Source organism: Pleurodeles waltl, chromosome 5 (genome assembly GCF_031143425.1).
Source record: "Pleurodeles waltl isolate 20211129_DDA chromosome 5, aPleWal1.hap1.20221129, whole genome shotgun sequence".
In the NCBI taxonomy this organism is placed as follows: Eukaryota; Metazoa; Chordata; class Amphibia; order Caudata; family Salamandridae; genus Pleurodeles; species Pleurodeles waltl.
Window position 1 is genome coordinate 485,585,676 of NC_090444.1, and position 72,089 is coordinate 485,657,764.

At 44.1% G+C, this 72,089-nt stretch overlaps 1 pseudogene; it reads left to right on the forward strand.

Moving 5' to 3' along the window:
• The first annotated feature begins 9,933 nt into the window (after window positions 1-9,933).
• Window positions 9,934-12,863, forward strand: LOC138295783 (cyclic AMP-dependent transcription factor ATF-1 pseudogene; annotated as a pseudogene).
• The last annotated feature ends 59,226 nt before the right edge of the window (window positions 12,864-72,089 follow it).

Here is a 72,089-nt window from a genome sequence, read left to right on the forward strand (position 1 = left end):
TGGAGGCTCATGCAGCAATGCTGGGCATTCCTGGGCATATTTTTGCTTTGACAAGGGCTCAGGCCAAAAAAACAAAAAGGACAGGGAAACTTGGATCCTGGAACAATGGACCAAGTGCTCCCAAAAGCTAGGGGTAGTAAGGGCAAATCCTTGCCCACTATCCCTGCCTCACAAGAAGATTCCCCTTTTGAGGAAGAGGAATCCTCTCCTTATGCAGAACCCACACCAATGGAGCTGGCAGCAGACACTGCTGAGCTTTTGAGTGAAGGGCGGCCTGCTAGGGAAGAGCTGAGTGTGGCACAGCAGACCTGTCCCACACTAGAGGGTTTGAGACAGCAAGCTGTCAAACAGCAGAATGGGGATGTCGGTGATAGCCATAAGGTGTATTGGGAAGACAACCTCCTGTATACTGAGTCAAGGGACCCTAAACCTGGAGCTGCCAGGAGATTGGTCATCCCTTTGCAGTACAGGGAGTTTCTTCTTAACTTGGCACATGACATTCCCTTGGCTGGGCATTTGGGCCAGAGTAAAACTTGGGACAGGCTTGTTCACCTGTTTCACTGGCCTCATATGTCAGAGGACACTAAGGAGTTTTGTCGCTCTTGTGGGACCTGCCAAGCCAGTGGCAAGACTGGGGGCACACCAAAGGCCCCCTTAATTCCACTTCCTGTGGTTGGGGTGCCCTTTGAAAGGGTAGGGGTTGACATAGCTGGCCCCCTTGACCCTCCAACAGCTTCAGGCAATAGGTTTTTCCTTGTGGTAGTGGACCATGCCAGTAGGTATCCTGAAGCAATTCCCTTAAGGACCACTACAGCTTCTGCAGTGGCAAAGGCCCTCCTGGGAATCTTTTCCAGAGTGGGCTTCCCTAAGGAAGTGGTATCAGACAGAGGTAGTATCTTTATGTCTGCATACCTCAAAGCAATGTGGAAGGAGTGTGGTGTAACATACAAGTTCACTACTCCTTATCATCCACAAACAAATGGTCTGGTTGAGAGGTTTAATAAAACTCACAAAGGTATGATAATGGGACTCCCTGAAAAACTCAGAAGGAGATGGGATGTCCTGTTACCTTGCCTCCTTTTTGCTTACAGGGAGGTACCCCAAAAAGGAGTGGGCTGTGAACTCCTCTTTGGGCACCCTGTGAGAGGTCCCCTTGCACTAATAAAGCTGGGTTGGGAACAACTTTTAAAAGCTCCTAAACAGGACATTGTGGACTATGTACTTGGCCTAAGATCAAGAATGGCTGAGTACATGAAAAAGGCCAGTAAAAAACATCAGGCCAGCCAGCAACTGCAAAAGCAATGGCATGACCAGAAGGCTGTCCTGACCCAGTACCACCCAGGACAGAAGGTGTGGGTATTGGAGCCTGTGGCCCCAAGAGCACTCCAGGACAAATGGAGTGGACTCCATCTCATTGTTGAGAAAAAGGGTGAGGTTACCTACTTTGTAGACCTGGGCACTGCCAGGAGTCCCCTTAGGGTGCTCCATGTCAACCGCCTGAAACCCTACTATGACAGGGCTGATCTTACCCTGCTCTTGGCAACTGATGAGGGACAGGAAGAAGAGAGTGACTCTCTCCCTGATCTCTTCTCCACCACTGAAGCTGACGGCTTAGTGGAGGGAGTAGTACTTGCAGATTGCCTTACTGCTGAGCAGAAAGACAACTGTGTAAATCTCTTAAGTCAGTTTTCTGAACTCTCCTCACTTATACCAGGTACCACTACTTGGTGTGAGCACACAATCAATACTGGAGACAGTTTACCTGTCAAAAGTAACATTTATAGGCAGCCTGACCATGTCAAGGACTGCATAAAACAAGAGGTACAGAAAATGTTAGACTTAGGAGTGACTGAGCCTTCAGAAAGCCCATGGGCTAGCCCAGTGGTGCTTGTCCCAAAACCTCACAGTAAGGATGGTAAAAGAGAGATGAGGTTTTGTGTTGACTACAGAGGGCTCAAACAAGTAACCAAGACAGATGCTCACCCTATACCCAGGGCAGATGAGCTGATAGATACGCTGGCTTCTGCCAAGTATCTAAGCACTTTTGATTAAACTGCAGGGTATTGGCAGAATAAATTATCAGAAGATGCTAAACCTAAAACTGCATTCTCAACCATTGGAGGGCACTATCAATTCACGGTAATGCCCTTTGGTCTGAAGAATGCACCTGGCACTTTTCAAAGGTTGGTGAACACAGTCCTCGAAGGGTTGGAAGCTTTTAGTGCAGCATATCTAGATGATATAGCTGTCTTTAACTCCACCTGGGATGATCACCTGGTCCACCTGTGGAAAGGTTTGGAGGCCCTGCAAAAGGCAGGCCTCACTATCAAGGCTTCAAAGTGCCAGACAGGGCAGGGGAAAGTGGTTTATCTGGGCCACCTTGTAGGTGGGGAACAGATTGCACCACTGCAGGGGAAGATCCAGACCATTATGGAATGGGCTCCCCCTACAACTCAAACCCAGGTGAGAGCTTTTTCAGGACTCACATGGTACTATAGTAGGTTCATTAAGAATTATGGCTCCATAGCAGCTCCTCTTAATGACCTCACTAGTAAGAAGATGCCTAAAAAGGTATTGTGGACAGCTAGCTGTCAAAAAGCTTTTGATGAGCTCAAACAGGCCACGTGCTCTGCACCTGTCCTAAAAAGCCCTTGCTACTCCAAAAAGTTCATAGTCCAGACTAATGCTTCTGAATTGGGGGTTGGGGCAGTGCTATCGCAGCTTAATACTGGGGGCCAGGATCAACCTGTTGCTTTTATCAGCAGGAGGTTGACCCCTAGAGAAAAGTGTTGGTCTGCCATAGAGAGGGAGGCCTTTGCTGTGGTCTGGGCACTGAAAAAGTTGAGACCATACCTGTTTGGTACTCACTTTATTGTTCAGACAGACCACAAACCTCTACTTTGGCAAAAACAAATAAAAGGTGAAAACCCTAAATTGTTGAGGTGGTCCATCTCCCTACAGGGAATGGATTATACAGTGGAACATAGACCTGGGAGTACCCACTCCAATGCAGATGGACTCTCCAGATATTTCCACTTAGACAATGAAGACTCATCTGGGCAAGGTTAGCCTTATTGTCCCTCGTTTGGGGAAAGGTTGTGAAGGAAAGTACCATCTTGCCTGGCATGTTACCCCCATTTTTCTTGTGTGTCAGTTTGTTTTTGCTACCCAGGATCCCAGTGCTCCTAGTTTGTGGCCTATATGTGTTCCCTGTGTGGTGCCTAACTGTATCACTGAGGCTCTTCTAACCAGAACCTCAGTGTTTATGCTCTCTATGCTTTTAAAATTGTCACTGCAGGCTAGTGACCATTTTCACCAATTCTGATTGGCACACTGGAATACCCTTATAATTCCCTAGTATATGGTACCTAGGGATTCCAGGAGATCCCTATGGGCTGCAGCATTTCTTTTGCTACCCATAGGGAGCTCAGACAATTATTGCACAGGACTGCCACTGCAGCCTGAGTGAAATAACGTCCACGTTATTACACAGCCATTTTACACTGCACTTAATTAACTTATAAGTAACCTATATGTCTAACCCTCAATTAGTGAAGGTTAGGTGCAAAGTTACTAAGTGTGAGGGCACCCTGGCACTAGCCAAGGTGCCCCCACATTGTTCAATGCAATTTCCCCGGACTTTGTGAGTGTGGGGACACCATTACACGTGTGCACTACATATAGGTTAGTACCTATATGTAGCTTCATAATGGTAACTCTGAATATGGCCATGTAACATGTCTAAGATCATGGAATTGGCCTCCCATGCCAAATTTGGCATTGGGGTGCCAATCCCATGCATCCCCAGGGCTCTAGCATGGACCCCGGGAACTGCCAACCTAGCTCTCTGCGGTTTTTCACTGCAGCTACCGCTGCTGCCAACCCTCAGACAGGTTTCTGCCCTCCTGGGGTCTGGGCAGCCCAGTCCCAGGAAGGCAGAAGAAAGGATTTCCTCTGAGAGAGGGTGTTACACCGTCTCCCTTTGGAAATAGATGTTAAGGGCCTGAGAGGAGTAGCCTCTCCTGGCCTCTGGGAAAGCTTTGAAGGGAACAGATGGTGCCCTCCTTGCATAAACCAGTCTACATCGGTTCAGGGATCCCCAGCCCCTGCTCTGGTGCAAAACTGGACAAAGGAAGGGGGAGTGACCACTCCCCTGTCCATCACCACGCCAGGGGTGGTGCCCAGAGCTCCTCCAGTGTGTCCCAGACCCCTGCCATCTTGAATGCATAGGTGTGAGGGCACAGTGGAGGCCTCTGAGTGGCCAGTGCCAGCAAGTGATGTCAGAGACCCCTCCTGATAGGTGCTTACCTTGTTAGGTGGCCAATCCTCCTCTGAGGGCTATTTAGGTCTCTCCTGTAGGTTTCTCTTCAGATAACGAATGCAAGAGCTCACCAGAGCTCCACTGCATCTCTCTCTTCAACTTCTGCCAAGGATCAACCGCTGACTGCTCCAGGACGCCTGCAAAAACCGCAACAAAGTAGCAAGACGACTACCAGCAATATTGTAGCACCTAATCCTGCCGGCTTTCTCAACTGTTTCCTGGTGGTGCATGCTCTGAGGGCTGTCTGCCTTCACCCTGCACTGGAAGCCAAGAAGAAATCTCCTGTGGGTCAACTGAATCTTCCCCCTGCTAACGCAGGCACCAAATTTCTGCATCACCGTCCTCTAGGTCCCCTCTCATCTTGACGAGCGTGGTCCCTGGAACACAGGAGCTGGATCCAAGTGACCCCGACAGTCCAGTGGTCCTTCTGTCCAAATTTGGTGAAGGTAAGTCCTTGCCTCCCCACGCCAGACGGTAATCCTGTGTACTGCGTGATCTGCAGCTGCTAGGGCTTCTGTGCACTTTTGCAAGGATTCCTTCATGCACAGCACAGGCCAGGTCCCCAGCACTCTGTCCTGCATTGTTCAACTCGCTGAGTTGCCCACCGGCTTCGTGGGACCCTCTTTTGTTGTGTTGAGACGACCGCTGTGCTCAGATTTCTTGAACACCTGTACAAGTGCTTCTGCGGGTGCTGCTTGCTTCTGTATGGGCTCTGTCTGTTGCTGAGCACCCCCTCTGTCTCCACCTCCAAGAGGCGACCTCCTGGTCCTTCCTGGGCCCAGGCAGCACCCATTATCTTCAACCACGACTCTTGCAGCTAGCAAGGCTTGTTTGCGGTCTTTCTGCGTGGAAACAACTCTGCATCCTCCAGCACGCCGTGGGACATCTTCTGACTAAAAGAGAAGTTCCTGGCACCTTCCGTTGTTGCAGAATCTTTGCCTTCTTCCACCCAGAAGCAGCCTTTTTGTACCTTCATCTGGGCTTTGGTGAGCTACTGCCCCCACTGGACACTTGCGTGACTCTTAGACTTGGTCCCCTTCCTTTGCAGGTCCTCAGGTCCAGGAATCCTTCTTCAGTGCTTCGCAGTCAGTTGTTGCCTTTGCAGAATACCCTATCTCGACTTAACTGTCTTTCTGGGGCAGTAGGGTGACTTTACTCCTACTTTTCAGGGTCTAGGGGGTGGGGTATCTTGGACACCCTTAGTGTTTTCTTACACTCCCAGCGACCCTCTACACACTACACTAGGCCTGGGGTCCATTCGTGGTTTGCATTCCACTTTTGGAGTATATAGTTTGTGTTGCCCCTAGGCCTATTGTGTCCTACTGCATCCTATTGTATTCTACAGTGTATGCACTACTTTTCTGTTTACTTACCGGATTTTGGTTTGTGTGTATATTTTGTGTATTTTACTTACCTCCTAAGGGAGTATATCATCTGTGATACTTTTGGCATATTGTCACTAAAATAAAGTACCTTTATTTTTAGTAACTCTGAGTATTGTGTTTCTTGTGATATAGTGTTATATGATATAAGTGGTATGGTAGGAGCTTTGCATGTCTCCTAGTTCAGCCTAAGCTGCTCTGCAATAGCTACCTCGATCAGCCTAAGCTGCTAGAACACTATTAATCTACTAATAAGGGATAACTGGACCTGGCACAAGGGGTAAGTACCATCAGGTACCCACTATCAGCCAGGTCAGCCTCCTACAGTACTGTGGCTGTGCGTTTTATAGTGGTGTGTGGGTGTGGTGTGTGTATGGGTGTCAGATGTGTATAGTTTGAATTGTCCAATGTGGTGTTGTTTCGTATGTGTGCTTGCATTTTGAGTGCGGCTGTATGTACCACCAATGGTTCTCCGCCACTGAATGTCTGCCTTGGTGATTCGTGGGTCATAATCTGATTGGCGTAGCTCTGTTGGCGTAATTATGTGGGTTTTGATACTGCCAGTTTATCACTGACCTTTGGTGTGGCGGAATTGTGTATGTGGCTGAATAGTGACAGATTGGTGTGCGTGTGTCATGATATGGTGAACGGATATCCGCGGTGGCGGCGGTATGTTGGCGGCAGTCAGCGTTGCGTAAGTGCGATTAACCGCCAATGTCATAATGAGGGCCACAGTGTTAGAAACCAGGTCAGTGACGTGATGAGGAAATTTGGTGTTGAAAATGCTGACTGCATCAGTGGACAAGACTGAGAGAAGTAAGGAGATAAATTCAGAGGTGTTCAAAGCAGAGAGGCTAGTACAGTTATCAATAAGAAGAGACCATTAATCATAAACTTCACATATGGACTATTTTGATTGAAAGGGATTTAAGTATTTACTGCACATTCAGCACCTCGTGGGCTGTCCTAATAGATTGGATATTGATTCTGCAATATCTGGATGAATTCAGGGGGTCTGGGCTGGGAGGGTACACCAGATGTTAAATTCAGCCAGGCAGGATTCCTTTCACACAACTGACCAAAACTGAAAGACGATCTGCCTACAGAGGCTTGTTTACCATTTCCCCTCCCTTGGTTTTGACTGGTCCACTCTCCTTTCTGCCCACCCTTGTCTTCTAGCCCCGCTCATTACTCCCCTTGCCCCTTCTTTTGTGGCTGGTTAGAATTATTGTTTTTATAAAGTGTTCGAAAATGGCCCTCTCTGAAGGGTCACACCAGACTTATTGCCTTCCTCCTCCTGTTATGCTGACCTCGTTTCTGTTGGCTTTAGGATTGTGGGTTCTTTACCACTGCAAACCAGTGCTAAGGTTCATGTGCTCTCCCCGTAAAACATGGTATCACTGGCTCATACCCAATTGGCATATTTAATTTACTTTTAAGCCCTTAGTAAAGTGCACTATATATGCCCAGGGCCTGTAAATTTAATGTTACTAGTTGGGCTGCAGCACCGACTGTGCCACCCACATAAGTATCCCCTTAACCATGTCTCAGGCCTTCCACTGCAAGGCCTGTGTATACAGTTTCACTGCCACTTAGACTTGGTATTTAAAATGACTTGTCAAGCCATAAACTCCCATTTTATTACATATAAGGCTCCCCTAAGTTAGGACCTTGGTAGGCTACAGGACATGGTGCTATGTAAGTAAAAGGCAGGACATTTACTTGTAAGTTTTACATGTCATGGTATTGATAAACTCCCAAAATCGTTTTTCAATACTGTGAAGCCTGCTCCTCTCAAAGGCCAGCATTGGAAATTCCCTTATATACCTGTAAGTGGTCATTTCTGATTTGAAAGGAGTGGCATTGTTATGTTTGGTACTTTTGGAATGGCAGTGAGAAATCCTGCTTGCTGGTGAAGTTGGATTTAACAATACTATTTTAGAAATGTCACTTTTAGACTGCTCTCTGTGCCTTAGCGCCTGTCTCCAATCCATGTCTGGTCTGTGCTAGTTGGCAGCTCCCCTTATGCATTCCGCCCAGACAGCCATAAACAGAGGACACTCAGCTGCATCTGCATTTATCTGCACACTGATGGGTCTTCCTGGGCAGGAAGCATGGGGGAGCTCTCACTTATACTTCAAAGGCTAGTGGCCTGATCTCACACAAAGGACTGATACCCTCCCCCACCTACACACACACACAGATTTCCTGGCAGACAGGACTGGGTTGAAAGGTGCACTTCAAACCCACTCTTTTAAGTTTTCCCCACTTCAAAGGCATAGTCGGGTCTGTGACCCCCTCAAATCAGACACTTCTGGACCTACAACTGGACTCTGTCAGAAGGACTGCTGTACTGTCCAAAGGACTCATTTGGACTGCTTTTCTCAAAGGACTGCTCTCCTGCTTGTTGCCCTGCTGCCTTCTGCTCCCTGACTTTGCTGGAAGAACTCCGCCTTCCCCCACAAGTGATCTCCAAGGGCTTGGACTGAGCTTGCCTCCTGTTAAGAAGTCTCAGTGCAATCAAAGACTTCACCAGAGCAAAAAACTCCACTGCATTGTAAAACTGATGCAACACCTGCAAAAGTTGACACACCGCCTGTCTTGCAGTTGAATAATTCCTGCATCGCCTACCGGACTGACGCAGCGTCTGTTTCATTCTCCCAGCACATTTTGTATTTTCCACACATTGTCCCTGGGTGTCAGAATAGCCCCACACCGGAGTAAGGAGCCAAGGCTGCACTCGGAAATCAATACATCACCTTGCTCGCGAGGAAAGAATTGACGCATCACCTGCGCTCTCCAGAAAAATTCACATATCACTTTATTTTCAAACACATCACCTCCTCTTTGGCCCTCTGCATCGCTATTTTTGACGCATCCTGGGCACTGTGTGTTAAAAAGATGCAACCACTGATACTTATGGATTTAGATCCATCCACACCTTTAAAAAGTGATACACTCACTTCGGCACATTGGATTTTTGTCGCTTTGGCCTTATTTTATTCTGATAAATATTATCTATTTTTCTAAACTGGTGTAGAGTACATTTTATGGTGTTTTCACTGTGTTACTGTATGGGTTATTACACAAAAACTTCACACATTTCCCTCTAAGTTAAGTCTGCGTGTTCTGTGCAAAGCTACAGGAGGGTGAGCACAGGATAATTTAGGCTGTATTGTGACTTACCCAGACTAGGATTGTGGTCCCTACTCGGACCGGGGCATACTTCTCCCAACTAGAAACCCAAATTCTAACATAAAACAATGATCTTAGATTCATTCAAAGTGGTTTTATGCTCTTATACAGTCACACAAAGTTTGGTGGCTGTGACCAATTCAGCTACACTCTTAGTCTGCCAACCATTGCAAATGATGCACAATTGTTCTTGCACCTTTAGGCAACAGTCCTTGAACAGAAGCAGCACCCACAGCTTCCTGGGACGGTTTTTCCAACAGACACATACTATGTATCTCTCTAACATTTTCTTCAATCTGTGTAAATATTCTGCTGTAGATATTTCTTTATTTTGTTTACAGTTCATAATTTTTGTCCAATGCTTGGTCACTGGACACATTTCTATCATGTTTGCATTTATGAATTATGATGATAATCATTACCTGTGAGTATAATGTTTTGTTATATTTGGTTGCTTAATTTGATAAAACGTGACAGACATCAAAGTATGGGTGTATGTCATCAGCCAAATAAATGTGAAAACACACCAGTTTACGACTCCATTTATTCTCAAAACACAAAATAAACATGGATAAATACCAATAAGATGGCCAACAAATACTTATGGATAAAGAAAGAAGGAAATGTTACAAAAAACGAATGCCTTAAAACCGGGAGTCCTATACACACCTCTTTTATCCGCAGCGAAATCAAAAAGGGACTACAGTGTCTACTAGCAAGGGGGTGTTACTTTTTATCAGTGGAGTTAGACAGAAACGCCATCTTGGAACGGAACATGTGTACCATCAAATGTACTGAACTGGAGCGGTGAGATAGACAGTTTGGTAGGCAATTCAATGATGGCATCATTTTGATCGTTTCCTCACTCCTCTTTTTTTGTAAAAAAGGTTTCAAAGTACATCAAAAGTATGTTTTATCATGTGTATGCTGCAAAACATTCATTAGTTTCTAGCAAACAAAACGAGGCTCGTGTCGCCACACCAGCTACAGAGCGATCAAGACTTTGTTTTTATGAGTGTCTGTAGGCTGTAGATAAGTCTGTAATGACTACATTTCAAACGGAGCAGTCTGGCGCTTCATTTATGCGTGATGACCTCATCCACAGCGTCAACGTCACGCGCAATCGAGGCCTAGGAGGACGTTTAACATTTTTCTTTGTTTGGCTGTCGCTGTTGGGGCAGCTGTCTAGATTTGTATTTCTTTTTTATTTGGTTTCGGTCCCCACCGGCTCTTGAACTGCCCGTTTTCGCCATCAAGGTGTAGTGCCCCAAACCTCTATTAACCGTTCAGAGACAGAGGAGGCCGCACCAAGGCGTCTGCTTCCACTTCCTGGTGTGCTCGAGCCCTGTCCGCTGCGGCAGTCATGGAAGATGCTTCGGACAGGGACGGCGGCTCAGAGGGAACACACTCAATCACCGTGTCGGCAGCACAGGTATCTCAACTGGCGCAGCAGATCGTGTCGCTGCGGGGTGGCGCCGGTGGGGGCCAGCAGGTGACAGTGTTGCAACTGCCCAGCGGAGAGCAAGTGCAGGTGCACGGCGTAATACAGGCCGCTGCGCCTTCTTCAGTTATCCGATCGCCAGCGCCGCCGCAGCATATCCTAAGTGCGGCACAACAGCCGCTGGAGGATCCGCCTGACGAGGAGCAGGCGGGCTCCCCTCAGCAGCGCAGCGAGGACTCTCAACAGAAAGCGGCGCGGGAGCTTCTGGCTCGGCGGCCCTCCTATCGAAAGATCCTGAAGGAGCTGTCCGGTGGCGAGCGCGGCGACGAGGAGCACCTGCAGCACTTGCAGGAGGAGCAGGAAAGCGCGGGTGCTTCCACTGCCCTTGCCGCCTCCATGGCAGCCGCCACTACTACCATATACCAGACCAGCACGGGCCAGTACTTTGCCATCGCGCCCAACGGCGCTCTACAGTTCGCTTCCCCGGCCACGGACACAGTGCAGGGCCTGCAGACCCTCAGCATGAGCGGTGGAGGGGACCTGCACCAGCACCTGGGCGGCGCCGGCACCACTATCCTGCAGTATGCGCAGACGTCAGACGGGCAACAGATCTTGGTTCCCTCCAACCAGGTGGTGGTGCAAACCCCCTCTGGGGACATGCAGACTTATCAGATTCGCACCACCACCTCCGGGGGCGGTGGCACTACCACCTCAGCGCTGCCCCAGACCGTGCTCATGAGCTCGCCGCTAGCCCTCAGTAGCGCCGCTGCTGCGAATGCCAAGACAGTGGACCCCCAGCTGAAGCGAGAGATCCGGCTGATGAAGAACATGGAGGCGGCACGCGAGTGCAGGAGAAAGAAAAAGGAGTATGTGAAGTGCCTGGAGAATCGTGTGGCAGTGTTAGAAAACCAGAATCGGACTCTAATCGAGGAGCTCAAGACACTCAAGGACCTATACTGCCACAAGTGAAGCTCCCCTAGGCCAACACCGTGTTAGTCGGACCCAGATTTTTCCACCAGACTTTGGATTCAATAGAAATGTTTAAACCTGACAAAGTGCGTGAGGTAGAGTCAACGATGAATTTATATTGTTTTCTTAACCGCAAAGAATTAAGAGTTAGCCTTTCCGATTTATTGAGGCAAATACAACAAGAAACGAGGAAACGGTGCAACCACTCCTTCCCTAGTAACGGGAAAGTGTCTGAACGGAAGTGACAGAAAGGCAGATTATGAGTAATGCTCGCTTATGACTCACGGACTCTTCGTCACTGAAGTCAAAGCCTTCGCACCGTGTGTGCAGAACGGACCCTTTAGTAAATTCAACGGTATTGACACAATATATAACAGTATACTTTGTTTTTTCATATTGCATATATGTAAATACTTCCCCTTCACCTTTATGCATTCAGCAAGAAATTGTCGGGTGTTAACGAGAAGTAAATATTATGCCCCCTTCATATTTATATCATTTGTACTTGTCAAATCCTAATTGGATATCAAAACACCCCTCTCGTAAGTTCATGGGCATCCCAGTTGATTAGGAAAGTTGTAGTAAACTGACTTGCTTTAGCAACTAGTTTGACCCAGTTGTTCACCTCTTTGAAAATTATGTCTCGAGATCAGCTAGTTTAGCTTCACAGCCCTTGGTTTTAATAATCTCCATTGCAAGTCCTATTTCATTTATTGCTTAATGGGGTCCCTGCGTTTTCATTTGATTATGTCATTTAGAAAGTGGGATACGCAGGCTTCCCTTTTAATCAATGGCATTCTGGTATCGATCATGGTTTCAAAGCTGCTCCTTCTTGAACGAGAAACACCACTTGGCGAAACATTGGCTTCCTGACAAGATGTTCAAATATCTGTTAAAAGTACATTGAGATAACGCAACTGTGGGGCCGTATGTCTCTAAAAGAGGGCATTCGAAGAAGTCTTCCAGTTGCTACACATGCTTAGTTTTCACTCTGAAAAGCATATCCTTGAACACAGTATTTGGCCAGCAAATGTCATTTTTGTGCAGTAGATAAAATGTCCTTCAAGGGAAACGGAACTTCTTTGCTGAGCTTCGTCCATCGTGATCTGCAATTCCATACTGTTAAAACACTGCCGTGCTAAAGACTACCCCTGTTCCAACCCTAGTGGTACTTCTTACCTATTAGGTGGAGTGTTAATTTTTTGGACATTTCCGTTCCGTATCACTGCACAGCTGTTGTTCCTAACTGGACAGGAATAAACAAGGTTTCCCCTAAGTACCTCCAAACAAAACATCGAGTCCGCAATTCCGAACGTTTATATTTGCTAGCCTTTCCTTATTTTTTAACTTCGTGTAGGCCTTATACTGCTTATCTTTAATTACATATGGGTTAAGTGTGTAAAATGGACTTTACATTATCCAGGAGCCACTCTGCCAGCTTTAATGTTGGACCAGGAGTTACTGGTTGTCACCGTTTGTTTCCTCTAAGGTGGCATTTTTAAATGATATTCATGCTGTATTACAAGTCTTTTTAATAAAACCAGTGGAAAATGTATTTTATTTGTTCCCGAACAATGCACTTTATTGGAGCCCATTTCAATTGCTAGGTTTTGGAGAAGGGCAGTGTACTGATTAAAACAGCTCCGGCTAAAGCACACTTGCTCATGAGGACTTTATTTTAATGACTTTGAAGTGCAAGTAAGACAGATAATTGTTGATATATGCATGAATAAATAAGTACCTTTACTATTAAGTTGCTCATGATCTAGAATCAACTAGAGGATTAAGTTATCTTTTTAGGCCTCCGGTAAAGACAACGTTAGCTCACTCACTGTTACCTGTTGTTTCGGATATATACCATATTCTTAGAGTGGGTTTTACATACTTTCTTTGCCCATGATTGGATGGCTTGGTGTTCTGTGTCGGGTCTCTGCTTTCGATTCTTTGATTTTTTTTTTTTTTTTTAATTATTATTTTATTGAATTTGCCCTGGCTAGGAACTAATCGTTCTCAGTTTTTGGTTAACTTGTATCATTCCTCTGCTGACCTGATGAGATTCTTTTTAAGGTGGCATGTATTTTTTCCTACCCTCTTTGTACCCTCGTGTTCCAGTTTTAACCATTTTATTTTTTAGGTGGTTCCTGGAAAGTACTACCAGGCCCTTCGCCTTTTTTCCTTTTTTGCTCTTGCACCTCTTACTACTTTTAGTTTTTACTGTTAATTTACCTTTCTAGAATGATAGTCTGCTATGCAGGAGCAGTACCTTAAAAATGCCTCTGCCTTTACTGCACTTGCCTCATGACGTGCGCTTGTGCCAAGACATGCTAACGCTTCATTGGCCTCTTGGAATAAGTTTGCTTTAGTAGAATTCTTCCCCTCACCCAAGGGAAATTGCTTGCTCTGTGTGCAGATGTCTTTACACTCAATGGGAAAGCCATCATCACCGTTGAAGCCTTTTAGAGCCGAGATACAATTTGCCAAGGCTTCTCTCTTTGATATTGCAAATTCAAGATTTGTTAGTTAGCACAATACCTAATTAAATTCTTGGACATCCAACAGTCCATGGTGTTAAGTGTAATCCAATGCTTCAATAAGTGTACCTGCAAACTGACATTACTCATTGCCTGTTATCTGAAATGATACCAATAGCTTGTTTAAAGAAGCCATAACTAAGACGTTCACAACGGGGGTTATTGTACTTTTTATTTCTAAAAGTGTAAATATCAAGTTTTTGTTGACTCGCAAGGTACAGAGCCCAAGATATAAAAGTGCGCCCAGTTCTAATGTAATAGATTTTGGATTCTGAAATGCAGCTGATCATGCATTTGGTGCCCTGAACATGGTGATTGGAGCAACTCGTAAACTGTGGCGTGTGCCTTTGTGTGTCATTTTTTTTTATTACTGCTGAGTTTGCCTGCCATATTTTTAAAATGTTAGCCAAGATGCTATGCTCTTTGGACAGTTTCCCTCATTGTTATTTATGTTCTACTCACCCTCTTTCTTAAGTGCCTCCTTGTGGGCAGGCACCCAAATTGCTACCGGGGCTTGCCCTCCTCAGCAGACTACGTACTTAGGCTGGCTTTAAATCCCCCTTCTTAGCGATGGCTCGTCAGCTGCTCTCATTTGTACTCGGCTGCCCAAAGCTTGTAGATGTTATACAATGCCCGTTTCCTTGGGTTCGTTCTCTAGCACCCCTTGGTTGCCATCCCAAACCTGAGTCCCATGTGCTGATCCTCTTAGACATTTATCATTGCTGGTTGCATTCTGCTTACTCCTTTGACACTTTATGGTTGGTTATATAATACCCATAGCTTTGCGTGGCTCGTTTCCAGTCTGAGGTGGTTTTCTTAAAGCCAGTAGCAGGGCTGGTTATGTAATGTCCTTTCACATAGATTCTTCTCTGTCACACCTGGGCGGACTCCTTGGCTGCACCAAGTTGGGTGTATGAAGCAACAAATAAAGTGATACACAATTCTCCATCTCTGTTTCTGTGGGTTAGCCCCCTATGCATTCTAGTTAATGCATAGTTGCACTTTCTATGCCTTATTCTTAATAGTTTAAATTGTACAGAACAAACTAAAATTGGTATATATCCGTATGCATGCACAATTGTGGCTTTTCTCCTACAGCCAGGTGTAGCTTCGCTGCATGCTTGTTAAAGCAGTCTCTGTCGAACACTCGAGGCAAAAACACATTTCCGCTTAGGCCACACTGTATTCACACATTACTACCCATCCATACTCTAGTATCTGAATCTTAAGCACCCAATCACCGCTCCCTTTTAACTTCATATTTACAAACAAGACAACGCAGAGCACATCTCTTGTCCTCGGGCATGGTAGCAAAACACTCTGTAGACCACATAACCAATGCTAACATCCATAGTACTTCAAATAGCGTGGTACCCGTCAGTGCATGCATTTCAATACCATGTCAGTATACTGTATAGCTGCACTTACAGTATAGTTGGGCCAGGGAGTGTTCAAGCTTCCATTGATAATGTGCACAATTTCTTAGCATCCAGATTCCCAACCTTGGGTATATATTTTTGATAGCAACTGTGACATGCATTCCCAAGTAGGTGCAACAGTAAACACTATTTTAAATATCACTTGTATGAAATTTTATTTAGTCTAGAAACTAGAAGTAAAGAATCGCCTCGGTGCTCAATTGTTTGTGCCTGTATCAAAACCCTCGTTTACCCCCAGGGTACAGACTGTATACAAGCGTTTATTGTCTTGCCGAAAAATCTTTGGGTCGCATCTTGTACATGTGAATAGAACACCAGCCAATATTGTGTTCTTCCCTTTTGACCTTTTGTCAAGGGTGAAAACAATAAGTGCATACTTTGTATCGTGTGGAATTAAAGGTGCCAGTTTAAGTAAGTCCTTCATTTCCCATTCGCATTATAGTAGCGATTAGAAAAAGAGGCAGTGATTGATCATATGCTTGAACAAGCTCTTTCTGTAGCCTTGACCTTGTTGTAATGGGGAATGGCAAGTTGTGATTCTGAGGAGAATCTTTAATGTGGAGGTTTTTTTATCATACGTTTGTGTTGTAGGAAAACATGCCAAATCTGTTTAGTGTTTTATGGGAAATAAGGAGCAGAAGATAGTTGTCCAGTTATTGAAGGTAGATCACAAAGTGCTTGAGATGTAGGACCATTTGTGTATAGATACAGTAGTTTGGCTTTGGTGTTATAAGCTACATTGTCTTTTTATTAGAAAGGCAATCTTAGGTACAGGCAGTTGGTGTAGTCAGACCTGGCATTGCTTTGTTCTGGTTCTTGAGGTAAACTACTTAAATAAAAACATTTTTTTCCAACTAGTCTCTAAAGATAGAATGATGTTTTTTTTGTTGAATTATTTTCTAGGATTATAGTCAGATTATGGACATCCTTTACTTGCTAGGCAAGAACTGGGGAAGGAATAGTGCAGTAAGGATGTCTCGCCGACTATGTCTTTAATTTCTGATATATCTGCATCGAGCTTCAGATACTTGCGTCACCCAGAGGTTTAATCTCTGCTCTTATTTATCATTTCTTGTTTGAGGTTCGTGCTTTGTCAGTTATCGTAGTTGTAGCAGGTGAGAAAATGAGAGGATGCTAGTAACTAACTAACTCAGCCACATGTTGAATGGAAGGGTATTAGGGTAAACAGTGGAGTAATCCTACAGGAGAGGGTTTGGAGATGGAAAGTTAATCTAATTTTATCTGTTTTGTTTTTGATAAGGAATGGGAACATTTTAGCGCTGACATTTTGGTTAGTAAACATTAAGATTAGAAAATTATGGTTGATGGTATCAAAGGCTGCAGAAATGTCTACTAATGAGGGTGGCAGCACCATGACTTTATCAACTAGCAATTTGAGTTGGTCCCCTACTGGGACCAGAGCTGACTGCTTCTTGAGGACCTGAAACATTGGACATCAATCCGTTGGTTGTTTGATTTTGGGAACATTTTTAAGCTTTGGTAAAAACAACAATTAAGCTTTGTAACCCAGCACAGGTTGTATTTTATTTGTCCATCTTATTAACTAGTTTTCCTTCGTGTTTCAGTGAAAGTCCTATGATCACAGAAACTGTGCAGTTTCTAAGGGGAGCACAAGCTAGCAATTGATGACATAAAACTGTAAACTTAGTTGGCAGTTTAAGGCATCCTCCGAACTTTGAGTGGAATGTCAGCTATTGAACCTGCACATACAGTAACACATAAGTTGAATGGCAGTCGTGTGTTTAAAAACTGCTTGGTGGTGCATGTCATCTCTTTGCTATGTTCCACAGGGAGAGGTTAGTGTCACATGGGAATCAGATTATGTGTATTATACCTCTTTATGGTCCTATTTAATACCATAGTGGTTGCCAGACATTTATGTGAGAATCATCAAGAGAGCAACTCTGACACCATCCACGCATTAGGAGCCAGGAGTGCATGTTTTGATCGTGCAGACGTTTGTGCTTCCACAATAAAGTTCTTGCCCTCTACACAGCTGTGATCATTATAGTCTGGCTTGACAGTGCAGCTGTTACCAGGCATGAATGTGAGGGTCACCAGAGAGGGGTTTTGGCTCCACCCATATGTTGGGAGCTGGGGACGGGGTGGGTACATGTTTTGATTAAGCAGTTGTGTGCTTTCACAAAAAAGTGCTTGCCCCCCACACAGCTGTGTTTATTTTATTTTTCCAACTGCCTAGCCATGAACTTTCAGGCGCTTAAAGTGTTTTGGATAGCAATATAATTTATGAGGCTTTGGTTTGGCAGCAGCACAGATGAGGACAGCAGGATTTTTAGGCCTGGCTAGACAATGCGACTGTCACCAGACCTTTTAACCTTTGCCAGTATATTGTACTGCTTTTTTTACTTCCACCCGAACGCATAGCGAGTCCCCTGCTATTAATGTGAAATTCTTCACATTACTGTACAACATCCCTTTAAAGTCAGATCTGTTGGCATTGCCAATATTTGTTAAAGTTATAATTACTGTTAACTGCCTCCATTCTCCCTGTTTGATTTGGCATTCATGTTTCCTGTGGACTTAAGCTAATTTGTCCTGTGTGTTACACTTTTATCATCAGACTTTATGATTATGAGGAATATCATAATTTAATATCCTTATTTCCTTTTTTTATTTAGGTTGCTCTTAACAGACCGCTTATAGCTGTTTGTGAAAGACCTCTTGTGAGCCATATTGACAAGCAACAGTGGGCTTAGAGCCTGTAAATTGTTTGGTTTTGTTGTCATTCTGATTTGATTGTTTCTTCTTCTTCTTTTTTTTTTTTTTTTTTTTTTCTCCCACTCAGTTGTTTGCCTCTTTTTGTGTGTCCATATTCTGGAGCATACTTTCTTTCTCCTTCTCTCTGTTAGTCCTTGTTCATCCAAATTTCCCCAGTGTCATTGACAGGACTCTGATCTTTATTCTTCTCTTTTCTGGATCCACTCTTGATCCATGCCTACCCCAAATCATGCTCATGCGGGTCTTCTGTTTTGAGTCACAATCTTTGCTGCATCTGCAACAATTACATTCATTACTCGACTGTATGTGGAGCTGGGAAACAAGCCCTTGTAAGTCCCTTGCTTTACAAAAACCCACACGTGACCTTTCTAGTTTACACAATTTCGGTCTATTTCTTTGCTCTCTTCCCATTTCCTGGAAGTCAACCCATTGCTTCACTCTACCCAATCAGGATTCATTCCCTTCTGCAACACGGAATCTGTGCTAGTTGTGGTCCTTGATGACCTACAGATGCTGGCAGACTGGGCATGCCTCTGCTCTTCTCCTGGTAAGATCTGTCTGCAGGCAACACCACCGTATCCAGCGATCTTTTAGCATTTCTTTCTGAAATGGAGATTTAAGGTGCTGCTCTTGCCTGGTTCAAGAGTTATTTTTCTATTGGATGCTAGGCACGTTATCATGCCCCTTTTTGTTCAGACTTCTACGCATTCTCCATGGTGTTCCCCAGGACTCTGCTGAGCCCAACCCTCTTGAACATTTATGTTTGCCCACTGGCTGAACTAATTTGTTATTTGAGCTTAAAGTTAGTGTGCTATGCCAATGACACTCCCAATTCTGGTTTTGTTTGAGACCAGTGATCAGATGATTTGTTGGAACTGTATGTCAGCAGTGGTGCATTGATTGGGCAAGAAATGTACTTAAGCTAAATGCCAACAAGATGGATTCTCTGTTCATTTCCTGCTTTAATGTACCCATGTTTCCTCCTAAACTTGGGGCCTTTTTAGGTCGAGCATTCGAGACCTCTTGTATATACTTTAGTATATACTTCTATACTTCTTTGTGGGCTTTCTGCTTTTTTTATTGGTTTGTTTCAGTGTCCTTAAAAAATCCTTGCTTGCTAGTGGTCAATCCTTGCTGTTTGTCCCACCTTTTCCACAGTTGTACACTCCCCTGGAGCATGGCCCTAGTACTTGTACCCTTCCACTTGTGCCAATGTAGCATGTGCTTGGGGACTACTTTTTCTGAGGCTAATAGCATTTGACCAGAGCGCTGGATGTTTCCAGTGGCTCCAGTCTGTTTTTGTTAACATGGCTCTGAATCATGTTCTTCTCTGTTTTACATGTGCTGTGCATTTAAAAACCGAGGTCAAAGATTAGAGGCTGTTTTATGAGGGCGCCTATTTCTGCCCCCTGCCTCCCTCGTGCAAAGACAATTGATTTTCTTACGCACTGCAGATGCGTAGAGAAAATCGCTACCGGTACAATATTCATTCCGCCAATTCAAAATGGCCACCGCACGTCATGCGCAATGTTGTAATTTACGTCCTGACGAGGCCGTCTGTTTTCTTCGCTGTTGCTTGTTGTTCTTCTGTCTGTATTTACTGTGCGAAGGGGAAAGAGGAAAGTTAGCAAATTCTTCTCTGCTGACTCAGGGCTGTTGGATTGCAAGCTGCGTTCACTGTGTGCGGTTCTCACGAGGTGATGGGCATCGCGTTTAAAACATGTTCGTATATAAAAGTGGCTGGGATATCCCCATGTTTGAATATACCGTTGTCTATACAAAGTGGGTGAGGCATCCTCGGGCTTAAACAAAAATCTAATTTGAATTAATAATTCCAAAGCTCGGCAGCACGCACGCATTTAAAGAACGAGATATACGGTAACGTCTTCCATTGGGCAATTTATTCTATTCCTTCCCTTGGAATCATTGATGGAATAACATAGTGGGGGCTGCGCACAGGGGATTAAATAGGACAGAAATATGTTTGTTGTTGCGTAAGAGGAACCAGACGCAAAGGTGAGCAGAATGATCAAAAGACTCTAAAACATTACACAGCGGCTACTATAAAAGAATTAACACCTTTGTACGTATTACAGGAAACCGAAGCCAGTTTATTCCCAGTAACTCTAATTAAAAACGTCATCCTTCTGGAAAGATGATGCAGCCAGTGATTAAGAAAAGAGGGGACTGGTTTAAATATATTTTGAATTGTGTATGTCTCAGGCGACAGTCTTACTAACACTGCGCACGCGTCAGCTTTTTTAGGTGCTTTCTTTAGCCTCTGGTAAGATGGCAATGAAAGAAAAGTCACCCCCTCGTATTTATGCGCACCCATTTGAAACTCACTTGTGACGACAAAACTTACTAGCTGCTTAGAAGCCCATTCACATAATCTGCACACTACTCTCACCCTTCGCCTGCATGCTTCTACCATAAACATTTTTATTCCTTCAGTATTTCTGCGCTGCCTTTTGTTCGCATATTAGTTTCCTTATTCTGTTTTGTTTCATTTCGCGCTATGTTTCAACTCGTGATTAAAGGAAGTACCCCAGCTTTATGGAAAGGTCATGACAAGTACTGCATTAGTGTTGTGGGAATAATAAATGCAGTGCAGGTACAACAGTGTTGGGAAGTTTACAAATAGTCTAATAGGAGATAGGGAAAGTCTACTTTGATTGCAACTTTGCCGGAGTAAATCGTAAACAAAATTCAGTATCGTAAAATATCTTTGATGGAGTGAGCGCAGCACTAGGTGACTGATTCTTTGTCATATTCGAGGATACAGATCGGCGATGGCAGTCCTGGCGAGTGAAGCATTGTTGGGAAATCATTCACTGAGCTCTGCGAAGAAAGCATGGGATGCGCAAAGCATTGTGGAACAATTAAGGAACAGAGTGCAGTGCATCATTGACAGAGTTCAGAACTCTGCACCAATGCAAAGAACTTTCTGAAAACCCCATAGGGACAGAAAACCCAAACTCAGTGTGTTTAACCCATATCAAGTCCAAATCAATATCACTGCTCAACCAGGCGTGCATTGTTAAATCTCACACCCCTAATCATCTGGTGCTAAAGTTTTCGCAGGATGGAATCCTGTTGCATACAGACACAATTGACCTCGCCTAGTCACACATACTGTTGCACATGTACTCAGGTTATCACAACATCTCATATATTCCGAAAGGCAACTTGATTCTGGAGAAGATGTGGCATAACGGCCAGAGCTGCCAACTAAGGATCTTCAAAATCAAGTTCGAGTCTCGGCATCCTCTTACTATCTTGGGATTCTAAGCCAAACACTTCAATCTCCCCGTGCCTAAAATCAACAAGCAATGGCAAAGCCAAAAAGTTTCACCTATGCAAAATCTGTAGTACAATTATTTATGCATTGCCCCGCTGCAACGTCACCTGTACCAACTGCCAAGTGAATATGTTTTGCACCTGGGAGTAGTTTGTGTTTTAAGGGCCTAGGCCTACTAACCCTTTAGTTATATACAGGGCCACTGAAATTATGTGGCAGAAAGGACCAAAATATGCAGCAGAGTTGACCCATTGATGTGGCAAAAAAAAAAAAAAAAACAGCTATGCATTTGCAATGCCAATAGCTCCAACTCAAGTAAATGCGAGACCTATTGGATTGAAAATGCTTGTTTATTTGGGTAGTGTGCATGTCACTTTAGTTTGCAACCTGAGCATCTGCCTAGAACACAAGCTCACCATTTCAGCTTAGGTGAGCATTATTTTCTCTGCCTACTTCTTGTTCATAAGACCTGGCAATTCAGTGGCACTTTTAGGGTTGACCCTGCAAGTGCATGCACAAGCACATGTCTCGCTAGCGAGACTGTTGTGTACATTAAAGGGCTTGGAGCCTGCCCACTGCTTACAATTTGTTGGCATCAGTGCCCTTCTTTTTGCAGCCATCTAATCGGCAAGTGCACTGCAAACGTCATATCTGTTCCTTACAGTAGAGCAGGGACCTAGCACATTTTGATTCCACGTAATGTGCTGTCCGCTGCTCCTGATGTGATTGAGGTACTATTTGTTTCTCCAAACTCCCCCCCCACCACCCCTGCCTGCTGCTCACTCCATGTGTTGTTTTTCTGATTTCACGTGCATTCACGGAGCGGAAATAAACATACAGTGCTAATGAAGAAAACATGGAAATAAACATTTGTTGAAAGTGAGCAACAATTCTGATATCTAGCGAGGTGAGCAAAACAGGAATACAATAGGTGCAGTTATAATTATACCACTTTTATTGGCCATGTTCACAATATGTATTGCAAAGCAAAATGCATTGTTGACTTGTTTGTATTGTTTTCATACCGAAATACTTTTCACACCCATACACTTTCACGTGAAAGTGTAATTTAGGGCCAAAATCGTTATATTACCAACATATTTCCAACTTTTTTTTTAATGTAAAAAAAAAAAAAGAAAGAAACGAGATTTAAAGTCGCCCAATAATGAGCTCAACAAAATAAATGTTCCTTGCAATTGTTTTCAGTAGACGACTCGAGTGTGGGTGGCCTTCAGACAATCCCACCATGGTGTGCACAAAGATGACCGTGGGTGGAACCCCACTAGGAGGGCCATTGCAGCCCCCCCCCCCCAAGAGGCATTTCTATCAGTTGACAACATTGTAAGAGTGAATGTTTCTGCAGTTACATCTCTGGGGGCACCTGTGTCTCAGCCCAACACAGTTCCCTTTCAGATATTCAAAAAAATCTGAATGATTACTCTCCGTCCTCCTGAAACACGTCACCATTTGCATTAAGTAGCATATACTGCTCCGGGAAGGCTGAAAATAGCAGTTACTTCCTCTCCATTATCTATGAAGATTGTATATTGATGGCACATTATACTGGACCTACTCAACGCAACTGGTTTTTAGTTGGAAAAATCGCAAGTAACGGGAAAGACAAATAAGTATTTAAAAAAAGTTGCTTAGGAAAGCTTTCAACAAAGTACTAATGTAGTGCATAGAGCGACGGGCATGATGTAAGTACCCAGAGTGTGTGAACTGAGCACAGGCCTCATTTGCAGTGGTTGTGTGTCATACACCCACGGCATGCATCTCCACCAGCTTCCCTGCTGTCATGCATGCTTCAGTAGTCGGGGTGTTTTATAATGGAAGGATCTAAAACCAATACGTCTGCCGCTTGTCCTCTGTCGGGCTATGTCCAGTTAATTTACCCGGGCGTTCCTTGCTGTGTAATGTTTAGGTCCCAGGCAAGTCTGGAGACTGCAGATGTAAGCCTGGTCCGCCTTAACTTCCTGCAAGGCCTCATCAGAGTTGTGTGCAATTATGCCTGGCCTTGTCTCAACCTATATAGACAGTGATGGACAGATCTAGAGTGTTGTGTTGCGAAAGGAGGACGTTCTGTGAGAAGGGGCAGCTTTCTACACAAAGGGGGTTATTCTAACTTTGGAGGAGGTGTTAATCCGTCCCAAAAGTGACGGAAAAGTGACGGATTTACCACCAGCCGTATTACGAGTCCATTATATCCTATGGAACTCGTAATACGGCTGGTGGTATATCCGTCACTTTACCGTCACTTTTGGGACGGATTAACACTCCTCCAAAGTTAGAATAACCCCAAAGTCTGGTAGTTATGTAAATTAAAGTTTGACTGCTCATCAAGAGAGACTTCGTTATTTTGGAATGTTTACACAGAGGCATGGTTGGAATTTATGGCAGAATAGTAATGCACAAAAATTAACCTGTAAATGTTATTACTTTCAAACTGGAAGTATCCAAATACAAGTATGTGTCCACAAATTCTATATTACTATGTGGTTGGAGTCCCTGCAGTGAATCAATTACTCAATACATAGTATTAGTGAAGCAGTGACATTTCATAAGTATGTTTTTATTTCCCTTCTTGAAAAATAAGATTCCACAAAATGCATTCTATTCCTACAGACGTTCTAGTGGAAGCTTATGTCCAGTCCCCCACACTGTTCAGCCCCCCCCCCAGGTTCATTCAGGCATGAGTGAGCAGAATGACCAGCATGGAGAATGCTTTACCACTAGTTATGAATACCCAGAAGCATACTACGGTGGGTGTTAACGTCATCCGTCCTGCATTGCCCTGTCCCTTCCTTTAACACTTTGTGTTTCACCACTAAGCCTTGTTTGCACGAGTTACAGGTTTTTCTTTAAGTGTTTTTCATTTAAGCATGAACAAAGCTTTGCAAATCTGATCTAAGACGGGATTTCTGACTTCTGCTTCTGAAGAGAAATGATTGCCAGACACCCTAAAGTTCCAGGAGTAAGACATGCTAAAACATGGGGTCCAGATTCACATATCTTTTTATATAAATTTAAATAATTTACTCCTGGGAATTCACAAGTACGTCACTTCGAAATCTGGACTAAAACACAATTCACAAAAAATACTATGGGATTAAGGCCTTGAAACACAGCAGTACATTACACCTTTGTCAGAAATAAGACATAGTAAAGGTTTTGTGAATTGGGCCCTCTGTGTCAAAACAGAGGAATGGTAGCTAATTGGTTTGGTGACAGTTGAGAGCCTTCTCCAGGCAGTTTCCTTTTTCCTTAGAGTCAGTCTATTGAGTTGTGCCTAAAATCAAGGTGCGTTTGGAGGTTTTTGTTTTAGGGATGGTGCTTGATCATCCCCAAGATAGCAGGTGCCCACCTTCACAAAGTATGTATTGTAATGGTAGTTGACAACCACTCTCTCAACAGGAGAATGAGGATTGACTTAGCAGGGAGCTTGAGAATTCCTTGCAACCTTTTGGACAGAATGGGCATTGCTGGGCAGTAATTGCATGGTATCGTCTAGCTAGAACGGAACTTCACATTCTGCTCTTTAGCTCAAGCCTACCAGACAGCGCAATCAAAGGCATCTTGGGAACATTCCGAAAGCTGACCTACAAATGCATCCAGCCCTTTGCTTACCACTGGGTTTGTAACTCACATTTTCTCTTTCTTTTTGCTGGCTTTATTTGCTTTAGGCTGTCCAACTTGAGTTCGCCCCTCATATAGCCCAAACCTTGTTTTACTGTATTTTTTTTTTTTTTTTTTTAAACTTGCTTGCTATAAACAGGCCTTTAAATCTTCTTATCTTGTCACCTGTGCCATGCATTCAAAGACAGAGGTCAAATATCAGGCTCTCTCTTACATGTAGCTTATTGTTTATTTTTTTCCCCCTGACATTGAAGTGAGAGAATTTGTGACAATCCAGCTTTGTAGCACACAGCCAAAAAATGAACTGTGCAGATATTTCAGAATATATCAGATATAGTACATATGAAGCACATTTTTTGTCATTCTGAAGTGTGGTGGATTTGAATACGAGCAAAACACATCAATACACTAGACGATGATATTTACACACATCATTTGAGTGCAGTAAAACCGTATTTCGGTGCAAATGTAATGGTCGTGTCAACTGAAAATATGTGCTCTGTAATGGCAGTGTGCTACCACACCATGCTTACTCCACACTATGCCTCTCTACTCTTTGCTCTACAACTCCATTCTATGTCATTGCACGACATGCCACTCCAATCCCCTCCACTCTAAGATACTGTCACATGTCACACCATTCGACTCTACCCCACTTCAGTCTTTCCCACTCCACACCAATGTTCACCAATCTACCCCACTCCATTTCACTACAATCTACCCATAGCTGTACCACTCCGGTCTACCCACTCCACCAAATCTTCTCCTCTCCACCCCCTACCACTCTATCCAACTCCAATCTGCTCCGCTCCAACATACCCCATTCCACACCAGTCTACCCAATTCTAATCTGGCCCACTCCCATCTATCTCACTCCAGTCTACCCACTCCACTTCAGCCTATCACAATTCATTGAATCTTTCCCATTCCAATCTACCCTTATCCACTGCACTCCACTCTTCCCTATTCTACCCCAATATATCCCACTCCAATCCACCCAATCTACTTCATCCAACCCAATCTACCCTACTCCAGCCTTCCCCACATCACTCCAGTCTCCTGCACTCCCACAATCTACCCAACTCCACTCCAATCTACCCTACTATTGTCCAACAAGTCTACCCTGTACCATTCCAATCTGCCGACTCCAGTCTACCCTACTCCACTCAATACACCCCACACTTCCCCAATCACCTCACTGCACTCCAGTCTACCCCAATATATCCCACTCCACTCTACCCTACTACTAACTACCCCACTTTAATCTAACCCAGTCTACCCCATTCCACCCCAATCTACCCCACTCCAACCTACCAGGCTAATATACCTCTCCTCTGCTCTAATTTACCCTACTCCACTCTACCCCCACTCCACTCTACACCAATCTACCCCACTCCACCCCAATCTATTCCATTCTACTCTACCCCAATCCAATCTACCCCACCTCACTCTACATCACTAACCTTTAGCAATGCTGAACAGCAGCTACACTGGTGTACAACATGACTAAAACATATTGCCAAATCCAATAGCTCTTGCTTAGGTGAGACCTATTTGGTTCGCCAGTGCTTGTTTTTTTTTATCGTGCACACTGTCATTGCAAATGGGGACTGTTAGAACCCCTTTCAGAGCGCCATGGGGAACTCAAGGGCTTCTTGGCCCAACTGTGGGGGTTGAGGTCTTTTACTTCTGATGTCCTTGGGCCCAGCCTATTATGTATTCTAAGTAACTGGGCCATGTACTCCTTCTGCACTTGACTCTCCGGGTTGCTTTGTCCAAGTAATTTAAGGCATCCTCAGTGGGAAGTTTGGATAGTGAACACAGCAGCAGCAGTAGCAAATCATTGTCCAGCCAAAGACTCAGTTTTATGAAACAAGAGATGTATTTTATTTGTACCACTACCCATACAAATAAATAAAAATAAAAAAAACATTAAGAAACAATTCGAGGGTGGGGGTCGTCTAATGTTTCTTTGGCGATCACCTGTCCCACACTCTTCTTACACTAGCGGTTATTCCCCATTTACTATTTGTAACATTCAGGATGTGCCCTACTAGCAGTCCGAGTCTCAAGGGTCCACTTTGACTCTTAATTAAAGTCAACAATCTTGAAGTGCCACAGCACTATCTAACAGCAAATTCCACCAAAGCTGGCATGTCCGAACCCAGTCTGACAGACACAAGTAGGTGTGAAGCGTTTAGACTTCCTGAGTGCAACCCATTCATGGGTGCTAGTAGCAGCTGCAGCCAAGTTCAGGTAAGACAGCAGCACGCGGCCCAGGAAGCTACACTTGGGGTGCTGAAGCTCTTAGCTTTGCGCTCATGTAGTAACCAGAGGCTTTCTGTGGCTCCTTCTGTTCGGTAAGTCTTAGCTCAGCTTCTGATGGGGGATGGTTAAAATAATCCTGTCCTGCATCCCTTGCCTCGATGAATGTGCTCCGATGGTGTCCTCACTTCTCCAGCGAGCTGTTGGGCTTTGGCGCAGTCAGTATGGTGATACTCTCCACGGCAGCCCTTCCTGGCATATAAAGTCGCCTCTTCACTATTGCACATGGCTGTGGCCCCATTCCTCACAGCAGTCTTTCTCCAGTCTCCCCTCCTGGCATAAAGGGTTGCTGCCTCACTACCATGCATGGTCTTTGGCCCGATTGGCTCAGCATGACACATGGCTAAAGTCTCAGCAACACTCTTCAAGCAATACAGGTTTCATTGGCTTTGTTCTGCACATGAAAAAATTATCTGATCAGTACAGCGGCCATTTCCTCAAGCCTCGTGTAGGGAGTCCACTCGACAGGGCTACCCACTGACCTTGCTCCCTCCAGTGCTCTCCATTCTCACAGGGCACACTGATCTTGGCAAGCAGGCACTGGTGGTCCAGGACAGGTGGTCTTGGATTCCCTGGGTGGTGTCCCCTCACCCAGCAGGGAGACTATCAATGGTGCATGTATTCAACATACAAATACTTCAAAAAGGGATGCTCCAGCATATCCTAAACCACTCTACCAAAGGACTCAAACAAGTAAGAAGCAGAAATCATTATTATTATTTTTTGAAGAGTTTAAATTTCAATCCTTTTCCGAAGCTCTCACAATTGGCTTCAACACAAAGAGAAATACGCATGACATTCCACCATGCCTCCTTGGCAGTTAAGACAGGGAGCGATTTGCTTCCCTGTCTGGCTCTCCTGTATTATGGTTCTTTTGCCAGATATTGAGACTTTCGAAGCACAGTGAAGAATACCTTGAAAACATAGCAGCCATCTAAGATCCAGATGGTGTAAAGTACAAAGTATTGTGGTACAGGCAGATTGCTTTAAAAATACTTCTCAGGTCTATGGGTAACCAGTTCATTTGCTGCAGACAATCAAAGATAGGTGTCATTTATTTTAACTCTAAAAGGGTTCGGCTACAGTATTGTCTACTAGACGTTATGCACTAGATGAATGGGAGGCCTACTATTAGCACATCCCAGTAGCCAAGCCCTGATATTATGAGTGCCTGCATTAAGTCTTTCCTGGAAGATGCTGTAAGAAAAGGAAGGATCTTCCTCATGCTTTACAGAAGGTAAAAACTGGAAATTGTGATAAATTTTATATGTTATTCACACCTGAGTTTGAAATGAAAAACATTTCCCAGGTTTCTGGTATTTTCCGTAGGGGACCTAGAGTGGCAGACTACCTCTCATTTGCCCATATGTTGCAATCTATAAAAACAGGACACTCAGTTTTGTCACCATGAAGTACAAGAGAGTTGCTCCTCATCCAGCTAGCAGCTTCTTCAAGGCAGGGTGATCAGCTGGGTGTCATCAGCACAGGTATAAAAGTCAAAGCTGACAAAATAAGTCAGTCTGACCAGGGGAGCCATGTACAGATTGAAAAGTTGCAGGCTGAGGGCTGAACCTTGGGGAGCACCAGTCAGAATCAGTTTACTTGAAGACTGAAAATTGGCAAATTGAGTGCATTGTCTTAAGAATGAGACTAACCACTTATTGAGTATGTGTGTGTGTGGTGCTGGTGGCTGCCAGCTGCCAGATGTTCCAACAGGATGTTGTGCTAGATGCTGTGAAAAGTAATCAATATGCCTAACGAGACCAAGATGGCCCTTCCTTCATCCAGAATCAGTAGGATGTCGTTGGTGGCTTTGGCCAGAATAGTTTTGGTACTACTTTCCTCCTGAAACTTTAACTGAACTGAGTGAATTAGACATAATGCCTCCAAGGAGCTAATGAGCTGGCTGATAAACATAGATCCTGTAGTTTTAACAAAAAGTGCAGATCTGTAACATGGGGCAATAATTTGACCACACAGTGGGGTCGAAAGTGGGCTTTTTCAGTAGCTGGGTTAGTGTGGCCTTTTTCCATGTGATAGGAAGGTTGGCCCCTAAAAAAAAGATGGGTTACAGAGGTTGGTCACGTCTGAAATAATCAAAGCTGGTACCTTTTTAATTTGGGGCAAAGTACACTCATAATCTTGCGAAGACACCACCTTTGCTATCCGAGTTGCCTTTGCTGATTCAAAGGAGGACCAACTTCCATTACCTAAGGTAGTATGGTCACTGATCTTCATATTGTTGGTTTGCTGTAGATTTTGGGTTAGATTCCAAATCTTCTGAAAGAAATCGGATAGGGTGTTGCACATCACTTGTGAAGGAGAGGCACCATTAGCTGCTACCAGAGGAAGTACCATTGTATTACTTAATTCAAACACTTCTCTGGTGTTGTTTTTTTATCTTAAAATGTAATTATGATAATGCAGTGATTTGGCTTGTTTAACGTAATTCTTAGATCTTCGCATACGGTTTTTGTGTGTCCTTTTAATGGCTGGATTGTCCTACTTTCTCAAACAGCCTGTCACTTTTTTACACTTTTGTTTACCTACTTTTAATGACTGTAGAAGGAAGCTATTGGCGAGTTTCGTTTTGGATGTAAAAATGTTTGAGAGGCATTGTTATCCAAAGAATTAAATATCCAAATATTAATCAGAGATTATTTCAGTTCCTGGTTAGATATGAGGAGTGAGGGATTAATGTAACATAAGTGAGGAGAGCACAGCTCAGTCTAGCTTCCCCCAGGCTCATCCCATTATAGGAGGTTGGGGAAGAGCATGGGCAACTATCTTCACAAAGAAGATGGAATTAGAGTAACTTGGAGTCAGACTGTACCACACATGTTGAAGTATCAAGTTGAATATTGGATGGGTCAGTTGGGGCCAGTGGTTAGGTGCTGCAAATATAAGACTTTGCTCTAAACACAGTTGAAGAGTGTAGGTTAGGCTATAGGTAGGCCCTGCACACACCCTGCTGTGGGCGCGTAACCCATATCCAGCATCCCACCCCACCTTATGAATGACATTGGCCTTGTACAATGGTAGGTGGGAGTAGGCCCTAGCATTTGACCAGCCCCCATGTCCAGACTGCTACAGGAGACCAACCCCTTCAGACAGGACTTTGGCCAGACCTTCTGTCCAACTCACTGTGGATGCTCAAATTCCATGTTAAACTGTCTCCTGCTGTCCACAGCCGGCTCAGAGCATTTAGTCGGGCCCTTGGCCAGACACCGTGCCTAGTACACTATTGTTGCCCACACCTTCTTTGCCGAAGTAGTGCAGCACTGCCCTTGGCCATTTTACTGATTTATTTTGCATGTATAGGCTCATACTGGAGCATCTAAACCTAAGCCAACGTAGGTGCATGCTTGGTGGTATTGCAAACTCAAGATAGGCTCACACGCCCATTTAAAATGTATTTAATTCTAGGGTTTGAGGTTCAGGGTATGCTTCTCCTACTCCCTTCCAGTTCCCTAAGTTTCAGGATACACAGACCAAACCCTCCATCCTGTGATGACAGCTATAATGGAAGTTTTTCTGATGAGTCCGGCTTGTTTGAGAGCTTTTTCCGCAAATTTGGGTTTGCAAATGTGATGTGAAAGGGCCAAATAGCCTTTACATACGCCTACCTTAACTTTTATTCACAAGCTCTTTCTGTAGCCTTGACCTTGTTGTAATGGGGAATTGCAAGTTGTGATTCTGAGGAAAATCTTTAATGTGGAGGTTTTTTATCATACGTTTGTGTTGTAGGAAAACATGCCAAATCTGTTTAGTGTTTTATGGGAAATAAGGGGCAGAAGATAGTTGTCCAGTTAATGAAGGTAGATCACCAAGTGCGTGAGATGTAGGATCATTTGTGTATAGATACAGTAGTTTGGCTTTGGCATTATAAGCTACATTGTCTTTTTATTAGAAAGGCAAGCTTAGTTACAGGCAGTTGGTGTAGTCAGACCTGGCATTGCTTTGTTCTGGTTCTTGAGGTAAACTACTTAAATAAAACAAAAAAAATTCCAACTAGTCTCTAAAGATAGAATGATGTTTTTTTTGTTGAATTATTTTCTAGGATTATAGTCAGATTATGGACATCCTTTACTTGCTAGGCAAGAACTGGGGAAGGAATAGTGCAGTAAGGATGTCTCGCCGACTATGTCTTTAATTTCTGATATATCTGCATTGAGCTTCAGATACTTGCGTCACCCAGAGGTTTAATCTCTGCTCTTATTTATCATTTCTTGTTTGAGGTTCGTGCTTTTTCAGTTATCGTAGTTGTAGCAGGAGAGAAAATGAGAGGATGCTAGTAACTAACTGACTCAGCCACATGTTGAATGGAAGGGTATTAGGGTAAACAGTGGAGTAATCCTACAGGAGAGGGTTTGGAGATGGAAAGTTAATCTAATTTTATCTGTTTTGTTTTTGATAAGGAATGGGAACATTTTAGCGCTGACATTTTGGTTAGTAAACATTAAGATTAGAAAATTATGGTTGATGGTATCAAAGGCTGTAGAAAGAAATGTCTGCTAATGAGGGTGGCAGCACCATGACTTTATCAACTAGCAATTTGAGTTGGTCCCCTCCTGGGACCAGAGCTGACTGCTTCTTGAGGGCCTGAAACATTGGACATCAATCCGTTGGTTGTTTGATTTTGGGAAACATTTTAAGCTTTGGTAAAAACAACAATTAAGCTTTGTAACCCAGCACAGGTTGTATTTATTTGTCCAGCTTATTAACTAGTTTTCCTTAGTGTTTCAGTGAAAGTCCTATGATCACAGAAACTGTGCAGTTTCTAAGGGGAGCACAAGCTAGCAATTGATGACATAAAACTGTAAACTTAGTTGGCAGTTTAAGGCATCCTCCGAACTTTGAGTGGAATATCAGCTATTGAACCTGCACATACAGTAACACAGAAGTTGAATGGCAGTCGTGTGCTTAAAAACTGCTTGGTGGTGCATGTCATCTCTTTGCTATGTTCCACAGGGAGAGGTTAGTCTCACATGGGAATCAGATTATGTGTATTATACCTCTTTATGGTCCTATTTAACAGCATAGTGGTTGCCAGACATTTATGTGAGAATCATCAAGAGAGCAACACTGACACCATCCACGCATTAGGAGCCAGTAGTGCATGTTTTGATCGTGCAGACGTTTGTGCTTCCACAATAAAGTTCTTGCCCTCTACACAGCTGTGATCATTATAGTCTGGCTTGACAGTGCAGCTGTTACCAGGCATGAATGTGAGGGTCACCAGAGAGGGGTTTTGGCTCCACCCATATGTTGGGAGCTGGGGACAGGGGGGGTACATGTTTTGATTAAGCAGTTGTGTGCTTTCACAAAAAAGTGCTTGCCCCCCACACAGCGGTGTTTATTTTATTTTTCCAACTGCCTAGCCATGAACTTTCAGGCGCTCACACAACACTGGAATGCCATTAAAGTGTTTTGGATAGCTATATAATTTATGAGGCTTTGGTTTGGCAGCAGCACAGATGAGGACAGCAGGAATTTTAGGCCTGGCTAGACAGTGCGACTGTCACCAGACCTTTTAACCTTTGTCAGTATATTGTACTGCTTTTTTGCTTCCACCCGGACGCATAGCGAGTCCCCTATTAATGTGAAATTCTTCACATTACTGTACAACATCCCTTTAAAGTCAGATCTGATGGCATTGCCAATGTTTGTTAAAGTTATAATTACTGTTAACTGCCTCCATTCTCCCTGTTTGATTTGGCATTCATGTTTCCTGTGGACTTAAGCTAATTTGTCCTGTGTGTTACACTTTTATCATCAGACTTTATGATTGATGAGGAATATCATAATTTACTATCCTTATTTCCTTGTTTTATTTAGGTTGTTCTTAACAGACAGCTTAAAGCTGTTTTTGAAAGACCTCTTGTGAGCCATATTGACAAGCAACAGTGGGCTTAGAGCCTGTAAATTGTTTGGTTTTGTTGTCATTCTGATTTGATTTTTTCTTATTTTTTTTTTCTTTTTTTTTTTTTCACTCAGTGGTTTGCCTCTTTTTGTGTATCCATATTCTGGAGCATACTTTCTTTCTCCTTCTCTCTGTTAGTCCTTGTTCATCCAAATTTCCCCAATGTCATTGACAGGACTCTGATCTTTATTCTTCTCTTTTCTGGATCCACTCTTGATCCATGCCTACCCCAAATCATGCTCATGCCGGTCTTCTGTTTTGAGTCACAATCTTTTCTGCATCTGCAACAATTACATTAATTACTCGACTGTATGTGGAGCTGGGAAACAAGCCCTTGTAAGTCCCTTGCTTTACAAAAACCCACACGTGACCTTTCTAGTTTACACAATTTCGGTCTATTTCTTTGCTCTCTTCCCATTTCCTGGAAGTCAACCCATTGCTTCACTCTACCCAATCAGGATTCATTCCCTTCTGCAACACGGAATCTGTGCTAGTTGTGGTCCTTGATGACCTACAGATGCTGGCAGACCGGGCATGCCTCTGCTCTTCTCCTGGTAAGATCTGTCTGCAGCCAACACCACCGTATCCAGCGATCTTTTAGCATTTCTTTCTGAAATGGAGATTTAAGGTGCTGCTCTTGCCTGGTTCAAGAGTTATTTTTCTATTGGATGCTAGGCACGTTATCATGCCCCTTTTTGTTCAGACTTCTACGCATTCTCCATGGTGTTCCCCAGGACTCTGCTGAGCCCAACCCTCTTGAACATTTATGTTTGCCCACTGGCTGAACTAATTTGTTATTTGAGCTTAAAGTTAGTGTGCTATGCCAATGACACTCCCAATTCTGGTTTTGTTTGAGACCAGTGATCAGACGATTTGTTGGAACTGTATGTCAGCAGTGGTGCATTGATTGGGCAAGAAATGTACTTAAGCTAAATGCCATCAAGATGGATTCTCTGTTCATTTCCTGCTTTGATGTACCCATGTTTCCTCCTAAACTTGGGGCCTTTTTAGGTCGAGCATTCGAGACCTCTTGTATATACTTTAGTATATACTTCTATACTTCTTTGTGGGCTTTCTTCTTTTTTTATTGGTTTGTTTCAGTGTCCTTAAAAAATCCTTGCTTGCTAGTGGTCAATCCTTGCTGTTTGTCCCACCTTTTCCACAGTTGTACACTCCCCTGGAGCATGGCCCTAGTACTTGTACCCTTCCACTTGTGCCAATGTAGCATGTGCTTGGGGACTACTATTTCTGAGGCTAATAGCATTTGACCAGAGCGCTGGATGTTTCCAGTGGCTCCAGTCTGTTTTTGTTAACATGGCTCTGAATCATGTTCTTCTCTGTTTACATGTGCTGTGCATTTAAAAACCGAGGTCAAAGATCAGAGGCTGTTTTATGAGGGTGCCTATTTCTGCCCCCTGCCTCCCTCGTGCAAAGACAATTGATTTTCTTACGCACTGCCGGTGCGTAGAGAAAATCGCTACTGGTACAATATTCATTCCGCCAATTCAAAATGGCCACCGCATGTCATGCGCAATGTTGTAATTTACGTCATGACGAGGCCGTCTGTTTTCTTTGCTGTTGCTTGTTGTTCTTCTGTCCGTATTTACTGTGCGAAGGGGAAAGAGGAAAGTTAGCAAATTCTTGTCTGCTGACTCAGGGCTGTTGGATTGCACGCTGCGTTCACTCTGTGCGGTTCTCACGAGGTGATGGGCATCACGTTTAAAACATGTTCGTATATAAAAGTGGCTGGGATATCCCCATGTTTGAATATACCGATGTCTATACAAAGTGGGTGAGGCATCCTTGGGCTTAAACAAAAATCTAATTTGAATTAATAATTCCAAAGCTCGGCAGCACGCACATGTTTAAAAAACGAGATATACAGTAACGTCTTCCATTGGGCAATTTATTCTATTCCTTCCCTTGGAATCATTGATGGAATAACACAGTGGGGGCTTGTAGGAAAGTACCATCTTGCCTGGCATGTTACCCCCATATTTCACTGTATATATGTTGTTTTAGTTGTATGTGTCACTGGGACCCTGCCAGCCAGGGCCCCAGTGCTCATAAGTGTGCCCTGTATGTGTTACCTGTGTTATGACTAACTGTCTCACTGAGGCTCTGCTAATCAGAACCTCAGTAGTTATGCTCTCTCATTTCTTTCCAAATTGTCACTAACAGGCTAGTGACCAATTTTACCAATTTACATTGGCATACTGGAACACCCTTATAATTCCCTAGTATACGGTACTGAGGTACCCAGGGTATTGGGGTTCCAGGAGATCCCTATGGGCTGCAGCATTTCTTTTGCCACCCATAGGGAGCTCTGACAATTCTTACACAGGCCTGCCACTGCAGCCTGAGTGAAATAACGTCCAGCCATTTACCACTGCACTTAAGTAACTTATAAGTCACCTATATGTCTAACCTTTACCTGGTAAAGGTTGGGTGCTAAGTTACTTAGTGTGTGGGCACCCTGGCACTAGCCAAGGTGCCCCCACATTATTCAGGGCAAATTCCCCGGACTTTGTGAGTGCGGGGACACCATTACACACGTGCACTATACATAGGTCACTACCTATGTATAGCTTCACAATGGTAACTCCGAATATGGCCATGTAACATGTCTAAGATCATGCCATCCTGGTATTGAGGAGACAATCCCATGATTCCCCGGGTCTCTAGCACAGAACCGGGTACCTGCCAAACTACCTTTCCCGGGGTTTCACTGCAGCTGCTGCCAACCCCTCAGACAGGTTTCTGCCCTCCTGGGGTCCAGCCAGGCTTGGCCCAGGAAGGCAGAACACAGGACTTCCTCAGAGAGAGGGTGTTACACCCTCTCCCTTTGGAAAAAGGTGTCAGGGCTGGGGAGGAGTAGCCTCCCCCAGCCTCTGGAAATGCTTTGATGGGCACAGATGGTGCCCATCTCTGCATAAGCCAGTCTGCACCGGTTCAGGGATCCCTCAGCCCTGCTCTGGCGCGAAACTGGACAAAGGAAAGGGGAGTGACCACTCCCCTGACCTGCACCTCCCCTGGGAGGTGCCCAGAGCTCCTCCAGTGTGCTCCAGACCTCTGCCATCTTGGAAACAGAGGTGCTGCTGGCACACTGGACTGCTCTGAGTGGCCAGTGCCAGCAGGTGACGTCAGAGACTCCTTCTGATAGGCTCCTTCAGGTGTTGCTAGCCTATCCTCTCTCCTAGGTAGCCAAACCTCCTTTTCTGGCTATTTAGGGTCTCTGCTTTGGGGAATTCCTTAGATAACGAATGCAAGAGCTCATCAGAGTTCCTCTGCATCTCTCTCTTCACCTTCTGCCAAGGAATCGACTGCTGACCACGCTGGAAGCCTGCAAAACTGCAACAAAGTAGCAAAGACGACTACTGCGACCTTGTAACGCTGATCCTGCCGCCTTCTCGACTGTTTTCCTGGTGGTGCATGCTGTGGGGGTAGTCTGCCTCCTCTCTGCACTAGAAGCTCCGAAGAAATCTCCTGTGGGTCGACGGAATCTCCCCCCAGCCAAGTCTGGGTCCCCGGCACTCTAACCTGCATTGCACGACCTCCTGAGTTTTCCTCCGGCTTCGTGGGACCCTCTTGTGCAACTTCGGGTGAGCTCCGGTTCACTCCACTTCGTAGTGCCTTTTTCCGGCACTTCTGCGGGTGCTGCTTTCTTCTGAGTGGGCTCTTTGTCTTGCTGGACGCCCCCTCTGTCCCCTCACGCAATTGGTGACATCCTGGTCCCTGCTGGGCCACAGCAGCATCCAAAAACCCTAACCGCAACCTTTGCAGCGAGCAAGATTTGTTGGCGGTCTTTCTGCACGGAAACACTTCTGCACGACTCTTCACGACGTGGGACATCCATCCTCCAAAGGGGAAGTTTCTAGCCCTTGTCGTTTTGCAGAATCCACAGCTTCTACCATCCGGTGGCTGCTTCTTTGCACCCACAGCTGGCATTTCCTGGGCATCTGCCCACTCCCGACTTGATCGTGACTCTTGGACTTGGTCCCCTTGTTCCACAGGTACTCTTGTCAGGAAATCCATCGTTGTTGCATTGCTGGTGTTGTTGTTTCTGGCAGAATTCCCCTATCACGACTTCTGTGCTCTTTGGGGAACTTAGGTGCACTTTGCACCTACTTTTCAGGGTCTTGGGGTGGGCTATTTTTCTAACCCTCACTGTTTTCTTACAGTCCCAGCGACCCTCTACAAGGTAACATAGGTTTGGGGTCCATTCGTGGTTCGTATTCCACTTCTAGAGTATATGGTTTGTGTTGCCCCTATCCCTATGTGCCCCCATTGCATTCTATTGTGACTATACATTGTTTGCACTGTTTTCTATTGCTATTACTGCATATTTTGGTATTGTGTACATATATCTTGTGTATATTTGCTATCCTCATACTGAGGGTACTCACTGAGATACTTTTGGCTTATTGTCATAAAAATAAAGTACCTTTATTTTTTGTATATCTGTGTATTGTGTTTTCTTATGATATTGTGCATATGACACTAGTGGTACTGTAGGAGCTTCACTCATCTCCTTGTTCAGCCTAAGCTGCTCTGCTAAGCTACCTTTTCTATCAGCCTAAGCTGCTAGACACCCCTCTACACTAATAAGGGATACCTGGGCCTGGTGCAAGGTGTTAGTACCCCTTGGTACTCACTACAAGCCAGTCCAGCCTCCTGCATTGGTTGTGCAGCGGTGGGATAAGTACTTTGCAACTACTTACCACTTTTGTCATTGTACTTTTCATAAGATAAAAATATACAAAACAAGTTCAGTGTATGTACATCTAACCAAAAAGTTTTGCTTTTCTTCTCTCACTTCTTTTACTAAGTGCTGAAAAGTACCTCTAAACTTTCAAAAAGTTCTTAAAAAGTTTTAAAATTTTTGTTTCTGTTCTTTAAAAAGTTCTGAAACTTTTTCTTTCTTTTTCTGTCCCTTAAACCTTTTCTATCATGTCTGGTACAGGCCAAACTCTTGACCTGTCCAGCATAGCTTATGACAACCTTAGCTGCAAGGAAGCAAGGAGTCTCTGCATAGATAGAGGTTTAGGGTTAGGGAAGAATCCCTCAAGACAACTGTTGGTTAATATGCTCATTGAACAAGATAAGACCTTAGTTGGCACTTCTGGTGAGAAATTAGCTGATGGTTTCCACTCTGATTCTGGGGCACCCCTAGCAAAAGATATGGGAGGGAATCTTTCCAACCTGCCCCTTAGCAGGCCACCTAGCATAGCTGGTACTGATTTGAATTCACATCACAGTAATAGTGTTGTTTCTCATCACAGTAGAAGTGTTACTTCTGTAGGCCAGAATGTTAGAGTGCCATCTGTTAGGGAAGGGTCTCCCTCTGTTCATTCACACCATTCTTCTGTTTCAAGGCATGCCCAACCCACCCACCCTGATGACAGAGTGTTAGAAAGGGAGCTCAATAGATTGAGAGTGGAACAATCCAGGCTGAAGCTCAAGAAGCAACAGCTGGATTTAGATAGGCAGTCCTTTGATTTAGAAAAAGAAAGGCAGAGGTTGGGGTTAGGACCCCATGGTGGCAGCAGCAGTATTCCAAATAGTCATCCTGCAAAAGAGCATGATTCTAGGAATCTGCACAAGATAGTTCCCCCTTACAAGGAGGGGGATGACATTAACAAGTGGCTTGCTGCACTTGAGAGGGCCTGTGTTGTACAGGAGGTCCCTCAAAGGCAGTGGGCTGCTATCCTATGGCTATCTTTCAGTGGAAAGGGTAGGGATAGGCTCCTTACTGTGAAGGAAAGTGATGCCAATAATTTTACAGTTCTTAAGAATGCACTCCTAGATGGTTATGGCTTAACCACTGAACAGTACAGGATGAAGTTCAGAGAAACCAAAAAGGAGTCTTCACAAGACTGGGTAGACTTTGTTGACCATTCAGTGAAGGCCTTGGAGGGGTGGGTACATGGCAGTAAAGTTTCTGACTATGAAAGCCTGTATAACTTAATCCTGAGAGAGCATATTCTTAATAATTGTGTGTCTGATTTGTTACACCAGTACCTGGTAGACTCTGATCTGACCTCTCCCCAAGAATTGGGAAAGAAGGCAGACAAATGGGTCAGAACAAGGGTGAACAGAAAAGTTCATACAGGGGGTGACAAGGATGGCAAGAAGAAGGATGGTAAGTCTTCTGACAAGGGTGGGGACAAATCTAAAAATGAGTCTTCATCAGGCCCACAAAAACACTCTGGTGGGGGTGGTAGGCCCAAATCCTCTTCAAATCAAAACAAAGAAAAGAAACCATGGTGCTATTTATGTAAAATAAAAGACCATTGGACAACAGATACCAGTTTTCCAAAGAAAAGCACCAAGCCTCCTACCACTACAACCCCTGCTGCTACACCTAGTGCCCCTAGTAATAGCAGTGGTGGTGGGAGCAAACCTACTAATAGCCAAACCAAGGGAGTAGCTGGGCTCACTTTTGGTAATTTAGTTGGGGTTGGTCTGATTAGGGAGACCACAGAGGCTGTGTTAGTCTCTGAGGGGGCCATTGATTTGGCCACCTTGGTTGCTTGTCCCCTTAACATGGATAAGTACAAGCAACTACCCCTAATAAATGGTGTTGAAGTTCAGGCCTACAGGGACACAGGGGCCAGTGTTACCATGGTAATAGAGAAACTGGTCCACCCTGAACAACACCTACTTGGTCACCAATACCAAGTAACCGATGCTCATAACAACACTCTTAGCCACCCCATGGCTGTTGTGAATCTCAACTGGGGGGGGGGTTACTGGTCCAAAGAAAGTTGTGGTTGCCTCAGATTTACCTGTAGACTGTCTACTAGGGAATGATTTAGAGACATCAGCTTGGGCAGAAGTGGAGTTGGAGGCTCATGCAGCAATGCTGGGCATTCCAGGGCATATTTTTGCTTTGACAAGGGCTCAGGCCAAAGAGCAAAAAGGACAGGGTGACTTGGATCCTGGAAAAATGGACCACGTGCTCCCTAAAGCTAGGGTTAGTAAAGGTAAATCACTACCTACTATCCCTCCCTCTACAGTGGATTCAACTTCTGAGGAAGAAAAATTTCCACCCTGTGCAGAACCTCCATCAGAGGAGCTGGAAGCAGACACTGCTGAGGTTTTGGGTGAAGGGGGGCCTGCCAGGGAGGAGCTGAGTGTGGCACAGCATACCTGTCCCACACTAGAGGGTCTAAGGCAGCAAGCTGTCAAACAAGCAAATGGGGATGTCAGTGACTCTCACAGAGTTTACTGGGAGGACAACCTTTTGTACACTGAAGCAAGGGATCCAAAACCTGGAACAACCAGGAGATTGGTGATTCCTCAGGAGTACAGAAAGTTCCTCCTAACTCTAGCCCATGACATTCCCTTAGCTGGACATTTGGGGCAAATGAAAACTTGGGACAGGCTTGTCCCCTTGTTTCATTGGCCTAGAATGTCAGAGGACACAAAGGAATTTTGTAAGTCCTGTGAAACCTGTCAAGCCAGTGGCAAGACAGGTGGCACCCCAAAGGCACCCCTTATTCCACTGCCTGTGGTTGGGGTTCCATTTGAAAGGGTAGGGGTTGACATAGTTGGCCCCCTTGACCCTCCTACTGCTTCAGGCAATAGGTTTATCTTGGTGGTAGTGGACCATGCCACCAGATATCCTGAAGCAATTCCTCTAAGGACCACTACAGCTCGTGCAGTGGCAAAGGCCCTCCTGGGAATCTTTTCCAGGGTGGGCTTCCCAAAAGAGGTGGTATCAGACAGGGGAAGCAATTTCATGTCTGCTTACTTGAAGGCCATGTGGAAGGAATGTGGTGTGACATACAAGTTCACCACACCCTATCATCCACAAACAAATGGACTGGTGGAGAGATTTAACAAAACTCTCAAAGGTATGATAATGGGACTCCCTGAAAAACTCCGCAGGAGATGGGATATCCTGTTACCTTCCCTCCTTTTTGCTTACAGGGAGGTACCCCAAAAAGGAGTGGACTTCAGCCCCTTTGAACTCCTATTTGGACACCCTGTAAGAGGTCCTCTAACACTTGCTAAGGAGGGTTGGGAACAACCTTTAAAAGCTCCAAAGCAAGGCATAGTGGACTATGTACTTGGCCTAAGATCTAGGATGGCTGAGTACATGAAAAAGGCCAGTAAAAACCTTCAGGCCAGCCAAGAGCTCCAAAAGCAATGGCATGACCAGAAGGCTGTTTTGGTTCAGTACCAACCAGGGCAGAAAGTGTGGGTCTTGGAGCCTGTGGCCCCAAGAGCACTCCAAGACAAATGGAGTGGACCCCACATAATTGTTGAAAAGAAGGGTGAAGTCACCTACTTAATTGACTTAGGCACTGCCAGGTGTCCCCTTAGGGTGCTCCATGTCAATCGCCTGAAACCCTACTATGACAGGGCTGATCTCACCCTGCTCATGGCAACAGATGAGGGACAGGAAGAAGAGAGTGACCCTCTCCCTGATCTCTTCTCTTCCACAGAACAAGATGCTCTAGTGGAAGGTGTAGGTTTGGCAGATTGTCTTACTGCTGAGCAGAAAGACCACTGCATAAATCTCTTGGGTCAGTTTTCTGAACTCTTCTCTACTGTGCCAGGCACCACTTCTTGGTATGAGCACACTATAGATACTGGAGACAGCTTGCCTGTCAAAAGTAAGATCTATAGGCAGCCTGACCATGTCAGAGACTGCATAAAGCAAGAAGTGCAGAAAATGCTTGAACTGGGAGTGGTTGAGTACTCTGAAAGTCCATGGGCCTCTCCTGTGGTACTTGTACCAAAACCTCATTCCAAGGATGGAAAGAAGGAAATGTGGTTTTGTGTTGACTACAGAGGTCTCAACCAGGTAACCAAAACTGATGCTCACCCTATACCCAGGGCAGATGAGCTAATAGATACACTGGCTCCTGCCTACACTGGATACTGCCAAGTATCTAAGCACCTTTGATTTGACTGCAGGGTATTGGCAGATCAAGTTATCAGAGGATGCAAAAGCAAAAACTGCATTTTCAACCATTGGAGGCCATTACCAATTCACAGTAATGCCTTTTGGATTGAAAAATGCACCTGCCACTTTTCAAAGGTTGGTGAACACAGTCCTGCAAGGGCTGGAAGCTTTTAGTGCAGCATATCTAGATGACATAGCTGTCTTTAGCTCCAGCTGGGATGATCACCTGGTCCACCTATGGAAAGTTTTGGAGGCCCTGCAGAAGGCAGGCCTCACTATTAAGGCTTCGAAGTGCCAGATAGGGCAGGGGAAAGTGGTTTATCTGGGACACCTGGTAGGTGGAGAACAGATTGCACCACTTCAGGGGAAAATCCAAACTATTATAGATTGGGTTCCCCCTACAACTCAGACTCAGGTGAGAGCCTTTTTAGGCCTCACTGGGTACTACAGGAGGTTCATAAAGAACTATGGCTCCATTGCAGCCCCTCTTAATGACCTCACATCTAAGAAAATGCCTAAGAAGGTATTATGGACAGCAAACTGTCAGAAAGCTTTTGAGGAGCTGAAGCAGGCCATGTGCTCTGCACCTGTCCTGAAAAGCCCCTGTTACTCCAAAAAAATTAATTGTCCAAACTGATGCATCTGAATTAGGGGTAGGGGCAGTCTTATCACAACTTAATTCTGAGGGCCAGGATCAACCTTTTGCTTTTATCAGCAGGAGGTTGACCCCTAGAGAAAAGCGTTGGTCTGCCATAGAGAGGGAGGCCTTTGCTGTGGTCTGGGCACTGAAGAAGTTGAGTCCATACCTGTTTGGCACTCACTTCATTGTTCAGACAGACCACAGACCTCTACTTTGGCTAAAACAAATGAAAGGTGAAAACCCTAAATTGTTGAGGTGGTCCATATCCCTACAGGGAATGGATTATACAGTGGATCATAGACCTGGGAGTACCCACTCCAATGCAGATGGGCTCTCCAGATATTTCCACTTAGACAATGAAGACTCATCAGGTCATGGCTAGTCTTATTGTCCTTCGTTTGGGGGGGCGGGGTTGTGTAGGAAAGTACAATCTTGCCTGGCATGTTACCCCCATATTTCACTGTATATATGTTGTTTTAGTTGTATGTGTCACTGGGACCCTGCCAGCCAGGGCCCCAGTGCTCATAAGTGTGCCCTGTATGTGTTACCTGTGTTATGACTAACTGTCTCACTGAGGCTCTGCTAATCAGAACCTCAGTGGTTATGCTCTCTCATTTCTTTCCAAATTGTCACTAACAGGCTAGTGACCAATTTTACCAATTTACATTGGCATACTGGAACACCCTTATAATTCCTTAATATATGGTACTGAGGTACCCAGGGTATTGGGGTTCCAGGAGATCCCTATGGGCTGCAGCATTTCTTTTGCCACCCATAGGGAGCTCTGACAATTCTTACACAGGCCTGCCACTGCAGCCTGAGTGAAATAGCGTCCACGTTATTTCACAGCCATTTACCACTGCACTTAAGTAACTTATAAGTCACCTATATATCTAACCTTTACCTGGTAAAGGTTGGGTGCTAAGTTACTTAGTGTGTGGGCACCCTGGCACTAGCCAAAGTGCCCCCACATTGTTCAGGGCAAATTCCCCGGACTTTGTTAGTGCGGGGACACCATTACACGCGTGCACTATACATAGGTCACTACCTATGTATAGCTTCACAATGGTAACTCCGAATATGGCCATGTAACATGTCTAAGATCATGGAATTGCCCCCCCAATGCCATCCTGGTATTGAGGAGACAATCCCATGATTCCCTGGGTCTCTAGCACAGACCCTGGTACTGCCAAACTACCTTTCCCGGGGTTTCACTGCAGCTGCTGCTGCTGCCAACCCCTCAGACAGGTTTCTGCCCTCCTGGGGTCCAGCCAGGCTTGGCCCAGGAAGGCAGAACAAAGGACTTCCTCAGAGAGAGGGTGTTACACCCTCGCCCTTTGAAAAAAGGTGTCAGGGCTGGGGAGGAGTAGCCTCCCCCAGCCTCTGGAAATTCTTTGATGGGCACAGATGGTGCCCATCTCTGCATAAGCCAGTCTGCACCGGTTCAGGGATCCCTCAGCCCTGCTCTGGCGCGAAACTGGACAAAGGAAAGGGGAGTGACCACTCCCCTGACCTGCACCTCCCCTGGGAGGTGCCCAGAGCTCCTCCAGTGTGCTCCAGACCTCTGCCATCTTGGAAACAGAGGTGCTGCTGGCACACTGGACTGCTCTGAGTGGCCAGTGCCAGCAGGTGACGTCAGAGACTCCTTCTGATAGGCTCCTTCAGGTGTTGCTAGCCTATCCTCTCTCCTAGGTAGCCAAACCTCCTTTTCTGGCTATTTAGGGTCTCTGCTTTGGGGAATTCCTTAGATAACGAATGCAAGAGCTCATCAGAGTTCCTCTGCCTCTCTCTCTTCACCTTCTGCCAAGGAATCGACTGCTGACCGCACTGGAAGCCTGCAAAACTGCAACAAAGTAGCAAAGACGACTACTGCGACCTTGTAACGCTAATCCTGACGCCTTCTCGACTGTTTTCCTGGTGGTGCATGCTGTGGGGGTAGTCTGCCTCCTCTCTGCACTTGAAGCTCCGAAGAAATCTCCCGTGGGTCGACGGAATCTTCCCCCTGCAAACGCAGGCACCAAAGAACTGCATCACCGGTCCTCTGGGTCTCCTCTCAGCACGACGTGCGAGGTCCCTTGAACTCAGCAACTCTGTCCAAGTGACTCCCACAGTCCAGTGACTCTTCAGTCCAAGTTTGGTGGAGGTAAGTCCTTGCCTCCCAACGCTAGACTGCATTGCTGGGAACCGCGTGTTTTGCAGCTACTCCGGCTCCTGTGCACTCTTCGAGGATTTCCTTTGTGCACAGCCAAGTCTGGGTCCCCGGCACTCTAACCTGCATTGCACGACCTCCTGAGTTGTCCTCCGGCTTCGTGGGACCCTCTTGGGCAACTTCGGGTGAGCTCCGGTTCACTCCACTTCGTAGTGCCTTTTCCGGCACTTCTGCGGGTGCTGCTTGCTTCTGAGTGGGCTCTTTGTCTTGCTGGACGCCCCCTCTGTCCCCTCACGCAATTGGTGACATCCTGGTCCCTCCTGGGCCACAGCAGCATCCAAAAACCCTAACCGCGACCTTTGCAGCGAGCAAGGCTTGTTGGCGGTCTTTCTGCACGGAAACACTTCTGCACGACTCTTCACGACGTGGGACATCCATCCTCCAAAGGGGAAGTTTCTAGCCCTTGTCGTTCTTGCAGAATCCACAGCTTCTACCATCCGGTGGCAGCTTCTTTGCACCCACAGCTGGCATTTCCTGGGCATCTGCCCACTCCCGACTTGATCGTGACTCTTGGACTTGGTCCCCTTGTTCCACAGGTACTCTTGTTAGGAAATCCATCGTTGTTGCATTGCTGGTGTTGTTGTTTCTGGCAGAATTCCCCTATCACGACTTCTGTGCTCTTTGGGGAACTTAGGTGCACTTTTCACCCACTTTTCAGGGTCTTGGGGTGGGCTATTTTTCTAACGCTCACTGTTTTCTTACAGTCCCAGCGACCCTCTACAAGGTCACATAGGTTTGGGGTCCATTCGTGGTTCGCATTCCACTTCTAGAGTATATGGTTTGTGTTGCCCCTATCCCTATGTGCCCCCATTGCATTCTATTGTGACTATACATTGTTTGCACTTTTTTCTATTGCTATTACTGCATATTTTGGTATTGTGTACATATATCTTGTGTATATTTGCTATCCTCATACTGAGGGTACTCACTGAGATACTTTTGGCTTATTGTCATAAAAATAAAGTACCTTTATTTTTAGTATATCTGTGTATTGTGTTTTCTTATGATATTGTGCATATGACACTAGTGGTACTGTAGGAGCTTCACTCGTCTCCTAGTTCAGCCTAAGCTGCTCTGCTAAGCTACCTTTTCTATCAGCCTAAGCTGCTAGACACCCCTCTACACTAATAAGGGATACCTGGGCCTGGTGCAAGGTGTAAGTACCCCTTGGTACTCACTACAAGCCAGTCCAGCCTCCTACAGGGCTGCGCACAGGGGATTAAATAGGACAGAAATATGTTTGTTGTTGCGTAAGAGGAACCAGACGCAAAGGTGAGCAGAATGATCAAAAGACTCTAAATCATTACACAGCGGCTACTATAAAAGAATTAACACCTTTGTACGTATTACAGGAAACAGAAGCCAACTTATTCCCAGTAACTCTAATTAAAAATGTCATCCTTTTGGAAAGATGATGCAGCCAGTGATTAAGAAAAGAGGGGACTGGTTTAAATATATTTTTAAATGTGTATGTCTCAGGCGACAGTCTTACTAACACTGCGCACGCGTCAGCTTTTTTAGGCGCTTTCTTTAGCCTCTGGTAAGATGGCAATGAAAGAAAAGTCACCCCCTCGTATTTATGCGCACCCATTTGAAACTCACTTGTGACGACAAAACTTACTAGCTGCTTAGAAGCCCATTCACATAATCTGCACACTACTCTCACCCTTCGCCTGCATGCTTCTACCATAAACATTTTTATTCCTTCAGTATTTCTGCGCTGCCTTTTGTTCGCATATTAGTTTCCTTATTCTGTTTCGTTTCATTTCGCGCTATGTTTCAACTCGTGATTAAAGGAAGTACTCCAGCTTTATGGAAAGGTCATGACAAGTACTGCATTAGTGTTGTGGGAATAATAAATGCAGTGCAGGTACAACAGTGTTGGGAAGTTTACAAATAGTCTAATAGGGGATAGGGAAAGTCTACTTTGATTGCAACTTTGCCGGAGTAAATCGTAAACAAAATTCAGTATTGTAAAATATCTTTGATGGAGTCAGCGCAGCACTAGGTGACTGATTCTTTGTCAGATTCGAGGGTACAGATCGGCGATGGCAGTCCTGGCGAGTGAAGCATTGTTGGAAAATCATTCACTGAGCTCTGCGAAGAAAGCATGGGATGCGCAAAGCATTGTGGAACAATTAAGGAACAGATTGCAGTGCATCATTGACAGAGTTCAGAACTCTGCACCAATGCAAAGAACTTTCTGAAAACCCCATAAGGACAGAAAACCCAAACTCAAAGTGTGTTTAACCCATATCAAGTCCAAATCAATATCACTGCTCAACCAGGTGTGCATTGTTAAATCTCACACCCCTAATCATCTGGTGCTAAAGTTTTCGCAGGATGGAATGCAGTTGCATACAGACACAATTGCCCTCGCCTAGTCACACATACTGTTGCACACGCACTCAGGTTATCACAACATCTCATATATTCCGAAAGGCAACTTGATTCTGGAGAAGATGTGGCATAACGGCCAGAGCTGCCAACTAAGGATCTTCAAAATCAAGTTCGAGTCTCAGCATCCTCTTACTATCTTGGGATTCTAAGCCAAACACTTTAATCTCCCCGTGCCTAAAATCAACAAGCAATGGCAAAGCCAAAAAGTTTCACCTATGCAAAATCTGTAGTACAATTATTTATGCATTGCCCTGTGTGCAATGTCACCTGTACCAACTGCCAAGTGAATATGTTTTGCACCTGGGAGTAGTTTGCGTTTTAAGGGCCTTTTTTAAAAAAAATATTCCAGTAGGCCTACTAACCCTTTAGTTATATACAGGGCCACTGAAATTATGTGGCAGAAAGGACCAAAATATGCAGCAGAGTTGACCAATTGATGTGGCAAAAAAAAAAAACAGCTATGTATTTGCAATGCCAATAGCTCCAACTCAAGTAAATGCGAGACCTATTGGATTGAAAATGCTTGTTTATTTGGGTAGTGTGCATGTCACTTTAGTTTGCAACCTGAGCATCTGCCTAGAACACAAGCTCACCATTTCAGCTTAGGTGAGCATTATTTTCTCTGCCTACTTCTTGTTCATAAGACCTGGCAATTCAGTGGCATTTTTAGGGTTGACCCTGCAAGTGCAAGCACAAGCATATGTCTCGCTAGCGAGACTGTTGTGTACATTAAAGGGCTTGGAGCCTGCCCACTGCTTAAAATGTGTTGGCATCAGTGCCCTTCTTTTTGCAGCCATCTAATTGGCAAGTGCACTGCAAACGTCAGATCTGTTCCTTACAGTAGAGCAGGGACCTAGCACAATTTAATTCCACGTAATGTGCTGTCCGCTGCTCCTGATGTGATTGAGGTACTATTTGTTTCTGCAAACTCCCCCCCCACCACCCCTTCCTGCTGCTCACTCCATGTGTTGTTTTTCTGGTTTCACGTGCATTCACGGAGCGGCAATAAACATACAGTGCTAATGAAGAAAACATGGAAATAAACATTTGTTGAAAGTGAGGAACAATTCTGATATCTAGCGGGGTGAGCAAAACAGGAATACAATAGGTGCAGTTATAATTATACCACTTTTATTGGCCATGTTCACAATATATATTGCAAGGCAAAATGCATTGTTGACTTGTTTGTATTGTTTTCATACCGAAATACTTTTCACACCCATACACTATCGCGTGAAAGTGTAATTTAGGGCCAAAATCGTTATATTACCAACACATTTCCAACTTTTTTTTTTATGTAAAAAAAAAAAAGAAACGAGATTTAAAGTTGCCCAATAATGAGCTTACCAAAATAAATGTTCCTTGCAATTGTTTTCAATAGACGACTCGAGTGTGGGTGGCCTTCAGACAATCCCACCATGGTGTGCACAAAGATGACCGTTGGTGGAACCCCACTAGGAGGGCCATTGCAGCCCCCCCCAAGAGGCATTTCTATCAGTTCACAACATTGTAAGAGTGGATGTTTCTGCAGTACATCTCTGGGGGCACCTGTGTCTCAGCCCAACACAGTTCCCTTTCAGATATACAAAAAAATCTGAATGATTACTCTCCGTCCTCCTGAAACACGTCACCATTTGCGTTAAGTAGCATATACTGCTCCGGGAAGGCTGAAAATAGCAGTTACTTCCTCTCCATTATCTATGAAGATTGTATATTGATGGCACATTATACTGGACCTACTCAACGCAACTGGTTTTTAGTTGGAAAAATCGCAAGTAACGTGAAAGACAAATAAGTATTTAAAAAAAGTTGCTTAGGAAAGCTTTCAACAAACTACTAATGTAGTGCATAGAGCGACGGACATGATGTAAGTACCCAGAGTATGCGAACTGAAGATCACTGTATCTAGTTAGGCACAGGACTCATTTACAGTGGTTGTGTGTCATACACCCACGGCATGCATCTCCACCAGCTTCCCTGCTGTCATGCGTGCTTCAGTAGTCGGGGTGTTTTATAATGGAAGGATCTAAAACCAATACGTCTGCCGCTTGTCCTCTGCTGGGCTATGTCCAATTAATTTACCCGGGCGTTCCTTGCTGTGTAATGTTTAGGCCCCAGGCAAGTCTGGAGACTGCAGATGTAAGCCTGGTCCTCCCTAACTTCCTGCAAGGCCTCATCAGAGTTGTGTGCACTTATGCCTGGCCTTGTCTCAACCTATATAGACAGTGATGGACAGATCTAGAGTGTTGTGTTGCGAAAGGAGGACGTTCTGTGAGAAGGGGCAGCTTTCTACACAAAGTCTTGTAGTTATGTAAATTAAAGGTTGACTGCTCATCAAGAGAGACTTCGTTATTTTGGAATGTTTACACTGAGGCATGGTTGGAATTTATGGCAGAATAGTAATGCACACAAATTAACCTGTAAATGTTATTACTTTTAAACTGGAAGTATCCAAATACAAGTATGTGTCCACAAATTCTATATTATTATGTGGTTGGAGTTCCTGCAGTGTTTCAGTTACTCAATACATAGAATTAGTGAAGCAGTGACATTTCATAAGTATGTTTTTATTTCCCTTCTTGAAAAATATGATTCCACAAAATGCATTCTATTCCTACAGACGTTCTAGTGGAAGCTTATGTCCAGTCCCCCACACTGTTCAGCCCCCCCCAGGTTCATTCAGGCATGAGTGAGCAGAATGACCAGCATGGAGAATGCTTTACCACTAGTTATGAATACCCAGAAGCATACTACGGTGGGTGTTAACGTCATCTGTCCTGCATTGCCCTGTCCCTTCCTTTAACACTTTGTGTTTCACCACTAAGCTTTGCTTGCACGAGTTACAGGTTTTTCTTTAAGTGTTTTTCATTTAAGCATGAACAAAGCTTTGCAAATCTGATCTAAGACGGGATTTCTGACTTCTGCTTCTGAAGAGAAATGATTGCCATACACCCTAAAGTTCCAGGAGTAAGACATGCTAAAACATGGGGTCCAGATTCACATATCTTTTTATATAAATTTAAATAATTTACTCCTGGGAATTCACAAGTACGTCACTTCGAAATCTGGACTAAAACACAATTCACAAAAAATACTATGGGATTAAGGCCTTGAAACACAGCAGTACATTACACCTTTGTCAGAAATAAGACACAGTAAAGGTTTTGTGAATTGGGCCCACTGTGTCAAAACAGAGGAATGGTAGCTAATTGGTTTGGTGACGGTTGAGAGCCTTCTCCAGGCAGTTTCCTTTTTCCTTAGAGTCAGTCCATTGAGTTGTTCCTAAAATCAAGGTGCGTTTGGAGGTTTTTGTTTTAGGGATGGTGCTTGATCATCCCCAAGATAGCAGGTGCCCACCTTCACAAAGTATCTATAGTAATGGTAGTTGACAACCACTCTCTCAACAGGAGAATGAGGATTGACTTAGCAGGGAGCTTGAGAATTCCTTGCAACCTTTTGGACAGAATGGGCATTGCTGGGCAGTAATTGCATGGTATCGTCTAGCTAGAACGGAACTTCACATTCTGCTCTTTAGCTCAAGCCTACCAGACAGCGCAACCAAGGGCATCTTGGGAACATTCCGAAAGCTGACCTACAAATGCATACAGCCCTTTGCTTATCACTGGCTTTGTAACTCACATTTTCTCTTTCTTTTTGCTGGCTTTATTTGCTTTAGGCTGTCCAACTTGAGTTCGTCCCTCATGTAGCCCAAACCTTGTTTTACTGTATTCTTTTTTTTTTTTAACTCGCTTTCTATAAACAGGCCTTTAAATCTTCTTATCTTGTCACCTGTGCCATGCATTCAAAGACAGAGGTCAAATATCAGGCTCTCTCTTACATGTAGCTTATTGTTTATTTTTTTTCCCCTGACATTGAAGTGAGAGAATTTGTGACAATCCAGCTTTGTAGCACACAGCAAAAAAATGAACTGTGCTGATATTTCAGAATATATCAGATATAGTACATATGAAGCACATTTTTTGTCATTCTGAAGTGTGGTGGATTTGAATACGAGCAAAACACATCAATACACTAGACGATGATATTTACACACATCATTTGAGTGCAGTAAAACCGTATTTCGGTGCAAATGTAATGGTCGTGTCAATTGAAAATATGTGCTCTGTAATGGCAGTGTGCTACCACACCATGCTTACTCCACACTATGCCACTCTACTCTTTGCTCTACAGCTCCATTCTATGACATTGCACGACATGCCACTCCAATCCCCTCCACTCTAAGATACTGTCACATGTCACACCATTCGACTCTACCCCACTTCAGTCTTTCCCACTCCACACCAATGTTCACCAATCTACCCCACTCCATTTCACTACTATCTACCCATAGCTGTACCACTCGAGTCTACCCACTCCACCAAATCTTCTCCTCTCCACCCCATACCACTCTATCCAACTCCAATCTGCTCCGCTCCAACATACCCCATTCCACACCAGTCTACCCAATTCTAATCTGGCCCACTCCCATCTATCTCACTCCAGTCTACCCACTCCACTTCAGCCTATCACAATTCACTGAATCTTTCCCACTCCAATCTACCCTTATCCACTGCACTCCACTCTTCCCTATTCTACCCCAATATATCCCACTCCAATCCACCCAGTCTACTTCATCCAACCCAATCTACCCTACTCCAGCCTTCCCCACATCACTCTCCAGTCTCCTGCACTCCCACAATCTACCCAACTCCACTCCAATCTACCCTACTATTGTCCAACCAGTCTACCTTGTACCATTCCAATCTGTCGACTCCAGTCTACCCTACTCCACTCAATACACCCCACACTTCCCCAATCCACCTCACTGCACTCCAGTCTACCCCAATATATCCCACTCCACTCTACCCTACTACTAACTACCCCACTTTAATCTAACCCAGTCTACCCCATTCCACCCCAATCTACCCCACTCCAATCTACCAGGCTACTATCCCTCTCCTCTCCTCTAATTTACCCTACTCCACTCTACCCCCACTCCACTCTACACCAATCTACCCCAATCTATTCCATTCTACTCTACCCCAATCCAATCTACCCCACCTCACTCTACATCACTAACCTTTAGCAATGCTGAACAGCAGCTACACTGGTGTACAACATGACTAAAACATATTGCCAAATCCAATAGCTCTTGCTTAGGTGAGACCTATTTGGTTCGCCAGTGCTTGTTTTTTTTAATCGTGCACACTGTCATTGCAAATGGGGACTGTTAGAACCCCTTTCAGAGCGCCATGGGGAACTCAAGGGCTTCTTGGCCCAACTGTGGGGGTTGAGGTCTTTTACTTCTGATGTCCTTGGGCCCAGCCTATTATGTATTCTAAGTAACTGGGCCAAGTACTCCTTCTGCACTTGACTCTCCGGGTTGCTTTGTCCAAGTAATTTAAGGCATCCTCAGTGGGAAGTTTGGATAGTGAACACAGCAGCAGCAGTAGCAAATCATTGTCCAGCCAAAGACTCAGTTTTATGAAACAAGAGATGTATTTTATTTGTACCACTACCCATACAAATAAATAAAAATAAAAAAAACATTAAGAAACAATTCGAGGGTGGGGGTCGTCTAATGTTTCTTTGGCGATCACCTGTCCCACACTCTTCTTACACTAGCGGTTATTCCACATTTACTATTTGTAACATTCAGGATGTGCCCTACTAGCAGTCCGAGTCTCAAGGGTCCACTTTGACTCTTAATTAAAGTCAACAATCTTGAAGTGCCACAGCACTATCTAACAGCAAATTCCACCAAAGCTGGCATGTCCGAACCCAGTCTGACAGACACAAGTAGGTGTGAAGCGTTTAGACTTCCTGAGTGCAACCCATTCATGGGTGCTAGTAGCAGCTGCAGCCAAGTTCAGGTAAGACAGCAGCACGCGGCCCAGGAAGCTACACTTGGGGTGCTGAAGCTCTTAGCTTTGCGCTCATGTAGTAACCAGAGGCTTTCTGTGGCTCCTTCTGTTCGGTAAGTCTTAGCTCAGCTTCTGATGGGGGATGGTTAAAATAATCCTGTCCTGCATCCCTTGCCTCGATGAATGTGCTCCGATGGTGTCCTCACTTCTCCAGCGAGCTGTTGGGCTTTGGCGCAGTCAGTATGGTGATACTCTCCACGGCAGCCCTTCCTGGCATATAAAGTCGCCTCTTCACTATTGCACATGGCTGTGGCCCCATTCCTCACAGCAGTCTTTCTCCAGTCTCCCCTCCTGGCATAAAGGGTTGCTGCCTCACTACCATGCATGGTCTTTGGCCCGATTGGCTCAGCATGACACATGGCTAAAGTCTCAGCAACACTCTTCAAGCAATACAGGTTTCATTGGCTTTGTTCTGCACATGAAAAAATTATCTGATCAGTACAGCGGCCATTTCCTCAAGCCTCGTGTAGGGAGTCCACTCGACAGGGCTACCCACTGACCTTGCTCCCTCCAGTGCTCTCCATTCTCACAGGGCACACTGATCTTGGCAAGCAGGCACTGGTGGTCCAGGACAGGTGGTCTTGGATTCCCTGGGTGGTGTCCCCTCACCCAGCAGGGAGACTATCAATGGTGCATGTATTCAACATACAAATACTTCAAAAAGGGATGCTCCAGCATATCCTAAACCACTCTACCAAAGGACTCAAACAAGTAAGAAGCAGAAATCATTATTATTATTTTTTGAAGAGTTTAAATTTCAATCCTTTTCCGAAGCTCTCACAATTGGCTTCAACACAAAGAGAAATACGCATGACATTCCACCATGCCTCCTTGGCAGTTAAGACAGGGAGCGATTTGCTTCCCTGTCTGGCTCTCCTGTATTATGGTTCTTTTGACAGATATTGAGACTTTCGAAGCACAGTGAAGAATACCTTGAAAACATAGCAGCCATCTAAGATCCAGATGATGTAAAGTACAAAGTATTGTGGTACAGGCAGATTGCTTTAAAAATACTTCTCAGGTCTATGGGTAACCAGTTCATTTGCTGCAGACAATCAAAGATAGGTGTCATTTATTTTAACTCTAAAAGGGTTCGGCTACAGTATTTTCTACTAGACGTTATGCACTAGATGAATGGGAGGCCTACTATTAGCACATCCCAGTAGCCAAGCCCTGATATTATGAGTGCCTGCATTAAGTCTTTCCTGGAAGATGCTGTAAGAAAAGGAAGGATCTTCCTCATGCTTTACAGAAGGTAAAAACTGGAAATTGTGATAAATTTTATATGTTATTCACACCTGAGTTTGAAATGAAAAACATTTCCCAGGTTTCTGGTATTTTCCGTAGGGGACCTAGAGTGGCAGACTACCTCTCATTTGCCCATATGTTGCAATCTATAAAAACAGGACACTCAGTTTTGTCACCATGAAGTACAAGAGAGTTGCTCCTCATCCAGCTAGCAGCTTCTTCAAGGCAGGGTGATCAGCTGGGTGTCATCAGCACAGGTATAAAAGTCAAAGCTGACAAAATAAGTCAGTCTGACCAGGGGAGCCATGTACAGATTGAAAAGTTGCAGGCTGAGGGCTGAACCTTGGGGAGCACCAGTCAGAATCAGTTTACTTGAAGACTGAAAATTGGCAAATTGAGTGCATTGTCTTAAGAATGAGACTAACCACTTATTGAGTATGTGTGTGTGTGGTGCTGGTGGCTGCCAGCTGTCAGATGTTCCAACAGGATGTTGTGCTAGATGCTGTGAAAAGTAATCAATATGCCTAACGAGACCAAGATGGCCCTTCCTTCATCCAGAATCAGTAGGATGTCGTTGGTGGCTTTGGCCAGAATAGTTTTGGTACTACTTTCCTCCTGAAACTTTAACTGAACTGAGTGAATTAGAAATAATGCCTCCAAGGAGCTAATGAGCTGGCTGATAAACATAGATCCTGTAGTTTTAACAAAAAGTGCAGATCTGTAACATGGGGCAATAATTTGACCACACAGTGGGGTCGAAAGTGGGCTTTTTCAGTAGCTGGGTTAGTGTGGACTTTTTCCATGTGATAGGAAGGTTGGCCCCTAAAAAAAAGATGGGTTACAGAGGTTGGTCACGTCTGAAATAATCAAAGCTGGTACCTTTTTAATTTGGGGCAAAGTACACTCATAATCTTGCGAAGACAGCACCTTTGCTATCCGAGTTGCCTTTGCTGATTCAAAGGAGGACCAACTTCCATTACCTAAGGTAGTATGGTCACTGATCTTCATATTGTTGGTTTGCTGTAGATTTTGGGTTAGATTCCAAATCTTCTGAAAGAAATCGGATAGGGTGTTGCACATCACTTGTGAAGGAGAGGCACCATTAGCTGCTACCAGAGGAAGTACCATTGTATTGCTTAATTCAAACACTTCTCTGGTGTTGTTTTTTTTATCTTAAAATTTAATTTTGATAATGCAGTGATTTGGCTTGTTTAACGTAATTCTTAGATCTTCGCATACGGTTTTTGTGTGTCCTTTTAATGCCTGGATTGTCCTACTTTCTCAAACAGCCTGTCACTTTTTTACAGTTTTGTTTACCTACTTTTAATGACTGTAGAAGGAAGCTATTGGCGAGTTTCGTTTTGGATGTAAAAATGTTTGAGAGGCATTGTTATCCAAAGAATTAAATATCCAAATATTAATCAGAGATTATTTCAGTTCCTGGTTAGATATGAGGAGTGAGGGATTAATGTAACATAAGTGAGGAGAGCACAGCTCAGTCTAGCTTCCCCAGGCTCATCCCATTATAGGAGGTTGGGGGAGAGCATGGGCAACTACCTTCACAAAGAAGATGGAATTAGAGTAACTTGGAGTCAGACTGTACCACACATGTTGAAGTATCAAATTGAATATTGGATGGGTCAGTTGGGGCCAGTGGTTAGGTGCTGCAAATATAAGACTTTGCTCTAAACACAGTTGAAGAGTGTAGGTTAGGCTATAGGTAGGCCCTGCACACACCCTGCTGTGGGCGCGTAACCCATATCCAGCATCCCACCCCACCTTATGAATGACATTGGCCTTGTACAGTGGTAGGTGGGAGTAGGCCCTAGCATTTGACCAGGCCCATGTCCAGACTGCTACAGGTGACCAACCCCTTCAGACAGGACTTTGGCCAGACCTTCTGTCCAACTCACTGTGGATGCTCAAATTCCATGTTAAACTGTCTCCTGCTGTCCACAGCCGGCTCAGAGCATTTAGTCTGGCCCTTGGCCAGACACTGTGCCTAGTACACTATTGGTGCCCACACCTTCTTTGCCGAAGTAGTGCAGCACTGCCCTTGGCCATTTTACTGATTTATTTTGCATGTATAGGCTCATACTGGAGCATCTAAACCTAAGCCAACTTAGGTGCATGCTTAGTGGTGGTATTGAAAACTCAAGATAGGCTCACACGCCCATTTAAAATGTATTTAATTCTAGGGTTTGAGGCTCAGGGTATGCTTCTCCTACTCCCTTCCAGTTCCCTAAACTTCAGGATACACAGACAAACCCCCCATCCTGTGATGACAGCTATAATGAAAGTTTTTCTGATGAGTCCGGCTTGTTTGAGAGCTTTGAGTTTTGGCCGCAAATTTGGGTTTGCAAACCAAATTAGACAGTGGGAGAAAATCCTGTCTTGCTGATTGGGAATGTCTTTATTATTGTTTGTATTTTAGTTTGTAAATGCCCTCTCTATGTCCCGCCGGTGCTATGCAGGTGTCATTCTATGCTCCAGTTTGTTTCTGATAAAGTGGCTGCACTTGTATTTATATGTGCTGACACACTTCTCTTGGCTTTAAGCCTGGCAAAGACTGTAGCCTGCCAGGCCAGAAGCCCGACGAAAGCCAGTGCAATGGTGCGTGCACCGTAGGACTGATGACGTGTGCTGCAGAGGCTGATTGGCATACATGATGAGGGCCTGATTGACTACTTTTGCATTGAGTTGCTGAAAAGTAAGTGATGTTTTACTATTATTTTTTAAATTGTCATAACAAATTGTAAATACTGGGAAATCCAGTTATTCCCTCTCATTTGTGTCACAACATTACACAACAAAACTTTTTTTCACATTTGTGACATTGTAAAGTGGAAAGGCTTGGTTCCCTGGTATTTGTGCATCTTAACAGGTCTCCTAAAACATGAGTGATGTATTAGAATAACTGACAATGGAGTTTTCCTCACTGTCTGCAGACCCCGAAGGAGGGGACAGAATGAGAATGACTACCACTCGTGTAATGACAGCCGGATTTCCACTGTTATCCATGGTCTGCATAGCCACAGACCCATGGCTGACAGGAGAACATTAAGCTTTGCGCTCACAGTTGTTGGCTCTGAGCTCTGTGATGGCGAGCAAGAGTGTGGCAGTCAGATGAGGAGGGCTGGCTCACCCTACAGGGTCATAAGGAGGGGTGTCAAGATTGTACTCATGTATTATTTGGTAGTGGGGTTTAAAAATATATTTATTGTGTGTGAGAGAGGGTTATCTAGGGTGGCAGCAGGAGACAGCCTAAATACCAGGTGTGTGTGGGGTTGGTTGATGGTCAGGAAGTGAGCGAAAGAATGACCAACCCTATGGTGTTGGGTGGATAGCTGTCCCACTGACTCCTCTGCCCAGATGCACCATGTTAATGAGGTCCATGTTTTGTGACTTTGCAGATACCCTTGGTATGCTGATAGTAAAAATGTACAAAGGTATGGCTGTAATAATACTATTTGTGGGACAAGTAACTCTTGTTCAAATTAGAATTATGGAGGAAGGATCACAGGTATGGTTACTTAAGTAGTAGATATACCTGGCTTAATTTTTCTTGTGCTTATTATGGTTTCTTTTATTTTCTCCTTTCAGCACAACAGCCCAGGGCTTGGGCCAGTGCCAACGGCACCCCTGACACAGGAGAAACTTTGCTGCTCCATGCATGCCTGCTGATGGTAAATCTTGTTTAATTATTCTTACTTTTAAAATTATTATTCTCACTTGTTTCTTTTACAGCATGACTGCCATTGAAGTTGATAAGTCGCATGCTTTGCAACATCAGATATCTTTTCAAAATGTCACCATAGATTTGCAAATTTACAAAAATTGAATTGTTTAAAGCTTAATAAAAAATTAGATAGCAAAAGCTGTTGCCACGCCACGGCTTCAGATATGTCAGCCGTGGATGTGACAGTTGATAACATGTATGGCAGTGATAGAGGAGGAATATTATTTTAGGATTAGGATGGAGGGAACCTTGTCTAGGATAAAGAAAATTTGGGATGGTGTAGAAATTGTCCTGATGACTGAACCCAAATGTATGCCAGTTAGTGCTTTAAAAAAAATATTTCTTCAGTATTCGGGTTTCATTACTACAAAATATGTACCTTTTTCTAAGAGCAACATGAAGAGAGGGATAATGAGGGGTGGAGCTTGCTGTTGCGGTGAGTGGTGCGTTAAGTTCCTTTCTTAATGATAAATGCAGACTTTCATTAACATTCCGTCCTTAATCCTAAGCCCTGTCTCCAACCCTTTTAATTAACGTTCTTTGTGTTTGTCACTTTATGGGTTAAGGGCGATGTGCTGCGTGCCTGTGTCACTTCCGTGATAGCAGGTGCAGTACATCTCCCACAACTTTTTCCCTATGTTTCTTCTTATGTACTTTCTTAAACTGGTCCCAATTCTACCTACCACTAACCTAACTGGTGATCTTACCTAACTCTACTCTAGTTTAAGTCTTGAAGTTAACCTTTACCCATTCTCCCCTCCCAGCAGGAGTATGTTATACAGTCAGTAGGAAAATAAATTAACGCAAAGGGTGCTGGGAAACAAGTAGTGGAAAGGCAATTTTGCTTCCACAATAAATCTTTTGGCATGGAAAGTTTTTGTGCAGCATAATTGTCTACATTTTTGTGTGGCTGTATACCTTTGCAGTGTGGTCATTGTAGCACAGTTTAATGTTGTTAGAGTACAATTTTCACCTCATTATTTGGTCCTAGTTTAACAACAGCTGAGTTTAGTAGCAATCGAAAGGTGCTCACTAAACCCTTGCAAAGGGGTCTTCCACCCCTCGTGATCAATGTATTAATTTTGTTAAACTTGTTTTTTATCCTTTGAGTTAGAAGCTTTTTTTTTTTATTATTTAGGCAGGTGGTGGCGGCAAAAACAGTAAAGAGTAATTTTGCATGTGTAATCCTAAGGACTCGAAGTAACATAATTCCATTGGCTCTGAGTAGGGGAACCAATGATGTTATGTGACTATATAAATGTGCGTGTAGAGAGTACTAAAATTCAATGTCTTCGTTTTCTATCCTTAGGAACATCACAGCCTGCAGCTCCCGTTGGAGGCCATGCGGCTGGAAAGATCAAGGCCACTGCTTGGCTTTCCTCTTGCTTGTGAAATTTGAGGAGGAGGATGCAGCAGCAGCATTTGCAACAACTTCCAGTGGACACCAGACAGAAGTGGCAAAGAACACCATAACTGCCGGCACTTCCTTCAGAACCATAGGACTGCTGCCCCTCCCACACCAGCCAGCTAGAGCTGCCTTCCCACCACACTCACAGGATGTGTCAGCTGGAGAGTGTTCAAGAGTCTTGGGACTGGCACAGGGCACAGGAAGAATTGTTTTAAAAACAAATAGATTTGGGATTTTTAATTTTTCCTGGACGTTTTTCTATTTTCTGGTTCTTGTTTGGATGAATAAGGGGTGAAATATGTTGAGTAAGGTAGTGTAGTTAGTATGTGTTTTGTTCAGTGTGTTTATTTATGGAGGGTGGGTGTTAGGAATGTCGATTGCTGAATGTACTTTTAGTAAGCTGTGCAAATCAGTGGTTAACTAAACCAAGGAAGGCCCACCACTTAGTTTCCTTGTCTACTTCCTTGTAGCCCCCTCTACACAAGGATTTTCATTCACATGCTGCCCCCTTAATTGTGGGCCTACATTCTGGTTGTAACCAGTGTGGTAAATATGACTGACCCAAACGCAAAAAACCCCTGGACATGTCAGGCACCTGACATGAGTCTTGTTAACAATTTTCTTCCCTTCTCACCCCCTTCCCCTAAGTTGCAGTAAGCTGTAAACAAAATGCCAGATTGCACCCCTAGCACATTCCTCTGCTCACCTAAGAAGGTGCTGTGGTCCACTCAGTTAATACCAGGTTTCTTGTTTCAACCAGATGAACCAGCAAACGCATTCTGTAATACTAAAAGAAGACAACTTGGTGCATACTTCAAAAGTTAGCCAGAATCATCATCAGTATTGCTTCAGACAAAGAGTAAGACCGCCAGTTACTGAAATGAAGTGCCTTAAGTATACTTCACTATAGCTCATTCATACTTATGAGTGGGCACAATATTTATTACACTCGTGTATATAAGGTTTTGTTCTTCATGAATCCAAATGAAAGCCTGCCAAGTACAACACATTGCCTATAGGGCACAGCTGTAGCTTCCCACTAACAATTTCCAGTTCCATTATTGCTTGTATAGGATAGGTGAATGGCTTGGTTTACTTTCCCTTAAGTTTGCCCTGGACAAACTTGATGTTTGTTACAACACTTCTGCTCTGCGAATGGAGTGGGTGTGGTGAGTTAGGGAAGGGGTAGGTCAAAGATTATGTTTTGTTTAGATTCTAGGGAGGTCGAAGGCTTGCTGGTAGGGAAGGGATAGGAATAGGAGGAGTATGTTATTTAGGGAGCTGCCGGGTCTGTTGTCTGTGGAAATGGTGGATGGTTTTGTTCTATAAAAATAGTTTTTATGTATATAATTGTCTTTTTTTTATTTATGTAACTATTATTAGTAGCGTGTAGGGGTAAGGAAGAAATGTCTTCCTTACCTGTAGGTGGAGTGTGTACCCCTGTGCTTATTGTTACTGTGTGATGATTGTATGTAGCATTTTGCATTTTGTTTGTCTGCAGAAATCTCTAGCTCTACTTGAAAAAAGAGACTAGACTTTTTGGTATTACAATCCAAAAAAGTGCTTGCACTTTTTTGAGATGAGAATAGTGATGCTCGACTATAACTTTGATTTTGAAGTAATGAGAAGTTTGTCATCCTCAGTTAAATTATCACATATATGTATTTGACAAAATATCAGTAGCATTATGATGTTGCCATACAGTAGTGATAGTACACATTTGATGTTCATAAGAGCCATTCAAAGGTGGCAGATCTTTTACTGAGAAAAAAAAATGTTTTTGTGCTGGATTATGTCACTTGCATATGGCATATTAACAGCCCCAGTATGATGGCCAAAAACAGACTGGGTTGTTTTCTGTTTTCCAATTACACAGAGCCATTACAGCACTGAATAAGAACTCTTCATCTGTGGCTTCTATGGGGGTCACATCATTGTACAGTTTTGTAGCATGATGTTTTTGGGGGAGGCGTCTTTAACTTGTTTATGTGGTTCTGGGGAAAAGTACCATGGGCAGAACAGATATTTGATGCTTGACATATGACCGTATGTTAGGGATCAGCCTGTGGAGCCTCGTAATTGACCTATTTGTGACTTATAAGCTGATCTTATCATCCTTCTTAAATGGGGGTATTTGTAGGTCTCTTATAAAGGTGTCAGTCACATCACATGTTGACATTTTGGATAGTTGGCATGTATACTTGATAAAGGATATATATTTGAGGTTCATCTGGAACAATTAAAGATTAAGACATGGGGTAAAAATGCTTCTGGTAGGATTTCCAAGCCTCTTTATAGATCTACCTGTGACCCATATGAGAGCTCATTTAATCATCTGTGTGGGCTTTTTGTTGGATCCAAGTGCAGAACCAGAATATAATGCCTAGTACACTGCTCTTAAAATATTAGGGAACTGACTTAAGTTTTCAAGCCCCGTAATAATCTTACCTGTGACCCATATGAGAGCCGGTTTTATTATCTCTGTGGTGTCTTGCTGCTAAACACGTTAACATAATTTTATATGTTGAGTTGTGGCATTTATGAGGAAGCGCCTTAGGTGGTATTGTATGGTGGTATAATTGGGAGGGTCATTTCTGGTTCTAGTTAGGGGTACCCTTTTTGTGTATCTTGTATTTCAGAAATTCAAATATATCCACTTCACAAACTATATTAATCTAAGACTGTCTCTTCTGAGCTTTCACATATTGTAGATGTTACCTATCTCTGTCATTTTTTAGCCCACTCTTTTAAAATAGATGCTGCACTAGAGTGGAACCCTTGTGGTGTTGATTTGATGGGATGCAAACGTCAGCTGTACATTACACACCCAAAAACAATATGAGGAGGATACAGCCACAATTGTTGGCTGAAGTGGAATTCACCAAACAACATTGACAAATTATCTAAAGGTAAGGCCCATGAGATTATTAAAGCGTGACAGCTCATAAACGTTGAGCAGTAGAAATATATGTATTTCTATTTTTGATTATTTTCAGGATTGTGAAAACAACTGCCCATTCAATACCAGATGTTGAAGAAACCACATTGGTAAGAAGATGAGCGCATTACTATGTATACCAAGAGCCTATTGTACACTGTGCAAGCTAGACATGAATTATTGGACACTTTCTTTGAAAGATGGGAGCTGATAATATAGCATTGGTCAATACATGATTTATAGAAAAGGTAATGAAATGTGTGTTACTGTGCCAAGAAGGAATGTAAATTATTTAGGGATTCTGACTCATTTTGTTTTTTAATTTATTTGTGCATTGGTGTTATGATTATGATGATTGGTTTTATGAAAAGGCCAGTAATGAGGAATAAGAGCCTCACTAAATGTGAATTGAGTAATGTTGAACAAAAGATAAGAAGTCTATAATGAGTTTAAGACCCGGAAAACACCCAACTAACCATGGTTAGAGTACCTGGTTGAAGAACCTAATGGAATAAAATGCACATAATGAAGAAGATGGGAAGTGTCTACATTATACTTTCAACTTACGTATAAGCATAAGAATGACATGAAGACAATTCGGCTGAGGTAATCGTAAAGTTCAGGGGGCGGGTCACAGTAATGTACGGAAATATTGCTTGTTTTTTTTATTGATATATATATTGTTTTATGTGACCTATGTGGAATATTGAATTATAATTTTGTCTGTAGCCCTGAAGAAGTCCTTAAGGATGAAATACATTTGCTGCAAAGCATCTAGTGGTTTTTAAGAAGAAATTAAACTTTGAAAGTAATTAACATTATGATTTCAGGTCCTGTAGTACAGAGTTAGATGAACTTGTGTTGGATGTTATAGACCAGGGGTCTCCAACCATTTCTGTAGTGAGAGTTACTTCTGATCAGTGAAAGTCATTGCGAACAGTGCCTAGGCACTCAGGCAATGTTACTAGACACTCCCCGACCAGCTCAGTGACTAAGGTCCTGATTACAACCTTGACGGAGAGGATTACTCTGTTACAAACGGATATCCTGTCCGCCACATTACAAGTTCCATAGGATTTAATGGAACTTATAATACAGCGGGCAGAATATCCGTCTTGTTTATGACAGAGTAATCCCCTTCTGCCAAGGTCGTAATCAGTCCCTAAGGCTAATGCCCATGCAGCCAGAAACTGTGGTTAGAACAAAACTAGGGGTGCTAAGACATGGCTGACATGTGCCATTGAGAGCATGGTCTTGTGTGCGGATATATGTGAATAGGTGAAAGAGAGCCTATGTCGTATGTACTTGTGGCACAGGACACATCTTTCCCCATATGTGGAACCGTTATATATATAACACAAACATACAACCATTTTTTTCACTGGGAGAATTTTAAAGTGCATAATAATGTTCTGCAAAAATATTTATAAAATGGAACATTTTGAACCATTAAAAATGGCTCCACAAGAACAAAACACCCGAACATACAAAGTCAGCAATGTTGAAATATAAAAGCGATGGGTCCAAAGTTCGAATAACAAGGACCATGCAGGGTCCATACAAACACAACAAAAATGACATATCCAAGCAGCTTTCAAAAAGCGTTGACAGTGTTTCGACCCCTTTGTTGTCTATTGGGTAATTGTCAGGACACATGATTAACTGAGCACATATGAAAATCTACAAAACAAATAAAGACTTGATAATACACCTTCCAAGAAATAATCATGCTTAAAATTAATTAAAGACCCGGGGCAAATATTAATATACATATATATATATATATATATATATATATATATATATATATATATATATATATGTATTCAAAAATTGGTGCAATGCAATCACACACCAAGGGCTGCACAATATCCAAACAAGCTCGTAAAATGTAGAGTCGAAAACCACTTGTATATAATCTCATCGGCTCCAATTTATTGAAAAAAAGTGCAAATGCAAGTTAAATTCACACCGCATGAAAAAGTATAATTAATAAGAGGCACAATAAAAGAGTCTCTAATGTGCCCACCAAAAACAAACACACGCTGTCCCAAGCAAATGTCGACGCGTTTCGGCAATAGCCTTCAACTGGACATTGGCACACAGTTTTACACCCAACTATTTAAAACCTATAGTCCTTCTTTGTTATTGACTACATAACTAAAAAGGAAGTGCAAACAGAGCGGCCATTTTGTAACATAACAGTTTTGGATTTCAAAAGTAGAAAAAATTTAGTGACCCTGTGCTTGAATGGGATATGAACTCTTAAATGTAACGTTATGTATTTCTTTTATGTTGTAATACAACATCACATTAATGATATAATCACTTGTGAATGCATAAATAGATATGTTTTCTCAATTGATAATTATTAAATACGAGGAGGAAAACAACCCATATACATATTTTTTTCTCCTTTTTCTCTCTCTAATATCAAAGTATTGTCCACTTTTTGCTTGACTATTTCAAGAGCATAATATAAATATAGATAGATAAATATGTGTACTATAAGTTAGTTAAAATACAATCAATCTGTATACAAGTTGTAAATAAATGGAATAATTCCAGTCAATTTTTGTCAAAGAGTAGCAATAAAAGATATATAAAAAGGACAAATGTATAGATAATAGATATTAATAACCAAAATTCTATACAATTTATGCTGACATATAAATATCTCAATTAGTCTTAATAACAGTATTAAATTCAATTATGAATAAATAATTACACAATTCATAAAAATGGTAAGACGATCCTCTGGATATCAATATGATGTCAACAGATTTTTTTTTATCATTATATCCATGACACAGGCAAAGATACCATTAATCTTGGAATTAAGAAATTGTAAAAAGAGCCCATCAAATTCAGCAACAGGGATATGTATGTACAAACCGCTAAATCATCCTTCAAACATTCATAATACAGTGCAAAAGTAGTAAAATGAGTGTAAAACCATTAAGGAAATTGATAATGTGATGTATAAAATAACAAAAATAAACTGAGTCCTAATCCGGAAATATTGTTGATCAGTAACAGGATCCTAAAAAGAAATCTTCAATATCAAATTAATTTAATATTTCCTACTGTAAGAGTATGTAAATGTAAAAATCTAAAATTTCACAGATGTACATGAAGCTCTGTATCCAAGTTATGACCCCAGGGGTTTTCTGTGCCTAAAAGTAGAATCATTTTCGACTCAGTTTGTATATATATTCGATTGCATGTGTAGCTGCAGATACACATGCTTTGCATAAGTCCTCCATCTAGTGTTGGGCTCGGAGTATTACAAGTTGTTTTTCTTCGAAGAAGCTTTTTCGAGTCACAAGATCGAGTGACTCCTCCTCTCGATGACTGCTCATGGCATCAAGTCCTTTGTTAGATTGTTTTATTTCCGCCTTCGGGTTCGGATGTGTTCCTTCTCGCTCCTGTAGATCTCGGTTCGGTACTATCTGAACTTCTCTTTCTTTCCTTTAATCGTTGGTATCATTTTTGAACGCGTTTTCAATCTACACTCGATCTACACTCGATCCAATTGTATCATCGGGATTGCTTAAACGCCCTTTCGGGTGGCTGTGCCCTGCTCGGGCCTACTGCGTCACCGGCTTATGGATCGGACTCTGTTCCGATTCCCTCCTCGGTGCCACACTAAGTTCCCCTACACCCACCAACACTCTGTGCAACCTCTGCCTCTCTCCCGATCACAAGGAAGAAACCTGTGCGGCATGTCGATACTTCCGCTCCAAGAAAACTCTGTGGGATCTGAGAGCGTGTCAGCTAGAGATGGCATTGAAGTCGACAGAACAAGCGCCCAACATTTTCGGTGAAGAACAAGCGCAGACTGCAGTTTCCATCGCAGTCTCTGATTCCGACTGTGACTCCGATGGGGACAGCCAAGTGATTCCAGCAGCGCAGTACGTGAGTACGCCAGCCCCTTTCCAACACCAAAAAAAAAACAACTAAAAAATCAGCACATCTGGTCTTGGGTCCACCACTGCTTGTCGGCCATGGTCAGACCCGAAAGTTACATCCCAACGACCGGCCCTCGGGTTCGACATCAAAAAAGACCAAAGTGCATTTGATGTCCACCAAACAGACTGCTACGCCTGTTTCGGGATCGACTTGAAAAGTGAAGGCTTCCACTTCGGAACAGAAGCATTCGTCTTCCACCTTGGAGCCGAAACACCTGAAGTCCTTTGGTGCCGTTTACCTGCTTCAGTGTCCACTTTCTCGGCTCAATTAAAACAGTCGGTCTTCAAGCTTTCGGAGCACAAAACTGTGGGAAAGAAATATGCTCCATCTGTTGAAGAATCCACAGATATTAGGCCCACACTTGAGGTGATGGACTATAGACAGTGAAAAATACAAATCCATAAGGATACTGGAAAGATGATTGCCTCTCCTTCTTCTGTAACCAAAAGGAAACTATCTTTCTGTAGGAGGCTGGACTGGCTTGTAGTGAGTACCAAGGGGTACTTGCACCTTGAACCAGGCCCAGTTATCCCTTATTAGTGTATAAGGTGTCTAGCAGCATAGGCTGATAGATAATGGTAGCTTAGCAGAGCAGCTTAGGCTGAACTAGGAGACGTGTGAAGCTACTACAGTACCACTTAGTGTCATATGCACAATATCATAAGAAAACACAATACACAGTTATACTAAAAATAAAGGTACTTTATTTTTATGACAATATGCCAAAGTATCTTAGAGTGTACCCTCAGTGAGAGGATAGGAAATATACACAAGATATATATACACAATAGCAAAAATATGCAGTATAGTCTTAGAAAACAGTGCAAACAATGTATAGTTACAATAGGATGCAATGGGGAAACATAGGTATAGGGGCAACACAAACCATATACTCCAAAAGTGGAATGCGAACCACGAATGGACCCCAAACCTATGTGACCTTGTAGAGGGTCGCTGGGACTATTAGAAAATAGTGAGAGTTAGAAAAATAACCCTCCCCAAGACCCTGAAAAGTGAGTGCAAAGTGCACTAAAGTTCCCCTAAGGACAAAGTAGTTGTGTTAGAGGAATAATGCAGGAAAGACACAAACCAGCAATGCAACAACTGTAGATTTCCAATCTAGGGTACCTGAGGAACAAGGGGACCAAGTCCAAAAGTCACAAGCAAGTCGGAGATGGGCAGATGCCCAGGAAATGCCAGCTGCGGGTGCAAAGAAGCTTCGACTGGACAGAAGAAGCTGAGGTTTCTGCAGGAACGAAAAGGGCTAGAGACTTCCCCTTTGGTGGACGGATCCCTCTCGCCTTGGAGAGTCGTGCAGAAGTGTTTTCCCGCCGGAAGGACGCCAACAAGCCTTGCTAGTCGCAAATCGTGCGTTTGGCGTTTTTGGACGCTGCCGGGGCCCAGGAGGGACCAGGAGGTCGCAAATTGGACCTGAAGAGAGAGGGGACGTCGAGCAAGACAAAGAGCCCTCACTGAAGCAGGTAGCACCTGGAGAAGTGCCAGAAACAGGCACTACGAGGATGCGTGAAACGGTGCTCGCCGAAGTTGCACAAAGGAGTCCCACGTCGCCGGAGACCAACTTAGAAAGTCTAGCAATGCAGGTTAGAGTGCCGTGGACCCAGGCTTGGCTGTGCACGAAGGATTTCCGCCGGAAGTGCACAGGGGCCGGAGTAGCTGCAAAGTCGCGGTTCCCAGCAATGCAGCCCAGCGAGGTGAGGCAAGGACTTACCTCCACCAAACTTGGACTGAAGAGTCACTGGACTGTGGGGGTCACTTGGACAGAGTCGCTGGATTCGAGGGACCTCGCTCGTCGTGCTGAGAGGAGACCCAAGGGACCGGTAATGCAGCTTTTTGGTGCCTGCGGTTGCAGGGGGAAGATTCCGTCGACCCACAGGAGATTTCTTCGGAGCTTCTGGTGCAGAGAGGAGGCAGACTACCCCCACAGCATGCACAAGCAGGAAAACAGTCGAGAAGGCGGCAGGATCAGCGTTACAGAGTTGCAGTAGTCGTCTTTGCTACTATGTTGCAGGTTTGCAGGCTTTCAGCGCGGTCAGCAGTCGATTCCTTATCAGAAGGTGAAGAGAGAGATGCAGAGGAACTCGGATGAGCTCTTGCATTCGTTATCTAAAGTTACCCCAGAGACAGAGACCCTAAATAGCCAGAAAAGAGGGTTTGGCTACTTAGGAGAGAGGATAGGCTACTAACACCTGAAGGAGCCTATCAGCAGGAGTCTCTGACGTCACCTGGTGGCACTGGCCACTCAGAGCAGTCCAGTGTGCCAGCAGCACCTCTGTTTCCAAGATGGCAGAGGTCTGGAGCACACTGGAGGAGCTCTGGACACCTCCCAGGGGAGGTGCAGGTCAGGGGAGTGGTCACTCCCCTTTCCTTTGTCCAGTTTCGCGCCAGAGCAGGGGCTAAGGGGTCCCTGAACCGGTGTAGACTGGCTTATGCAGAATTGGGCACATCTGTGCCCAACAAAGCATTTCCAGAGGCTGGGGGAGGCTACTCCTCCCCTGCCTTCACACCATTTTCCAAAGGGAGAGGGTGTCACACCCTCTCTCAGAGGAAGTTCTTTGTTCTGCCATCCTGGGCCAGGCCTGGCTGGACCCCAGGAGGGCAGCTGCCTGTCTGAGGGGTTGGCAGCAGCAGCAGCTGCAGTGAAACCCCAGGAAGGGCAGTTTGGCAGTACCAGGGTCTGTGCTACAGACCACTGGGATCATGGGATTGTGCCAACTATGCCAGGATGGCATAGAGGGGGCAATTCCATGATCATAGACATGTTACATGGCCATATTCGGAGTTACCATTGTGAAGCTACATATAGGTAGTGACCTATATGTAGTGCACGCGTGTAATGGTGTCCCCGCACTCACAAAGTTCAGGGAATTGGCTCTGAACAATGTGGGGGCACCTTGGCTAGTGCCAGGGTGCCCTCACACTAAGTAACTTTGCACCTAACCTTTACCAGGTAAAGGTTAGACATATAGGTGACTTATAAGTTACTTAAGTGCAGTGTAAAATGGCTGTGAAATAACGTGGACGTTATTTCACTCAGGCTGCAGTGGCAGGCCTGTGTAAGAATTGTCAGAGCTCCCTATGGGTGGCAAAAGAAATGCTGCAGCCCATAGGGATCTCCTGGAACCCCAATACCCTGGGTACCTCAGTACCATATACTAGGGAATTATAAGGGTGTTCCAGTAAGCCAATGTAAATTGGTAAAAATGGTCACTAACCTGTCAGTGACAATTTGGAAAGAAATGAGAGAGCATAACCACTGAGGTTCTGATTAGCAGAGCCTCAGTGAGACAGTTAGTCACTACACAGGTAACACATTCAGGCACACTTATGAGCACTGGGGCCCTGGGTTACCAGGGTCCCAGTGACACATACAACTAAAACAACATATATACAGTGAAAAATGGGGGTAACATGCCAGGCAAGATGGTACTTTCCTACACTTTCCAAGAGACTTTGGAAGCTGGGCCTCCACCTGCCAAAATCTTCAAACACACTGCTATCCACTTCTCCACCTCCTTATAGCCCACCACCTTCACCTACACAATTTTCTCCGCAATCCCTTTTCCTCACCTGGGGATGATCTGGGTGACAATACACATACTGTAAATCCATGGGATTTGTATGACCCAGACCCTATCCCATTGAACGATCCTGATGTGTATCTCACTAGGCTATCTCCTCCTGAAGACACCACAGCCTATAATCAGGTTTTTGCTAGTGCAGCTGCATACCACAATGTGCAGCTGCACTCAGATCCCATAGAGGAAGATTTGTTTTATTTAACACGCTATCCTGTACACATAAAGAGTACCAATGCTCCCAGGCATGCTTAAACATGCTGATGACATCTTTAAAGAGTTAGTAAAAGCTAGGGTACTGACACCAAGGGTGGACAAAAAAATACAAAGCTGCACCATCATATCCACTCTTCATCACTCAACAGTTGCCACCTGATTCTGTTGTTAGTGCAGCAAGGAAGAGGGCGAATAGTCAGTCCACTATGGATGTTCCTCCCCCGATAATGAAAGCCATAAATTTGATGCAGCAGGCAAAAGAGTGGCAACTCAAGCTGCAAATCAGTGGGGAATTGCCAACTCCCAGGCTCTTCTAGCCAGGTACGATAGGGCCCATTGGGACGAGATGCAGGAGTTCCTGCAATATCTCCCAATGGAACACCAATAAAGGGCACAGCAAGTAGTTGCAGAAGGACAGGCTATCTCGAACAACCAGATTAGATCCGCCCTCTATGCAGCAGATACCGCAGCTACAAGTAAAAACACTATTGTAATAATCAGGAGGCATGCTTGGTTGAGATCTTCAGGGTTCAAACCTGAAATACAGCAAGCGGTCCTTAATATGCCCTTTAACAAACAGCAGTTATTTGGAAATTTTAGAAAAATTTAAAAAGGACTCCCCAGACCCCCACTTCAGAGGCGGTTTTAAACCCTCAACATCAGAATCCTCTACGTCCCAACAAAAGCAGGGACATCAGAATTACTCTTGAGGGTCTTTCAAAGGATCCTATAGAGGAAACTACTTTAAAGGTTGGGGAGATCCACTGCCACAATAGGTGCCTTCAAAACAGTGACTTTCTCAGCATCCCCACACATTATACATCTCCTGTGGGAGGAAGACTGCAACATTTCTGTCATCAATGGCACAACTTTACATCAGAACAATGGATCCTGTCAATTATCCACAATGGTTATTGCCTAGAACTCATCTCCACTCCACCAAATATTCCCCCTTGCTCACCCAGGCGTTCTCCAGAACACCTAGTTTTGCTAAAACAAGAGGTGCAATCACTTCTACTCAAAGGAGCAATAGAGATAGTACCTATAACTCAGCAAGGGACAGGGGTATACTCTCTATACTTCCTCATACCAAAGAAGGATGGCACTCTCAGACCAATCCTCGATCTCGGACCCCTCAATCAATACTTTCTCGCAGAGCATTTCCATGTGGTTACTCTTCAGGATGTAATTCCCTTACTACAAAAACAGGACTACATGACAGTATTATATCTAAAAGATGCTTACTTCCATATTCCCATACATCCAGCACATCGCAAATACTTAAGGTTTGCCATAACTGCCAAACACTACCAATTCAAAGTGCTACCCTTTGGAGTAACAACAGCACTAAGGGTATTAACCAAATGCCTAGCAGTGGTTGCTGCGTACCTTAGAAGATAACATATACATGTCTTTCCCTATCTCGACGACTGGCTCATAAAAGCCCGCACCATTCAAACGTGTCAACAACACAGAATACACAATCAATACCCTACACAGTATAGGGTTCACAATCAATTACCAAACATCTCACATTCGGCCAGCGCAGATACAACCATATCTGGGAGCACTTCTGAACACTCAGTCAGCATTAGCTTACCCAAACCCAGAGAGAATTCAAGCGTTTCACAATCTCATATCTCAGCTACAATACAGTCA